The sequence below is a fragment of the Eptatretus burgeri genome, unplaced genomic scaffold (assembly GCF_056783735.1).
Source record: "Eptatretus burgeri isolate ZD-2024b unplaced genomic scaffold, Ebu_testis_v1 Ebu_testis_scaffold_32, whole genome shotgun sequence".
Classification (NCBI taxonomy): domain Eukaryota; kingdom Metazoa; phylum Chordata; class Myxini; order Myxiniformes; family Myxinidae; genus Eptatretus; species Eptatretus burgeri.
In genome coordinates, this window is record NW_028221982.1 from 192,495 (window position 1) to 255,802 (window position 63,308).

Sequence of the window (63,308 nt, forward strand, 5' to 3'; positions counted from 1 at the left end):
CTGTCATGGCACTGGTTGTGCGGTACCTCGGGTTTGATGGACAATCAGATTCAGTTGGGGATATCTTTGGTGTTGCTTTGAAGATTTCATCTCGTGCGCCCTCCCATAGCCTGCCAAACTGGCATGTCATTGACATAGAGATTGAGGGACCAACAGATCCAGAAACTGGACACATGTTCACCATACACACGTGCAAAACAAGGGGTGGGCTTGGGGGGGGGAGGACTTGCACAGGACTACACCAGCCAGACATGATTAAACACACAGGAATGAAGAGACAGGAGAGGATGAACTGACGTTGCAGCCATTCAATTCCTGTCGATGCATTGAAATCCGCCAAGACGAGAAGTGTATCTTGTCTGGGGCACTGATCAACCACAGATTCGAGCGTGGCATAGAATGTGTCCTTCAGAGTGAGATCACTCACCTCAGTCAGAGCATATACAGAGACCAGGGAAATGACACCCAAGGAGTGATGAATCCTTCGTCTCATAATACGCTCGTTGACCGGTGTTCGTGGATTGCCGTGCATCAGCGATGTTGTTCCCCATCGCAGTGTTCTGGCTCACCATCCTTGGAAGCAGCGTCCTGACCATCACAGCTGGTAAGTGAGAATTGTGAGAAATAACGTCCTGTACTCGGGGAAGGTAAACAACACGATCGGAGTCGCTTTCTTTGTAGTTTGGGAAATCATTTACAACGGTGGGTGGGTTAATGAGGGGTGGGTTGGTGAGGGTAGGCGAGTAAGGGGTGGGTTGGTGAGGGTAGGTGAGTAAGGGGTGTTTTGGTGAGGGTGGGTTGGTGAGGATGGGTTATTGAAGGTGGATTAGTGAGGAGTGCCTAAGTGAGAGTGGGTTGGTGAGGGTGGGTTGATGAGGGGTGGGTTAGTGAGGGTGGGTTGGTGAGGGTGGGTTGGTGAGGGGTGGGTTGGTGAAGATGGGTTAGTGAAGGTGGATTAGTGAGGAGTGCCTAAGTGAGGGTGGGTTGGTGAGGGTGGGTTGGTGAGGGGTGCACAGCTTTCACAAGTTGGACCGTTGAGAGCATCATGGTGCCGTACCATCGCACAGAGCGAGGTCCATATAGAAATGGTTTAGCGAGATCGGTGTGGAAGAACTTGATTGGCCTGCATGGAGCTCTGACGATCTCCGGATGTGTCCAGGCGGTGTTTGTCTCAAGACGGGAGTTTGTCTCCAGACAGCTTGGCTCCGGATGTGTCCGAGCGGTGTTTGTCTCAAAACAGCTTGGTTCCGGACGCGTCCAGGTGGTGTATGTCTCCAGCCACGTCCGGCCGTTGTTTGTCTCCGAACGTGTCCGGGCGGTGTTTACGTCCTGGCCGTGTTTGTCTCCAACTCCAAATACACCAAATATTGTTAGGGTCTCCAACTCCAAATACACCAAATATTGTTAGGGTCTCCAACTCCAAATACACCAAATATAAGGGACAAATAAAAATAAGATTATTTTGCTCTAAAGGAAGTGCAAAATATATACTGTTATCAGTTGATGAGGCACTTGTAATGACGAAACCAAGTATTGAAATTCTAATTAAAGAAACATTAAATCGGACTTCCGGTTCTGGGTTTGGAGCGTCGGCAGGTTCTTTCAGGACTCTCTGCTGACTTTCTCAAAGTTAAGTTTCTGGTTGATTTTTGTCCCGTTTAACTGTATTTTCTCACCTACATGTTACTGGGTGTTCCTAGTTCAGTTTTGCTTCAAAAAAAATCATGCTACTTTGTGAGTTTTTGTCGACCTTGTCTTACCAGGATCCTTGAGGCCTACCCATCCTTCCCCTCTAAGTTTACGATCGTTTTTGTTTGTATTCTCTCCCTATTACCTTCAATTCCTATTTTCCCCATTTTCCAAATGCCCCCATCCCTCCCAACTAAGCACTCCCTGCATATCCACGAATCCTGATCCTTCTTCTTCTTCCTCATTCTGCCGGCTGTGATAGCCAGAGGGTGAATGGACAAGGCTGAATCGTTAGAGTTCATTCAATGTCGTTAGAGTTCATTAGTAACCACGTGTCTCTCTCGACCCTCTTCCTGATACTTTTCATTGACCCAGCAGCTTCACTCTGCGTTTACAGTTCCAAATTCACCATACACCTCCACGATTTTACTTCAACCTTCCCTTTTCCAAATGTAACGCAATCCTTATTTAAATTAAGTAAATTAATTAATCCACTTTTGACTAAACACCTCCCATAGCCAGGTGCTTCTCCCGTAACCACGTTATCTGTTTCCACCCTCTGCGATTACTGATCAAAATTCTCCATTCACCTCACAATTTTTTCTACAACCTTTCCATTACCTAATCTGATGAAAACTCTCTCAAACAATAATAATAATAATAATCATGATAATGATGATAATAATAACAATAAAAACGATCTCTCGTAATGCTAATCTTCCTCTTTCACACGTGTGGTACTCATTACTGTATCATAATTAACTACTCTTCTCCTATTTTAATAGACTGCTCTCAATTCGAACTTTCATTCATACCTTGCCTAAAAAATCCAACTGTAACAACGTTTCTTCTCTCCATTCTCTTAATTCGCCTTTATTGCATCCATCAAGAAACGTTTTTAATCGCATTTCTGACCGAAAAATTAAAAAACAACCCAGTTTGCTATGGATGTTCACTTTCCATCAACCATTCTTTTTTTCCAACTTCAGTGCCAACTCACCTCTCTCACTCTCAAAGCAACCATCACACTCTTCTCCCTCCAAGCCTCTCTCTCACCTTTTTCAAAAACTCCCCCTCACCTTTCTCCCAAAACTCTCCCCACTAACCCTTCTCCCACCATTCACCCCTCTCACTCACCCTTCTCAAAGTTCCCTCACCCCACCTTCACATCCACAAAGCTTCCTCCATCCCCTGCCCTCTCACCTCCATCTCATCACTCCATCTCAAATCCTCATCTGTCTGCTGCCCCCTCTCCTGCCCCCATTCTCCCCCAGCATCACAGAGCCTTTCCTCCTCCTCATCCACCCCCCTCCCCGATCTATTCTGCAATCCCCCACACTCTTTCAACAACTCTCCTTACCCCCCCCCTTCTTCCCTTGTCCTCCCCTCCGCCTCCCTCCCATCCCTCTTCATGAACAGTGTGGACCTCAAATATCCGGGGCCTTCGCTCAAACCTTTCAGATCTTTCCATACAGGTTGCCACTCACAAACCAGACATAATCTGCTGAACAGAAACTTTCCTCCCCCAAGACGTGTCTGATTCCCGAGTATCTCTCCCTGGTTACTCCCTCCTCCGTTATGACAGACCTGAGCCTCGCCCTGGTGGAGGAGTTGCTCTCTTCATCAAAGACTCTATTCCTCACTCTTCATGCACTGCCCTCACTCCCCCACACCCCCAGAAATACCTATGGCTTCGACTTTCCCTCCACTCCCACCTCATGTTTATATGTATACTGCACCGTCCACCAAACAGTGATGACTCCATTTACACCTCACTGTCCGAAAACATGGACCAACTTCTATCTTCTCATCCGAACTCTCTCTTCCTCATATGTGGCAACTTCAATTGTCATCATGCCAGTTGGCTAGGTGTGGGTACCTCTCTCACCTGCCATGGCACCTCAGCAAAAGACTTCTGCGACTCAGTGGGACTGACTCAATCGATCAACTTCCCGACCCGGATCTCAACCAATGGTACTCCATCTCTTCTGGATCTGATTTTGACAAATGTCCCTGAAAATATCTGCCGTTCTTCCTCCACTCCAATCGGTTCTTCTGACCACATCCTTGTCAAAGTGGACAAATCTCTGGCTGTTATCAGAGATCCACCTCACCGCCATCAAATCTGACATTTCACTCAGGCCGACTGGCAGGGTCTCCAAGCAGCCATTAAACTTCTAGACTGGTCTCCCATCACTACTTTCTCCAACATCAACTCATCCTGGGAATTCTCTCAAAGAAACTTGCTCTCCCTCATGCACAGATTTATCCCCTCTCGTCTTCAGTTGTCCTACCCTTCGTCCCGTCCTTGGTTCACTGAAGCTTGTGGTGAGGCAGTTGTCTTGAAACAACTTCCCTTTGCCTCATGGAAAGCAAACCCAACTGAGGGTAATCTCAGTTCCTTCCATAGAGCTTGGAACAAGTGTGTATCTACCCTCAGGAGAGCCAGAAAACAACATCTTTCTCATCTCATGTCTGAACTCTCAAACCTCTCTCCCTCCTCAAAATCCTGGTAGCATCAAATCAAGTCTGTTTCTGGTGTATGTTCCCCCTCCATCCCCTCCCTTACTTCAAATGGCTGCACTGCTGATTCCACACATGAAAAAGCTAAATGCTAATACTCGGTGTTTGCAGCTAAATCTTGTGTCCAAAACCCATCACTTTCTGTCCCTGCCTTACCCAGTCGCACCCAACTATCTCTGGACTCTGTGTCCTTTTCTTCTGACAAAATGGAGAGCTTACTGTCAAACGTCGACTCAGATTCTGCAACCGATCCAGACGGCATCAGCCCACGTGTCCTAAAAACCTGCTCCTCTGCTCTTGCTCACCCTCTCTCTGTTCGATTCACCCTCTCATTTTCTCATGGTTATCTGCCATCTGCTTGGAAATCAGCAAACATTACTGGCCTGCATAAAAAGGTGCAAAAACAGATCCCTGTAACTACAGACCAATCAGCCTTCTCACGATCATCAGCAAGGTTATGGAATCCATCATCACTTCAGACATTAAATCCTTCCTCTTCTCCAATGGCTTGATTTCTGATCATCAATTTGGTTTCAGACCAGTTCACTCTACCCTGGATATGCTGCTTCTGCTCTCCCAACAATGGATGGAGGTTCTCAGTGCCGGACATTAAATCAGAGCCGTATCCCTGGACATATCACGTGCTTTTGACACGGTCTGGCACCCTGCTCTGCTCACCAAACTCTTCCTGTGATATCCAAGGCCATCTCCACTCATGGCTCGCAAACTTCCTCTGCTGACGAAGTCAACGTGTGGCCCTAAATGGAGTTCTTTCATTCCATCTTCCTGTCCAAGCTGGAGTTCCTCAAGGCAGCGTTCTGGGCTCTGTTCTTTTTTCTGGTTTTCATCAATGATCTCTCCTACTCTCTGGAAAATCCTCTTTATCTCTTTGCTGATGACTCCACCCTCTGCCGTACCATCGGTCATCCCTCAGACCGGCAAGCAGCAGCTTCTTCTCTCTCTCTCTCTGCAGATCTGGGTAAAATCACAAACTGGTCCAACACGTGGAACATGTCTTTCAATCCTGAGAAATTTCACACTCACTTTGTCTCTCTGAAAGGACTGTTTGGAACCCCCCCCTCTCACCCCCATCTACTTTCTCAACAATCGTCTGGAAGAAGTCCTTTCTTTCAAGCTTCTGGGCCTCAGTATCTGCCATGATATTTCCTGGAAAAGCCTCATTCCCAACCTGGCCTCCAAAGGCAGTCGCCGATTGGGAATCCTCTGTTGTGTAAAGTCCTTCCTCGGCCCACCTGAGCTCCTAACCACATACAAAGCTTTTGTCCACAGCCTGATGGGGTACTGCTCTCCCCTCTAGGCTGGTGCTCCTGCCTCTCACCTTTCTCGGCTTCACGCAGTGGAAACAAAGGCATTTCGGATCATTGGTATCTTCCACGATGAGGCTGAGTCTTTGGGCCTCTCACTCACTCACCACAGGCAGGTCGGTTGTCTTTCTGTCTTCTACCGTCTCCTCTCCGGTCTCACCCCCCCCCTGCTCTTTCTGCGATATGTCCCCACCATATTTCCACAGAGCGCTCAAGGTCTGCCAACAACCCCCTTCTGGTAAAACTACCAAAATCATGAATCACTGCTCACCTTCACTCTTTCTTTCCACTTTTTTCCCACCTTTGGAATAAACTCCCTCACTCTGTTCAATCCCATTCTTTCCTCCAGGCCTTCAAAACAGCTGTTCACCACCACCTCTTATCGTCTTCTATCCAAATCCTCGATATTTTCAACCCCCGTTAATCCACCCCAAACCCACCTCCTTCACACTCCCTGCTTTCTTTCCTGAAAGTCCCTGTGGTGTCCATGTTGTATACCCCATGTTCCCTGCCCAATCCCTCTCCTTTCCACAGATCTCCTAATGTATCTTTTCCCCACTGTTTTGTCCTTACCACTCCCGCCACTCTTGTCTCATGGCCCCCTTGCTGTGCATTATGTTTGCTCTCATACGAGCCTTGACAAGGTATACAAAAAAAAAATGAAATGGGTACTTTAAAGTTTTATATTGGAGCAAAATTGTCTTTAACAAAAGTACCAAATGAAGGTGTTAAAGATCAATATTTCAAGATTAAAACAAGACCTTATTTTATTGCATCATTCCAAGATATCTGACATATTGTTTGGGATTAAATTATATTAGGAGATGAAATTATTGGTGTGTCTCTTGAAGGTAGTGGATTAATTGTAATTAATTTCATCTTTTTGGATGTGCACATCCTAAAATCAGATCCTCTCAAAGCTTCCTCATGCATTGATTTGTCCAAAAGAGATAAAGCTTTAAAAGGCGGTTATTAATATTCAAAACAATGATAATAAATGCTTTCTATGGTGTGTTCTTGCTCACCTACATCCCCCACAATGGAAACCAGAAAGAGTATCTCATAAGAAATATGACGATACACTAAATGTAAAACATTTAAAGTTTCCAATGTCATTGAGAGGTATTGCTAAATTTGAGAAAATGAACAATCTATCTGTTAATGTATATGGATTAATGGATACAAACAAGGTTCACATGTTTAAAATTTCAAATAACTATAAAAATGATGAAACACACATTGACCTTCTGAGTTATAGTTCAGAAGAAAATTCACATTATGTTTACATCAAAAATTTATCAAGATTAATCACTTCACAAGTAGTCAATAAAAACATGTAAAACATATCCCTGTAGGTGATGTCTCAACTTCTTTCATACAAAATAACAATTAAATCAACATTCAAAATATTGTAGTAATCCTAAATCAACTGTAATTAATGTGCCAAAACTAGGTTCAAAGATATCAACAAATCTGTAAAACATCCGTTCGTGATACATGCTGATTTTGAAAGTATCCTTGAAAAGATAGATACTGTTTCTCCAAATCCAAATAAATCATGCACAAACAAATATCAAAAATGTATTCCTTGTGATTTCTGTTATTATATCAAATCATCTGTTGGTGATGAATACAACAAGTTAGAACTTTATAGAGGAGAAGATACTTCAGAGGAGTTTGTAAAACGACTGGAAAAAAGACTGTATTCAATTATCTAAGGTAATGGGAAAAACATGTAAACCAATGCCCTTAACAAAAGAAGAGAAAAGGAAATTTAGGCAACCACAGGCTGTCTGTCATATTTGTGAGGAGAAGATTAATGAATGTCCAAAGGTAAGACGCCATTGTCATCTCACTGGTAAATATAGACGTCCAGCTCATCAAAGTTGTAATCTCAATTTTAAACTTCCCTCTTTCAATCCAGTCTTTCTTCACAACAACACTCACTATGACACGCATCTGTTTATAAAAGAACGAAGTAAAACACTTGGAAATATTTCAGCAATTTCAAACACAAACCAGAACTACATCTCATTCACAAAAACAATGTATAACCATATATCAGATTTCTTGACGCATTCAAATTTATGTCAAGCCCATTATATAACTTAGTATCGAATTTTAAAAACTTTCCTAATCTTAAATCTTACTTTCCTGATATTAATCTTCTTTCATAAAAGGAAATATATCCTTATGATTAACTGGATTCATTTGGAAGATTTGAAGAAACACATTTTCCCTTCAAAGGAAGGTTTTTTTTTCAATGAATTAAACAAAACACACATAAGTGATAGATTAATTGGATCGAAAGATAATGAGTGAATTTGTAGGATTGCGAGCAAAGGCTTATGCCGATAAATATATTGATAATAATATTGAAAAGTGTGATAAAACGTTAAAGGGGTTAAAGAAAAATGTAATCAAAGAAACAATAAATTTTGAAGATTATTACAACTGTTTGGCCTTTAAGAAAGAAGAGTATTGAGAAATGAATACAAGAAGAAGTTATAAACATCAATTATATAGAGAGGAGGTAATTAAGAAAGCATTGGGGGCCTTTGATGGGAAGAGGTTTGTTTTAGAAAATGGAATTGACAGCTTCACCTATGGATATGTTAATTTAAAAAACGGGTTGGGGGGATTTTAACGGGCTACCGCCACCTTTTTTTTACTGGTATATAAATGATAGAACCAAGCAATAACCAAACCAAAGAGTGAAGAAAATCACAGTCTTGGTATTTAAATGGAAAACATAATGAATATGAGGAATATCAAATGAGCCTTATTGAAGAAATAACTAAAACAAAAGTAGATGAAACAAATAAACGGATAAATTTAAATACAAATAAACTTGAGAATGTAAATAAAATATACATCCTTAAATGGACAGAAAACTTTGATGGTTGTCAAGAAATGAATGGAAAAATAATTTACAATCTCAAAATGATATGTGGCTCAGGAGGTGCTCAGACAAGCGCATTAAGAGGTTTGTCATTTCATCTCTGCTCAACAACGATACTTAAACCAAGTTCCAACATATAGTTTGTAAATATACTAGATACAGAGGTCCAAATGAGTGTCATAAGAAAATCAAGTTATTCCCTAAAATAGAACAAAAACAAGAAAAAGAGCAATCAGAGATTGCAGACCCTCGCCAAGACTTCTTTTGAGTGGTGTATTTTTTAATAGGTTTTCGGGTAAATCCAATATGGTTGCCAAACCAAGTGAACTATGACATCATATGTGTGAACCTAATGTTCCTCATGGTCAGGCGGTCATATGTGTAAAGTTTCGCGTCAATCTGTTCAGCTGCTTCAGAGAAGAAGATTTTTGAATTTTGTTTTTTATTAAACAATATAGCTACCGAATCGTGTGTCTGATGACGTCATCAACTTTTTTTCCTGTGGATCATTTTATCTCGAGATGACCCTCAAATTTTTATAGCATTCTACATATGCAATTATGACATCATAATGAAGGCACCTTTGGCGTCATTAAAGAATCACACTCATTCCCCATGAGGAGTACTTGCTATGTGGCAAATTTCAATTTCTTCCTTGGTGCGGTTTCAGAGATACAGAGGTCCAAAGTTTTTCCAATATGACTGCCACACCACGTGATCTATGACGTCATAATTATCATTAAAACATTATACATGAGTAGTTGTAACAATGGCGAAAACTTTGTCTCAATCTGACAAGCGGTTGTGGAGAAAACCACGAAATTTCTGTGCAGACAAACAAACAAGACGACGACGTCATGCAGAGCATAATACCATACTTGCAAAATCCATAAAGCAAATTTGACCTCAAAAATAATTGGTGGTTGACTTCAATGACCAAATATGCAACTCCTCTTCAAATTTCAAGTCAATCGGATGAAAATTGCCAATTTTAGAAATTCGCCCTATGTTTACCTTTTGGCCTATGCTTACCTCAAAAAATATTTGTGGTTGCATTCAGTGACCGGATATGCAAGTCCTCTTCAAATTTCAAACAATGGGATGAAAATTGAGGATTTTAGAAACACCACCTTAGTTGATGAACTCTACACCTTTTGGTCTATGTTGACCTCCAAAATAATTGGTGGTTTAATTCAGTGACCTGAAATATAAATCCTCTTCAAATTTCAAGTCAATCAGATGAAAATTGAGGATTTTAGAAACACCACCTTAGTTGATGAACTTTGGCCTATGTTGACCTTTTGGTCTATGTTGACCTCCAAAATAATTGTTGCTTTAATTCAGTGACCTGAAATGTAAATCCTCTTCAAATTTCAAGTCAATCAGATGAAAATTGAGGATTTTATAAATCTCATCGAAGTTGTTCACCTTTTGGCCAATTTTGACCTTTTGACCTCAAAAACAATAAGCTTCTTCCTTATAACAAACTCTACTTTGTGGTGAAGTTTCGTGAAGATCGGTTTCAAATTGTGACCTGTGGGCGACAAACAGACAGATAAGCAAACAGACAGACAGAAAGGGGTGAAAACATAACCTCCTTCACCTTCGGTGGTGGAGGTAACAAGACCATTTTGCATGATTCTTGTTTCGATTTGGTGTTGATAAATTGATGTGCTGTTGATATGGTGTAGGCATGATGGGCTGAATGGCCTCCACCTGCGTCCCCTTTCCTTGTGTGCATCTCTCATCATTTTAAACTCCAAAGTATTAATCGACATTCCAAATATGTCAAAATCGAAACTGTAAATAGTTACTGAGATAGACACCGTTCCAGTTACGCCTCTGTGTAGAGGTGGCCACATTGGATTTATGCTAATTATGGGGGGGGAAGGGGTGTTGATGAGGTCAAAAGTCCATGCCCTATATCAGATGATGAAGAGGACATATGAAAGGTCATCTGTGCCAAGTTGGGTGATTTCTTTCAAAAGTGCACACTCTTTCCCAATATGGACCCGAAGAGGGCAGACTCCTCTGTTTGTCGAGTTAACAAGTGAGTTAAACATTAAAGTTGAAACGTTACAGGAATTCCATCGCGCCCACAGTGCCCGGCGAGCCCACAGCGAGTGATAACCGCAAACCACACGCGGTGGTGTCCTCCTGGTCCATTCTTGATGTGGATGCTTCATTAATGTTGTTTTTGAATTCGGACCAATTGGAGCCTCCTTGGGTTACAGGTGTGCAACGAGCGAGCCCGTTTGGTTATTTCATCAGGAGGGATCTAATGGTGATCTGTCGGTAAGAGGAGCGAAGGGGAGTCAAAGTGCCCCTACCCAGCACCCCATTTCCCTCCCCAGCTCCTCCACCAGCAACACTGCCCTGAACTCAGGTGTTGCAGACATTTCCCAACGTTGTTCATGTTGTCCCTTGGTATGCTCACGAAGAGTCTTGAGTGTTCAAGATCAGGGTTGATCGCTCGCAACAGAAGGAAACCGAAACGATAATCTTGTCTTCCTTCCCTTGTCTTCCTTCCCCAGACTATAAACCTTTCCATTGTGTTTCCTGTGACTTGTCCGTCGAGTCTTGCACGTGTCCCATCCTCATGGACTCGAGTAAACGACCACGTCGAGTGGGCATCGTTGGCTATGGCCATTTGGGTGAGTTCTGCAAATGGAGATGTAAACTTACAGTGATGATTATTTTCATTTAATAGCGAACCGTTTCTTCAGCTTCGACCTATTTATTGATCGTTTGGGCTGCACCTGCGCAGTCTCAAGACTCCTGTAAATGAAACTCTCCCACCAAGCTCGACGGGTGTGTGTTCTGCCTTCAGACCTTTTGGGGTCCACAGTTGGGTCCTTGTAGCACCCACCACGTCATATCGACCTTGAGCAGCTATAAACTCATCATTTGCTCGTTTATGGTGTTTAGTGTGCCAAACGTGGTCTGGGTGCGGTGATTCGACCTAAAAATGGTGCCTTTCTCTTGCTGGTTGATTTTGATAGTCGCTTGAGGGTTAAACGTAACACACGTGAAAAGGTAGTCGGGTTGATCGTTTGTGCAGGTTGTGGACCCCTGGTCCAAACTTGCTTTTCACAAAGAATCCACCCATCATGGCAATTGTTCTCAAGCTGTTTTCAGCTTTGATTGACCACTACTGTTGCCATTTAATCGATCTGGATAAGAAACCGTCTATTACGTATACAAAGGTGACGGACTCCACATCGTGTGGTCCTTTCAACTATGTCTTCCTAAACCACTAATAATGTCCACCAGCTCATACCGGCAGATGGGACACCCTGTTTAACATACATCCAGAGGTACACACACATTGATGAATCAACCTACCTGTGAAACACCGTGGTGACAATTTACACCTGGGTCGAGATTCAAAGCCAAATTAGACAGCTTCAAAGTGAGTGTGCGTACTTCTAAGTCATCCTATCAGTCCTGATGTCCAAGCTGTAATCGTATGATTCCTGTCTTATGAGAGTATTTGGCAGTTCCTGATTATCAGGATGTTGTTGGAGGTGAATGCAAAATCATTCTGCTCGATAAAATACTCAACAGGGTGAATATGATTCATTGTGGCGTATTATACTTGAAGTGATGACATCCAATTACCCTCTCCTAGGTCGATTTTTGGTTGAGTTCCTGTTATCAGAGGGTCCATCACATGGTCTAGAGCTAGCCTTTGTGTGGAACCGTAGTGTGGTCCATCTGCAGGGGAGTGTCCATCCCACCCTGGTACTTCAGAACCTCAGGACATTCCATGAGTGGTGAGTAGCAACTGCAGTAAACTTCCATCTTCGTAATGGATCACAAAACAAGGCTTATAAAAGGGTCTTTGTTCCAAAACCAATAAAAGGTCTCTACCCCAAGGTTTCTTTTTCCCATATTTCGCTCAATAAACCCCACCAAAGGATGGGGTTGCGATGGTGGAAGGAGTAAGTGATACAGAACAGGTGTTCGTTAACATGGTAGGTGATGTCATGCTCAAACAAGAATGACCGCACCGTGGTCACAACCTGTGACAAAATAGGGTAACGGGTCGATTGAGAAACACATTTACTGCGCAATGAAAACATTAACTTGACACCTCTTATCCATGTCAACCTCCGCCACCATTATATCAGAACGAGACTCGTCACACAGTCACGGATTGTTTAACTTGAGTTACCATATTTTAACTTTCAGAAAGAGGCCACTGGAGAGGGACACTCCGTAAAAGAGGGCACTCCGGAGAGGGACTCTCCGTAAAAGAGGACACTCCGGAGAGGGACACTCCGTAAAAGAGGACACTCCAGAGAGGAACACTCCGTAAAAGAGGACACTCCGGAAAGGAACACTCCAAAAAAGAGGCCACTCCGGAGAGGGACACTCCGAAAAAGAGGACACTCCGGAGAGGGACACGCCAAAAAAGATGACACTCCGGAGAGGGACACTCCGTAAAAGAGGCCACTCTGGAGAGGGACACTCCGTAAAAGAGGACGCTCCAGAGAGGGACACTCCAAAAAAGAGGACACTCCAGAGAGGGACACTTCGAAAAAGAGGACGCTCCAGAGAGGGACACTCCAAAAAAGAGAACACTCCAGAGAGGGACACTCTGAAAAAGAGAACATTCCAGAGAGGGACACTCTGTAAAAGAGGACACTCCAAAGAGGGACACTCCGAAAAAGAGGACACTCCGGAGAGGGACACTTCGAAAAAGAGGACATTCCCAAGAGGGACACTCCGTAAAAGAGGGCACTCCAGAGAGGGACAGTCTGAAAAAGAGGATACTCTGAAGAAGGACACTGTAAAAGAGGATAGTCTGGAGAGGGACACTCCGTAAAATGGGACACTCCAGAGAGAGCACTCTGAAAAAGAGAACATTCCAGAGAGGGACACTCCGAAAAAGAGGATATTCCGGAGAGGGACACTCCGAAAACGAGAAAACGGGAGAGAGACACTCCGTAAAAGAGGACACTCCAGAGAGGAACACTCCGGAGAGGGACACTCCAAAAAAGACGATATTCCGGAGAGGGACACTCCGAAAACGAGGAAACCGGAGAGGGACACTCCGTAAAAGAGGACACTCCAGAGAGGAACACTCCGTAAAAGAGGACACTCCGGAGAGGGACACTCCGTAAAAGAGGACACTCCAGAGAGGAACACTCCGTAAAAGAGGACACTCCAGAGAGGGACACTCCGTAAAAGAGGACACTCCAGAGAGGGACACTCCGTAAAAGAGGACACTCCGGAGAGGGACACTCCGTAAAAGAGGACACTCCGTAAAAGAGGACACTCCGGAGAGGGACACTCTTTTCAAGAGTTTCCTTCACGTATTGAACAATCCTATCGGTGGTCTCATTAGTTGTGTTCCAACCTCGATTCATTTTGACTGCAAACCGCCGTTCTTGTCGAAATACTGAACATATTGTGCTTGTCCGAGTCCACATGAGATTGTGAATCGATACCATCTTTATTTTTTACACAAAGACCTCCAATCGTTCATACCAGCTCGACATAACTCGCACTCGGCTTCCCAATCTTCTCCACCTCTTCAAAAACACGGAGACATTGTTTTTTTGTTTTTAGATTTGCAGTGAATTTATACTTTCGTTTTGTTGTTGGAAAGAGCTGTTGAAGAAAATCAAACGAGTGTGTACGGTACGGACTCAGACAGGACAAGGAATCATGGAGTGAGCACCTCCACTGGATTCCATCACTGACAGGTTGGGACAGCGAGAGGATGCGCGACTGGTGATGTTCGAACACGTCCAATACGCCATGACGGAGTAGTTCGGACATGTACCAAACTGTCCTGGTCTAAACAGCACGGAACCAGATTTTATCACCGAAAGTAAATGTAAAAGATCGATTAAACCGTTTAAGTAATGTAAAAAGTATCCCAAATCTTAACATTTATCCCTTTGAAAGCGCAAACGCCAAAAAAAAAAAAAATCAAAGAAATAAAAACTCAAAATGTCGGACATTTTCTGGAAATTATAGAAACGAGTTCGAGTTGCGAACAAACCCCGTGGGATTTCATTCGTACAACTCTGAGGTGAGCGACGGCGCGGACGAGGGATCGTTTTGATATTTGATAAGATTTTCATCGCGTCAGAACAAGAAACCAGAACACCTCACGAGGGTGAGGCGACTTTTGTGGTGTAGCCTGCGGGCATGCAGGGCGGGGCATGATGATGGGAGGAGGGGTCGTCGTGGTCATCGGGTCTGCAAGGGATATAAGGTGTGCGCGCTGCTTGAGGCGTTGTAGTAATGCTGGAGTCGCCTGGCTTGTGCGTGTGCTGAATACGTAATAAAGGAGAGCCGCGGGCAAAGCACGCCCGCGCTCGCGCTTGTGCAACACAGCCCGGCTCGACTGTTCCCCCGCTCGTGTCTGCCTGCTAAGCATCTTCTATCCAGTACACCACAGTTGGCTGACGAGGATCTTCGGATCGGCGTGTGCAGGGCGGCAAATAACCCGTGCGGTTCCAGGCTACGGAGCCAAGGGTCTCGCCAGCACGAGCATGGCAGAAGGTCGGGGCACGGCGCACGGGCGCGTACCCGTTTTCGGGGGAGATGAATTCGAGTTGTTTTCTGAACAGTTGGGTTGCTACTTTCGCGCGAATGATGTAGATGATGAAGAGAAACGCAAGGCGATCTTGCTCGCCTCGCTATCAACGGAGCACTACCGGCTGCTGAGTGATTTGGTGGCTCCATTTCAGGACATCGTGGCGAAAATGAAGACCCACTTGGCGCCAGAGAAGTCGTTACATCTCGCGCGGTTCCAGTTCGATCACCTCGCTAAGGGTGGCGAGGAGCGCGTTGCAGACTTCGTAGCACGGGTGAAGCATTCGGCTGTGCCTTGCAAGTTCACGACAGAGGAGCGTCCGGCACGGCTCAGAGATCGTTTTATTTCTGGTCTGCGAGACGCAAAGATGGTAGCAGCCATCCTGCGGTTGACCGACATCACATTCGACTCGGCGGTCGGGACTGCTTCGTCTGTCGAGCAGACACTCACGGATGTCCGCGCCATCGCTGGCCAGGACGTAATGAGTAGCTCCAGCTGGGGCATGTCGGCTGATCCCGAGGTCCACGCGGTGACCGCGCAGGTGCCGCAGGTCGCGCAGCCCGGAGTCCGCGCGATGACTCAAGTGCCGCAGGTCGCACGCGCGCCTGGCGGTGCGGGACGAGGGCGCGCACCGCAGCACGGTCGCACCGGGAGCGAAGTGGCTTTCCAGGGGTGCTGGGGGTGTGGGGGTCCGCACCTGCGACAAATGTGCCTGTATAAGAACACCGTGTGTTTGCATTGTCACAAGGTGGGACATTTGAAGCGTGTGTGTCGGATGGCGGGGGCCTCCGTTGGGGTCTTGGATGACGAGGTGTGGGAGGACCCCAGTGACCTGGAGATCGGCCTGCAACGGGGGCATGGCGATGCCGGCGGGCCGGAGCAGGAGATGCAACCACGGTTGAGTCTGTTTTCCGTTGGTTCGGAGATAACGACGCCGTTCACGGTGGAGGTCGAGGTGAATGGCGAGCCGACCGTGTTTTGCGTGGACACCGGGGCTGCGGTGTCGGTCATGGGTGAACAGGCGGCTCGTGGTCTTCGCGGTGTTCGCCTGGTCAAGACGGCCTTGTCGCTGTACACGTACACCGGTGAAGCGATTGCACCGCTTGCGAGGGCCGACGTCTCAGTGCGCTACCGAGGTCGACACGCCCGGCTCTCGGTGTTCGTGGTGCGAGGGGAGGGGCCCGCCCTTTTGGGTCGGGACTGGCTGGCGCACCTCGGGCTGGATCTCCGGTTCGTACCTCCAGGTGTGCCAGTGCTCTCTTCGATGCCTTCGTCGAGTACCGAGGGCGAGGTTCTGGCTGCGGGAGCCGCGTCGATGCAACGGGAGCGGCCGTTTGTTGCTGCCTGCGGCGGTGATGTACGGTTCAGGAGCGGCGAGAGCCGTATTAGCTCTCACGATGAGTTCCCGCGCTTCGGCAGCGTTCGTGAGGCAATGCGTGCCGGTGTTGTTCGGGCAGCTTCAGCAGGTTGCGGTGAGCCCGTGGCGTTAAAGGAAGTCGCGAGTCACAACATCGAGTCGACAACCAAGAGACGGACTCGTGATGTGGGTTATGGGTTGCTGTTCATTGCATATGTGTTTTTCCTTGCTCTAGTGATGCAGTTTAACGTTGTTGAAATAAATGCCAGCAGTTCCCGTGTGAGAGTGGGTTTGGCGGAGATCAATCAATGGGATTTATATTATGATCAATGTGATGTGGTGGCTTTGGGAGCAGTGGTGGCGAATAAAAAGGTTGGGTTGGCCTTCCATTGTCCCGGGCCGCGGGTAGTTGCTTTGTCATGTGCTGGGATTTTATCAAAAGAACGCGCTGTACGGAAAAATGAGTTTGCAATGGTTCAAATGATGTTCGTAGTGATTTATAACGAGCCTATGATTGAAGTGTGGTTTAAATGGAATTGCTACCGTCTAGCTGCCGTGTGGGTCTCGGAGATCGACTCGGAGCCAAGACTGGTGCGCTGGTCGGCGTTACCCCCACCTCTGGTTGCGGGCGCAGCTCTCTGTGTTCGCTCAAGGCCGTTGGGATGGGCGTTGGCGTCTCAACTGATTGTGGTGCGTGGGTTGTTTTGGAGCATTGAGTGCGTCCAGCCAGCGGCGCTGTTCAGCGCCCCCAGCCAAGGTCGATCGAGGCTGGCGCTGGCGACACGGCTTCCAGACGGCGGGCTTCCGGCCTCAGAATGTTTATCTACGTCGGGTCTGCCTGGGGGAAGTGGGCCGGAGGCGTTTGATGGTGCCGGGGGAGGTTTGCTCGGGAGATCGCCACGGCCTCGCCGAGGGTCATGTCAGCATGAGCCGCCTGGGGGCGTTTCCGTTGTGTAGGGCTGCTGTGCTTTTCGCCTTGCTGCTTCATATCGGTAACGCGGCCAGAGTTTGGGAGGTGCTGTGTGCACCTCCGTCTTCGGAATCTGGCCGTGGCAGCTCCATTAGCTCGCTTTCACGCATTATATGATGTGATGCGCTGTTATACTTCGCTGTTTTCATTTTTTGTGCCTTGTCGACTATTATACCATAGTCCTTCGTGTTGTTTATGCTTATTATGATGGTGATCATTTAATAATCATAGTTTTAGGAGGGAGGAGTGTGGTGTAGCCTGCGGGCATGCAGGGCGAGGCATGATGATGGGAGGAGGGGTCGGCGTGGTCATCGGGTCTGCAAGGGATATAAGGTGTGCGCGCCGCCTGAGGCGTTGTAGTAATGCTGGAGTCGCCCGGCTCGTGAGTGTGCTGAATACGTAATAAAGGAGAGCCGCGGGCAAAGCACGCCCACGCTCGCGCTTGTGCAACACAGCCCGGCTCGACTGTTCCCCCGCTCGTGTCTGCCTGCTAAGCATCTTCTATCCAGTACACCACAACTTTCATGTCATCATTTGTGACTTAATTTTGCGTTGGGCATCGCCCGGCGCGTTTAATTTAAAAAAAAAGAAAGTTTTACGCATTTTACATACAACACACTCAATTTGTACACATCTTTTCATTTTCACACATTTTATATTATACGTAGTATATTCATTATGTTGTTTTATCCTCGGCGGGCGTGTGTGCGTGTGTGTGTGTGTGCACGGGGTTACCGAGCAGGGGCCATTCATTCCGGGCGAGGTTGGTTTTGGCCCAGTCGGGCCCGTCGTGTGATGAGTGGTATTAAAGTTGATTTCAACCTCATCAACATTGGTGTTTTGGCCGTGGTGCTCCGCTGGGTCAGGCCAGGTGGGAGCACGTGCCAGAACAGCGCGTCGCTGCGTCCACTTTCCGCCGGTACTCCAGGGGCCTCCGTCTGGCCATCCCCCAGGCAGAGGCCAGGCCCATCCCCATCTCCTTGAGATGATGGTCAACCTGCTGCAACCACGTGGCACGTGGTCAGCCCACTGGCCTTCTCCACTCATGAGACTCCCTCGCTGAGAGAATCTGGTGAGCAGGATCAGCATCAGGAAAACGAGCCACATGTCCATACAGCCGCAACTGACGCTCACGGACTATGCAGGTAACAAATCTCATCCGAGTCTCTCTCAGCAACCGCTCGTTGGACACAAAATCCGACCAGCGATAGCCAAGGATTCTCCGAAGAGACCTGGTACCAAAGGAATTGAGTCTCCGTCTCAGATCCTTGGTCAGAGTCCAAGTCTCACATCCATAGAGCAAGACTGGAAGTACCAAGGACCTGAAGACTCGGACTGTCCGCCCACACAGGTACCGGCAGCGCCACACCCCATGATCCAGTGAATCCATGACTCCCCAGGCCCGACCCAGACGTCTATTGACCTCTGACTCAGCCAGCAGAGACATGAATATCACTGCCAAGGTAAGTGAATCTCTCCACGACCTCAACATCCGGATGTCTCCGCTGGGGATTCCCAGTAACCTTTGTGGCCATGGCCATCATGGTTAGATTGGTAGATTGACGCGATTTATGGATTTGATAGAAAATTATCTCTCGGGTTAGTTTTTATGAGGAAATTCAAGACGAATAGCATCGCGATCAGAATCATACAATGGATGAAGATACATATTTGTGTTGATGTATGTGTGTGCTCTCAATAATTCACTGGGCTGCATTTGAAATATTTTTTTCAGAGGTCTAGTTTTTCTCAACGGTTCTCATATGTTTTTTGAATGCTGAATTCAGAAATGTATCTAATTTCACTCAATCAGGTCAAGTTTTTATGCTATCTCAATTTTAAGGAAAAAAAAAATAATCAAAAAAAATTTTTTTTTTAATTCAAAATCAGACTCACATTGACACAAAATGTACAAACTATACATATAATGACACACCGGTACACTTAATGTGGAAGAAAGTGCCTTCTCGATTACTTTCATTTAAATTTCAGAAAAATATAGATAAATCGTTGTTTCTGGCAACACCAAACTTCAGTCGCTGTTTTCCTTCGTCTTTTTAATGTTGAATTTCACATTAACGGTACTTGTGCGTCATTTTATATATAGTGTGTACATTTTCTGTCAATGGAAGTCTGATTTTTGAATTAAAAAAAAAAAGCTAATTGAAAAAAAACAAAAATTTTGATTATTTTTTTTTTCCTTAAAATTGAGATATCATAAAAACTTGACCTGATTGAGCAAAATGAGATACATTTCTAAATTCAGCATACAAGAACCTTTGAGAAAACCTATACCTCTGAAATGACGCAGACCAGTGTAATTAATGAAACCAGCCAATAGGAAGTGCTCTGATTGTCATGTGACCAGGATACCTGCGTATATATACACTGTTGCGGGCCGGGTATCGGCGACGAGCACGATCGCAAGATGGAGCAGTAGAGTCGGCTCGGACGAACACCCGCAATTTAGATCGTACCTTTCGGAAAACTCCAACAAGTACGGGTCCCTTACCAGACCATGAATCGATAATTACACCACATGGTACAGGGTTATTTGCCAATCTTAAAAATACCTAGAGCTCCACAGGGCGAGTTTACCGAGTATTCACACCCTCGACAGCGCTCGTATGGAACGAGCCGCTTGCGTGCTCAAACCGTGTGCAACCCGAGCGGATGATCACCGAGATCCGTTGGTCCAAATGTCCCCTTACTGCGGAGACAACGGCCTTGCGAATTCTCCAACACCGTCACGCCCAGCCAATGGAAGGAAACACAGCAACGAACTGATACATTTAACACATGGGTTTATTTATAATGGGGGGGGGGAGGAGGGAAGCATGCAAGAAGCAGAGTTATCACGACTAATAGAGAAGCATGTATGTACAGCCAAGAGCACTTTATACAATTCCTACTTACGGACGGGCCCACACTCAGACGCACACCCAAAATAAACGGTGGCCGCAGCCTTTATTGAGGCTTCCAGCTCGGAGGGAAAGGTAAGCTGAAGACCAGAGCCTGCTTCGGACCTGTCCACCTCGTGTGGTCTTCGAGCTGATCCGAACCGGGCACCAGCGAGAGGCGAGCCAAATTCAGACACCAGCGAGCCACTAACGGCCTCCCGAGCTCCGCTCAGCGCTCGTGCCGTCAACCAAAACTTGAGAGATGCGTCTTCCCCTCCGAGCTCCAGCGGATCCTCACGCGCTCCGCCAGTTTCTCTCGCTCGCACAGATTTGGACGCTTCTGCAGATTCCCTCGCTCCTCCGATCTCGATCTCTCGCTCTTTTTGATCTCTCAACTCGACGTCCCTTTTATCTCTCTCGGGCGTGGCTCGCTCTGGGGCGCGGTTCAAGCGAACCGATTCATGACCATATTTGGGAATGGAATTCATCCCCGAACACGCCCGCATACCAGTGAGCGCGCGGAGAATACTGGGAGCAGAGGGTTTTCTCTGTTGTTGGAGCTGGAGTAGCCGTCATTGTATTTGGAGCGGTAGTTGCCGTCGTTGTTGTATTTGGAGCTGTAGTAGCCGTTGTAGTTGTATTTGGAGCTGTCGTTGTTGTATTTGGAGCTGTAGTAGCCGTAGTTGTTTTTGATGTAGAAATCCTAACTATTAAAGTACCTCACAGTGCATCTACATTTATTCACCCTTTAAAGGTCCCATGACACTCAAAACTTTCTGGTCATTTATATATTAAGTTGACCTTCCTAGTGAAGACATCACCCATGTTTCTTTTTTAAAATCAAAAATGGGATAATTAGACCAATATTTCGAACATTTCTGGTGCTTTTCACAACTTGCTATGCCCCGCCCCTTAAAAAAGTTGACTTCAGCGAACCGCAGCGTTGATATCATCTGCAGAAACTCGCACAGAGTGGATTGACTCGAGATGTCGCGCGCCGTATAAAGTACGTACAAATGCCTTGTGCACATGTGTTTGCTATCTCACTGATCTTCTTAATTCCTGTGATTGTTTCGCGGAAAAGAAATTCTGCTTCTGAGCCGTGTATGCACAACAATCACAAGGTAATTATTTATCCCTTTACTACCTTGTCGTGGTCGTGTACAAATCCAATACATGTATGCACAATAAAGGGCTATACCATGTCCACAAAATATTAAATGTGACTGTTGAACGTTTTCATTAAAAAATAAACTTACAGGGACATACAAGTAAAATATTAATATTGCATCATTTCAAGGTGCAAGGAGATAATTTTAAAATCAAACAATGTGAAAAAACCTGCACCCACATTTTGCAGCTTATTGAATTGTTCGTTGAAACCAGCCTGCTCGGATAGGTACGATTCCACATACATGCAAGCCAGGTATGGCTGCACTCGACATACATGGGTTTATTCTAAAGTGAAGGTACTGCTTCCATTGGCTTGCTATTCATTAACAATTAGCCAAAAACGCTGTAATAAATAAGCAGGGAAAAATATGTTGGTACAACTATGAAAGACAAATTTATCTGTCCTATTACACGGCCTCATATCCTCGGGACTCTTACGCATTGACTTGTACATTGTGTGCATGCTAATACAAGTTACTTGTCAACTCTCGAGTCTCGACTCGTCCGATAAATCCGTCGTCCACCCGACTCGTCCGATAAACCTGACATGCTGTCGCTTACTTTTATTATTCTCTTTTCTTCATTGTTTTCCACTGGTGCTACATGACGACAGTAGGAACAAAATAAATATAAATGCAACAGAACGTTAGATTTATCGGACTACTCGAGACAATTGTGTCGCAAGGTGTGTTCTGCACACAAGTTTTCATCGTATCCGGACAGTTGCTTCATTTTATGCGCGGAGAGATACGGCCGATTACATGGGCTGGCCTTGCTTGTGATTAATTTGCCGCGGTGCAACATGTCCGCTGCGCTGGTCACGTCACGTCACTAAAATATTTCTCATATCGAGCAGTATGCAAGTCGAATTTACATTATTGAATTACGAATAGGATTTTGTCTAACCAGTTGTTATTGCCAAGTCTTCCTTCGATGTCCTCCCGATCATCATGAACGCCGGGAATTTAATCGCCAGTTTCCTCTGCTTGTCCTGCTTTGGGCTCAAACTGCTAAGGCCGAATTTCATTTACAGCTGCCTGAACTTCACCTCCCGCGACTACGTTATCCGACAATTCTCCATCTGATTCAGACCAAAATGCTTCATTTCTCTCACACTCACTGTCGCGACCAGACAAATCAAAGTCCATGTCATCCATTATTCAAAACCAAATGTTTGATGTTTTTTAAAGCAGAAATGAACGAAGCGAATTGAGTCAATGAATCGAATGTGGAAACACACAGAAAGCCAATAGAATCATGTGGACCACCAACCCGAGTAATTTACGTGCAGCCTTTGTCATCCTGCAGTTGACGTCATGTGGGTTACGCCCCTTTCAGTAGAATTTTTAGGGGCGTTCCCCAAGAGGTTTTTTTATTTTATTTTACATTTTACAGAACGAGTATTGTGCAAAAACATTGTCAGATCTGAAATCACGATGAAAAACTCCTATAGGACATGTGTGTATGTATGTATGTATATATATATATATATATATATATATATATATATATATATATGCAATTTCAGTACGTTTTAGTGTCATGGGACCTTTAAACAAAGGATAGGGACCCTAACTAAAACACATACTTACCGATATAACTGTTCTATAGGTCTTCTTCCTACGTTGAAACCTGCATGACTGCGTGTGTTTGTTCCTCTGTGAGGTAATGTCATGGTTTAAAGGCGAGCACTGGGTACAACGCCAGAATCGCTCTGCAATGTAGCTCTATCAACAGGTTATGGGTCCAGAGTTACCCAGAGATAGTTTGCCACCGAGAGAAATATCGCAACGTACCGCGTGTCTCCGGTGAGAGTAGCATACTAGCACCATGAGTAGGAGGATTGAAAGTTCGAGTGGCCGTTGGTCTCACCTTGTCTTTGAGTGAGACGAGAAGACCTATGAACTATGGGAGATGAAATTCTTGGGCCGTCTTCGGTTCTAAAAGTTAAAGGACACTATTTTAATTGAGCCTTCCGACGAAGATGCGGTGGAAGCAGATGAGTAAAATGCCGAGTCGTATGCGGAACTGATACAGTTTCTTGATGATAAAAGTTTGTCGCTGGTAATGCGAGAAGCAACGGACAATGGGCGGGAAGCTCTCTAAAGATTCTGAGGGATTACTATGCAGGAAAGGATAACCATGTATAATTAGCCTGGATGCAGAACTGACTTCACGACAAAAGTCGAGCAGTGAGAGTGTGACTGATTACATCATTCGCGCAGAGAGACAGCAATTCCAGCATTGAGAAATGCTGGTGAGATTTTGAGTGATGGACTGTTAGTAGCAATGGTTTTGAAGGGACTGCCAGAATCATTCAAACCGTTTGCCATTCATGTCACTCAAAGTGATGAGACGGTGCCTTTTTTCCGAGTTTAAAACTAAGCTGCAGAGTTAAGAGGACACTGAGAAGATGCGCGCAACAACTAACGACGACGACGTCATGAAGGCCCGAGTGCAGCCGAGGGCGAAACCCGCTATGGCAAGTGCAAGTGATCGGGGAGCCGAGAGTGCGGAGATGGTGTGCTTCAGATGTGGCCTGAAAGGACACAAAGCCAGAGCATGTCAACGGAAACAGTGGTGTCGTCAGTGTAAAAGCACCACACATCGGGACGCAACCTGTAGACTGAGACAGTGACGGGACGACGCACCAGGAGTTTCCGAGGAGGTGAGCAACACATCTGCATTCTGGACGAGCGAGATCCAGCCAGGGCGCAGTATCAATGCAAAAGGTCTGATGGTGGACACAGGAGCGACTTCGCATATCATCACGGATATAGAAAAGTTCAAGAAGTTCGACGACAGGTTCCAGGCCGAGATACACTGCGTGGAGTTGGCTGATGACACAAGGAGCAACGAGGTCGCGGAGCGCAGAGGAGTCACGGAGGTGTGCTTGATTGACAGCAGAGGACGACGCCTCAACATGACACTGAGACAGGCGTTGTATATCCCCTCATACCCGCAGGACATCTTCTCCGTGAAAGCAGCTACTGCCAGCAGAGCGACCGTGATCTTCAAGGAAGGGAAGGATGTCCTACACACAGAGACGGTACCCAATTCCACATTCATCAACATAATAGGCTATACTACTTGCACACAGTGAATGATGAATGTGATGACCAATGTATGGGTTGTTATGATATGCAGACATGGCATGAGATGATGTTCTAGGGCACTGTAATTATGATGATGTTCAAAAATTACAGAATGTTGTTGATGGTATGAAAATCAAGGGCAAAGTTGACAAATCCATCCAACATTGTGAAGTCTGCACTCGGGGAAAGTTTATCAAAACAAGGAACAAGAAGCCTGATGCGAGAGCCAAAGCAGCTCTAGAGTTGGTACACACAGATCTAGCGGGACCAATCGACCCAGAGTCCAGAGACGGGTATAGGTTTGCATTATCTTTCACTGATGATTATTCCAGTGTACTTTCTTGTGTGTTTGTGTACTTTCTAAAACATAAGGGTGACAGTGCAAGCAACAAAGAAGTTTCTTGCTGACACAGCCCCATACAGGAAGATGAAATGTCTCGGGTCTGATAATAGTACAGCATTCACAGGAAAAGATTACCAAGCACTACTCAGCAGGAATGGTATTAGACATGAGACCTCAGCACCTTATTCACCACACCAGAATAGCACTGCTGAGCGAAATTGGCAAACCCTGTTCAACATGGCTAGGTGTATGCTAATAGACAGCGAGTTGCCAAAGGTGTTATGGACCTATGCAGTGCAAACAGCAGCTGCAGTGAGGAACAGATGTTTTAGCAATTGCACAAAAGAGGCACCTTACCAAATGTTTACAGCAAGATGGAGCCTAACATGTCCAGGATGCAGAAGTTTGGGCCAGTGTGTTATTCCTATAAGCAGGACAAAACAAAGCTGGACTCAAGGTGTGAGGTGTGTTTGTCGGGTACGACAAGAATATCCCAGCCGTCAGGTCTGGTCAGGTATGGGAGCATGCGCCAGAGCAGCATGTCGCTGCGTCCACTTTCCGCCGCTACTCCAGGGGCCTCCATCCGGCCATCCCCCAGGCAGATGCCTGGCCCATCCCCATCTCCTTGAGATGCCGATCAACCTACTGCAACCACGAGGCATGTGGTTGGCCCATTGGCCTCCTCCACTCAGGAGACTCCCTCACTGAGAGAATCTGGTGAGCAGGAAAATGAGCCACATGTCCATACAGCCGCAGCTGACGCTCACGGACTATGCAGGTAACAAATCTAATTTGAGTCTCTCTCAGCAACCGCTCGTTGGACACAAAGTCTGATCAGCGATAGCCAAGGATTCTCCGAAGAGACCTGGTACCAAAGGAATTAAGTCTCCATCTCAGATCCTTGGTCAGAGTCCAAGTCTCACATCCATAGAGCAAGACTGGAAGCAGCAAGGACTTGAAGACTCGGACTTTCGTCCTCCCGCACAGGTACCGGCAGCGCCACACCCCATTATCCAGTAAATCCATGTCTCCCCAGGCCTGACCCAGATGTCTATTGACCTCTGACTTGTAGCCAGCAGAGACATGAATATCATTGCCAAGGTAAGTGAATCTCTCCACGACCTCAGCATCCTTACCACAAACAGGCACAGACAGGACATCAGCATCAAAGATGTCAATGAAAGATTGGATCTTAGTTTTGACACAGGAAACCCGAAATCCCAGCGGCTCCGACTCCTCATTCAGCACCTTGATGGCCCCCAAAAGGATATCTAAAGTCTCCGCAAAGATGACTGCATCATCTGCGAAATCAAGGTCAGAGATCTTGACATTCCCAAACGATGCACCGCAGCTTGATCTCAATGACATCCTCCCTAGAATCCAGTCCAAATAAGTGCTGAAAAGTGTGGGGGCCAGTACACACCCCTGACGGACTCCAGTAACAACTGGAAACAAGTCAGAGATGGTACCACCACATCTCACCGCACTCTCAGTACCAGAGTAGAGTTCAGACATCAGATCGATCAGTTTTGGTAGCACCCCACGAAGACCAAGAATCCTCCAGAGGGCATCCCGATTCACTGAATCGAATGCTTCACAGAGATCAACAAAGGTGGCAAGCAGCCCCTGCCGAAATTCTCGTCTGCATTCGGTGAGGACCAGAAGAGCAAGGATACGGTCAATCGTTGACCTCTTTGGTGTAAAACCTGACTGCTCTGGATGCTGTTGCTCAACAGATGGTGGTGAACCCTATCAATAATTATCCGAGCAAAGACCTTGCCCGGCACTGAGAGCAGCGTCACCCCTCGGTAGTTGCAGTCTTGGCGATCACCCTTCCCTTACCAGAGAGGGACAACAAGGCCCTCTTCCAGTCAGTTGGGATGATGCCTGTGTTCCAGGCAGAGCACAAAACTGCATGCAAGACATGAATGCAGCATTTCCACCAGCCTTGAGAAGTTCAGCATGGATGCCACAGATACCTGAAGCTTTACCCCCATTTCAACCGGTTCACCGCAGCCTGTGTTTCCACAAGCGAAGGTGGACCACAGTTGATTGGAGGGTCAGGAACAGGGATTCTAACACCCCTGACGTCCAACTCGACAGCTGGTGTATCAGCCTGGTACAACTGCTCAAAGTAACCGGCCCAGCGGGCCTTCACTTCCGACTTCTCTGTCAAGAGCCTACCACCCTCTGCTCTAACTGCAGTACACCGAGGGATGGGCTTGGATGAAGGCAATGCGGACGAGAATCACTTGACCACAGGTGATGCTCTACCCCCTCACAGATTCCTCGCACATAGGCCTCCTTGTCCACCCTTGACGCACGTACAGTTTTACCCCTCAGCTCCCTGAACAGCTCAGCTCTGCCATTCAGCCTGGCCCTGCGACTCTGGTCAATGGTATCCAGTTTCCCTTGAGAGACAAAATTCTTCTTTGTCCTACGGTGAGTTCCAAGACATCTTCCAGCAACATCAAGGATGGTGGTCTTAAAGGCACTCCACAACTTCAGGACCTCCCAAAGCACCCAGACCCCCCAAATCTCCACTCAGCTTGTTCGCAAACTCCTCAGCTACGCTCTCATCCTTGAGCTTGCCAACATCCAGCCTCGGCTGGGATGGTACCATTCTCCTGGATTTAAGGTGCAACTTCAGAGTTCCTTCAACAAGCCGGTGGTCAGTATTGAGGAACTGCGCACTGTCATTTAGAGGTTCATTTTCCGTGTTGGTTCCATCAGTCGTGGAATTATTCTCCTCATTCTTGGATTCCATTATTCGGATGCATTCCAGAAAATACTCATTTTTAGTTACGTTAGCATAACCAGGGTGGCCGAGTTCTTTCAGTACTATTATTGCGCCAACCAGTTTTTTAGGGTCAATGAAAGCCTCTATTTCATATTTCTAGTACTCTACCTTTCGTTTCAGTTTTGCAGGTATCAATCCTGCGTCATCAGGTAATCGAGGTAATCAAGTCAAATTTCATAATGTAACTGTTATATCGTCATCAGTGATAGGGACATGTACTATTTTATCACAAACTGCTGACCATCGACTTCTTGGTAGTTTGAAAAACTTAAAAAATAGAATCCACTTAGCTATGAGAACGCGTCCTAGTTCTGATAGTTGGAGCTCTTCTGGTATTGGATCAAGATATGTCATTCTTCACACACAATGGGGGCATTTTTTCATTCGACAGATGTTTCTTACATGTGTGACGTATGTATTTGTCATTATCATCATGCGTGTTGTGAGGTAGTTTTGAGGACAACTGCTCGTTTATACCATTTTTATTTATCTTCAGTTTCAATGCATCGTTTATTAAACATTCTCCAATTTTGAACAATTGTCTATGACAAACAGACCAAGGAAATTCTCGATCATATCTAATATCTTGCATAACTTTTTGGTAGTGTTTTTCTGCATTAGTTGACATTTTCATCAGATCTCTGCACTTGGCTTGCTTCAGCTTATTTTCTTCCTTGTGAATCTCATCATACTGTATTTTTTTCTTCCTTGTGAGTCACATCATACTGTCTGTTTCTCTTTTTTCCTCCTTGTGAGTCGCATAATATTGTCTTTTTTTCTTCTTGTTAGTAGCATCATACTCTTTCTGAGAACACAGTCGTTTTGCCATTGTTGTCTCATCCTCCTGTAATTTTTATTCGGCTTGTTTTTGTCGATTGTATGAAAGACGGCTATCTGGTTTCAGAATTTTGTCTGTTGTACCATTATCTTCATGGACGTGTGAACAAATAGAATTCGCTCTCAGATCTGTAGTAATTTGTTTGAACATTTTTCCATACCCGACACATTCAACCAGATTACTAGAACATCTTCGACTTCCTGACTATTTTCACGGATATATGTGACAATTTTATGACACAAAAACGAATGATGTTCTTGTGATCCTGTTAAAACGTAAGACAAACCACGGAAAAAAACAATTACCATCAGGCCGTATTAATTCAACGCGAAAATCATGGTTGATTTAATTATCTACTCCACCGTATTCAACTCATTGAATGTACGCCGAGAGACCCAATTGATTACATGCTTGCATTTGCCAAGAAAGGTCAGGGGGTGTGAATACAAATTCTTGACCAGGGGTGACATGTAATTGCAACGTCCATTGGTTTCATTTCGTTCATTTTCACAGTTTCAGTTGCTTCGCATGGATCAGTCATCATGCATTCAGTTGTATTATAACTGACTGAATCGGAAGTTTGGACAGGGTTGACTACTTTATCCATCTCAGGTTTCTCATTCACGTTAAATGGCTTCAATCCAGACAAACGTTTACTGTACTTCAATCCAGACAAATGTCCCATTTTTATTCCAAATTTTCTATAATAATTCGAGGGGTGAATGCAAGCATGATCAAGTATTATCAAGTACAGTCAATCTTTGAGAGTTGCTCTAATTTCCCACCTCCTGGGGTGACCAGGATGATTTCTACTTCTGGGGATTGTACCAGAAGGGTTCCGTGCTCCTGGGGGTGGCCCAGGAGGTTTGCAAATTATTACAACCTGGGGGTGGCCCAGGAGGTTTCCACAAATTTTTACAATCTGGGGGTGGCCCAGGAGGGTTCCGAGAATATTTGAGTGTTCAACCTGTTTTGTCAGGTAGAACCTCTTAATTTGCATTGATTATTCGATTTGAATAAACAAATTGACTTGATCAGTTCAGTTTATCAAGCAGTGCTCAGCGTAAGCAGTGCTTCACGGTATGAATTGGGTTCGGAAAATCGTGCGCTTTTATATTTCGCCATGACGTCATTGAGGAGGAAGACTGATTCGAGGGGATCGGGGTAAAATTTACAAGATACACTCTCCGTATTTTGGAATTTATTCATATCGCACCGTTATAATTGTTAGTTATGGTTATAATATTGTTATGGTTCTCGGAACCATATGCATACAACATACAGGTGTCCCAAGTCAGTTATTCCATTAATATACGTGCAGATAGATCCCTTCCTTGTATGTAGTGGGAGGACACAGGGAGGTGCGTTGCGATGGGCTTTTAGTTAGGATTATAAATCAATTTTTCCCCTTCTATTTATTTCCCCATTTATTTGATCCACGGTACCTTCATCTCGCTTGCTACCCTCGTCTCGTCTCCTGAGCCCAAATCCCGACGGGCACTTTGGGCTGGACAAGCACTTCCACCGTCTACCCGCTGTCTCCGGAGTCTCGTTTTCTGAGGCAGAATCCTGAGGATGGTTACAGTAGCTGCGCCACCATTCACCTTCCTAAACCCAGAAAACGGCGGTGTGGGTGGGCCTTACCAGTGTCTGGCCGAAACCCCGCCCAGAAAGGCGGACCACATGAAGGCCCGGTCCAATCGGAACGGACAATGACGTCGGCTTCGCCATCGCTCCACCCCAAACTCCGTGATCTATAAAGCTCAGAGTTTTATGGGATGAAAAGGAGTTTGGTGGAGTGGGAAAGGATTGGAAGTTTGCAGTTATTGACGGGGTCGTTGTGAAGGTGTTTCGCTGCTTGGCTCTGACCACGTCCCACCTCGACGGCCCGACTGTTGGTCCACGCACACCCCACCTTGACACGGTCTCTTGCTTGGTCCTGTCGACTGCTCCATTTTTCGTCTCAGACTCCGTTCTCTCCACTCAAGCGTTCTCTCCACTCAAGCTCCTTGACGGACATGATCTCCACACGTGTGGCTGTGGACCGAATCCCATGACCTTTATCCGGTGCCGCACCACGGAGCACCCTTTCCCCCGAAACGCTCAGGTACCAGAAACTGTGACCTCAACTCCCTCCCTTCCTGGCTGCAAAAGGTCCCTTTTCTTTTCATTGGGTTTATTTTGTCTGAGTGTGTGGCACCTGTCCGTTAGATAAGCCTGTTTAAGATCTTTATTGTTAACCTCCGCCATCGAAGATCGGAGGTTACTGTTTTCACCCCTTTCTGTTTGTTTGTTATCTTGCCAAAACGAAGTGTTTGCAAGATATGTTAGTCAGCTTGAATGTTTTCTTTTTTATTTTTTATTATTTTTTTTTTGTTTGTCTGTAATCATGTATAAAAAAATTCTGCAGAGCACAGTTATCATTGGAAATTTTTGTAACTTCGCATATCAGAGGCCTATAGAGGTCCCTTTCAGCGCATAAAAATTTGAAGGTGAAGGTCAAAGGTCAAGGTCACTTTGTCGCAAATCAGGGGAGTCGACGAAACCCTTATTTTTTTAGTAATTTTGATCGGATCGTCTTCAAACTTCATGGGAATATAGTTCATGGTCTGGCGCTCAGCTGATTAATTTTTGGTGGCGATTGGCCTTGACCTTCATGTTTTTTTTTGTCTGTAATCACGTATAAATCACTCTGCAGAGCACAGTTATCATTGGAAATTTTTATAACTTCGCATATCAGAGGCCGAGAGATCCCTTTCAGCGCATAAAATTTTGAAGGTCAAGGTCAAAGGTCAAGGTCACTTTGTCGCAAATCAGGGGAGTCGACGAAACCCTTATTTTTTGAGTAATTTTGATCAGATCATCTTCAAACTTCATGGGAATATAGTTCATGGTCTGGCGCTCAGCTGATTAATTTTTGGTGGCGATTGGCCTTGACCTTCATGGTTAGCGCCTGAGGTCAAACATATTTGACCCCAAGGTCAAATTTTCAAGTTTTAGGAACCATATCGTGTAGTACCTCAAATTGAACACCTCGATGAGTGCTTTATAGATATGTCAAGCTTGAGACATTATGACGTCATTTGGTGACGTTATGAGGCAAACACATATTTTTCATGGTTTCTCTGCAGAACGATTCTCATCGGAATCTCTCGTAGGCAGATATTCCTCAAGGAGTCGCTCCTGGTGGATAGCAGCTCTGCTCTATTCACCTCAGTGTGACCTTAAAGAAGTCACACGTGGTCACCTTTTGGCAAGATACGGATCACCCTGCGGGTGACATTGGTTTATTACTTACGAAATCTAAAGATTTCGTAAGTATATTGATGCCTTCCGTTTCTGTTTGTTTGTTTGTTTGTAGGCACGATAACTCGAGAACGGAAGAAGTTCCTAATGTCAAATTACATCACGTGATTCAGGAGGGTGATGGCTAGTGCTGATTAGATTTTGGTCAAAATCGGTCAAAGGTCAAGGTCATGGTGAGGTCAAATATTCAATTTTTTGATGGTTTGGTACAGATAACTCGAACGGAAGAAGCTTCCAATGTCAAATTACACCACATGATTTGGGAGGCTGATGGCTTCTGCTGATTAGATTTTGGTCAAAATTGGTCAAAGGTCAAGGTCACAGTGAGGTCAAACATCCAAAAAATGATAACTCGAGAACGGAAGAAGCTTCCAATGTCAAATTACACCACGTGATTCAGGAGGGTGGTGGCTAGCGCTGATTAGATTTTGGTCAAAATCGGTCAAAGGTCAAGGTCACAGTGAGGTCAAACATCCAAAACATTTGATTTTTGATGGTTTGGTGCAGAATCATCGTAGAAATTTCTGGTTTGTGTCGTTACCTTCTCAAGAGACAGCTTTTATTAGACAAGGTCAGAGGTCAAGTTGACGATTTCGTAAGTACCAGTCTATGACTGCTTGTGTTATTTGTTTGTTTATTTGTGAGCAGTATTACGGAAAAACTCCTTGACGGATTTCGACGAAACTTGGTGGGGGGGTTGTGTATGGTCCAAGGATCATGCCATTAGATTTTGGACTTGGTACCCCCCCCCCAAAAAAAATTGTTGGAGGAAAAAAAAAATTTTTTTTTTTGCATTTCTACATGTTTTAAGTGATTTCCAACCCCCCCCCAAAAAAAAAAAATGTTGGAGAAAAGAACTAACTGTCAGCACTGTTGACATCATATTTAATGAATAAGATAGAAGGTTCACTTGAGTGACCCAGCAGTATTGGCGGTGGAGGTTTTGCACTCTCCCGAGTGCTCCCCCTCTAGTTGTGATTGCTATTGCTTTTATTTGTCTCGCGTTAAGTCTGCTCTGTGTCTGCTTTTATAAGTTGCTTGCATAATTGTCGTACCACATCTCTCATCTTCCACGTAATACACCGAATATACCTTTTTCCTGTGCCACATGCTTTTCCTTGCTTTATTGTTAACAAATAATTGCAGAAATGTTCCCAGATCGTCTTTGTCTTTTCCTCCATTGGTCCAGCATGGTTCGGATCTGAGTTTAGCTGGGTCTTTATTCCCGATAATCCATTCCTTCTCGCCGGTACGTCCTGGGCAGTGCCGCTCGACTGCATCCGATCCGGAAAGGTAGTCGGTCGTTGGGAGTGATCCGGTTCGGGCAAGGCGTACAGAGGGCGTGGTTCCCCGGTAGTCGAAACCGCGTGGTTAATTAGGTAACTTGTTTCTCGACAGGAGGACTCTACGCCACGCGGTTGAGGTATTGGCGTCCACGGTCGGTTAAGCGATCCGCCGCGTCACTGAATTCTCTGTGAGCGACGGCCTACAATTCCGGGGAGTCTGGTGGGAATCGACTTGGTTTCCCCCACCTAGTGGTTGTTCTCCGCCAGACCGCAGCAATATATTAGATGGTGACATGCGGCTGATATGACCATGTAACTGATTATTGAAGTATTTTTATTATAATCGTACCTCATCTGCCAACTTTTACCTCTATGATTCAGTCCGTGATCCGCCCCTAAATGAGGCGTTGAATCGTGAATGCAGGTCAGGCGTTTCGACTTGATATTCGATTCAAGGGGTGATTGAGGCGTTTGAGGGTAATGTTCAACTTTGTTCGTATCAATTTGCAGGTTTCTATGGCGCAGCATTCTTCTTTGTGCAAAGAATCACTCTTTAGCATAAAATTTATTTTGCTTTACATGTAACTTTGGAACTTATATTAATTATCGTTTTCACAAATGCTTACATAATAACCTGGATCCGTCCTTACTATCAACGGACTCTTGCTTTCACGATTGCATGCACACAAGAATCAATCACTGTCGTCATACATCTGTTAGAATATTTTTCTGAATCAACCATTCTTTTTTAGGTCCAGAAATCTTGATCCCCGATTGGTGGGTTGGGTCGTATCAGAAAATCTTATTATGGGTACCCCTGCATAGCGTTGACAATAGATTGAGGAAAGAAAATAAGCCATTCATTGATCAACAGAATTTGTATTCATTAAGCGATATCTGCCAGAATATTTGATGATTTATTTGGGTTATATAAAATTTTCTGATATCATAATCACGATGATTGGTTGACGGATTGTTGGACGGTTAACAACTCACCCACCCTTGAGTTGTTGATATCAGAGAATTTTCTCACATATGCCTCCTGTATTTATTTATCGCTTGGTTATCACGTGAATGCGAGTCAACGAGTAAGGAGACTTTTAATCTTTCAGGGGCTTTTGAATCAATTTAATAGAGTCTGGAATCACACTTTGGGCTTAGTTAATGTATTGGGAATGGTCTAGAGAATATACCTGTCAAGTTTGGTCCGATTTAGTTTACTAAAAACCGAGAAATAATTTTTAGAAAATGGATCATTTCTCGACCCAAAGCACCATAATTGCACATAATATACCTGTCCAGTTTGGTCCGGTTCCATTTACGAATAACTGAGAAATAGAATTTTTTTTAATGGGCCGAGGGGGCCGTTTGTCAGTCCATAGGTCCATAATCAGATTTTGGGCTCAGTTAATGCCTGCAGAGTGACCTCAAGAATATACCTGTCAAATTTGGTCCAGTTTTTTTCACGAATAAGGGTCATTCCATGTCAAATCATCAAAGAATCTGCCGTCATCTCTCAGATTTTTGGGAACCAATTGGGACCCATGAAAAACGGCAAGAACTCAAATATTTTTGCTAACAGCCTCTTAATTAGTGAGATACAGACTAACGAACTTTGGACTAATTAGCACGACGTCGCGAATTCAAATGGCCATGTCTCTAAAAGTATAACACCTAGAGAGCTGGTTTTGTTGTCATTTTAAAGTTATTTTCATGCGCTATGAATTTGTCTGGGCAACATTTTCCGACCTCCAACCACAAAAAAGTTATCACAAAATATAAACTTCAATCGTGAATCCCCCAAAAAAAATGTATCCTCCAAATTTCCTCAAATTCATCCCAGAGGTACCTTATGATGTCAATAAGCTTCCACATAAGTTTTGTGATGGGCACTCCAATAGTTTCTGAGATATGAACAATAATGTACATGTACGTATGGCATATAGGTTCGAAAATCAGCATTTGTAATGTATTATACAATCATTCTAACCTAGCCATGACAGGGAACGACCATCAATTGCTTTGAAGTATCATATACTTTCATTTTCAACTGGGCCTGAGGGGAAGAAACAAGTGCTGCTGTTGCTGCATTGAAGAGGAAATTGAAAGCCTAAGTCAGGTTAGTGAACACTGTGTACTTGGACTCACTTATTGATTGTATAATACATTACAAATGCTGATTTTCGAACCTATACGCCATACGTACATGTACATTATTGTTCATATCTCAGAAACTATTGGAGTGCCCATCACAAAATTTATGTGGAAGCTTCTTGACATCATAGGGTACCTCTGGGATGAATTTGAGGAAATTTGAAGGATACATTTTTTTGGGGGGATTCACGATTGAAGTTTATATTTTGTGATAACTTTTTTGTGGTTGGAGGTAGGAAAATGTTGCCCAGACAAATTCATAGCGCATGAAAATACCTTTAAAATGACAACAAAACCAGCTCTCTAGGTGTTATACTTTTAGAGATATGGCCATTTGAATTCGCGACGTCGTGCTAATTAGTCCAAAGTTCGTTAGTCTGTATCTCACTAATTAAGAGGCTGTTAGCAAAAATATTTGAGTTCTTGCCGTTTTTCATGGGTCCCAATTGGTTCCCAAAGTTTTACAAAAATCTGAGAGATGACGGCAGATTCTTTGATGATTTGACATGGAATGACCCATAACCGAGAAATAGCAATTTTAAGAAAATGTGCCGAAAGGGCCATTTCTCAGCCCAAAGGGCCGGAATCGCACTTTGGGCTCAGTTAATGCCAGGGGAATGGTCTCTAGAATATACCTGTCAAGTTTGGTTCGGTTCCATTCACGAATAACCGAGAAATAACAATTTAAAGAAAATGGGCCAAAAGGGCCGGAATCGCACTTTGGACTCAGTTAATGCCTGGGGAATGGTCTCTCAAATATACCTGTCAAGTTTGGTTCGGTTCCGTCCACTAATAACCAATAAATAATTTTAAGAAAATGTGCCGTTCCTCGGCCCTAATGGTCGGAATTGCACTTTGGGCTCAGTTAATGCCTGCGCATATGTGTCTCGTATATGCCTGTCAGTTTTCATCGAATTCTGTTCACGAATAATGGAGAAATAGACGTACGTTCAAATGAACTGCACACAAGGAAAGGGAGAACGCGAGTGGTGCTTCAACCCCATGGGGTAAAAACCCGGATGGATGGAGATTTAAGGCATAAAAGTAATAAATACACGAGAGCGCTAACAAGCCGATCAATTGAGCTCATTGGATTGAAGCTGCTGTTTGGCGTGGCCACCATTTTATTGGCTGTCAACACGACACACAACCATATATAGGCCTATGGTTATGCGGGATACTGAATGTCGGAATAATGGAGTTTGGAGAATATTTTCTGCCTCATGATTATTGTCTTCAACAATTGTGGTATATAGATAATATAGTTGGTGAGATGTACACACACAGCCCAAATAAAATATGCCAATTCCATTTAAAACCCATGGAGGTCACTTTTTGTAATTCATATTTATGTTTATATTATATATAAATAAATAATCGGTGAACACTTTTTTTTTGGCATTGGGCACGATTTCACGATCATGGAAGGGGTGTCTGTCCACCCATATTTATATCAAGAACTATTTGAAAGCCACACTATTCTATTTCTTTGTTAACCAATCACCAACTTAACTGATCATGTTTGAACTTTTGGTTTCATTACCTCATATATTACTTCAATTTGTGCCATTTTTTTTTGGCCTTTCACCGAATTATACTCGGTTATGCTCATATAATGCATTGCAATATATAAAGCTAAGAAAATCAGAACAATTTTAGTGGAAATGGTGAATGCTTTTATTTAATTAAGGTTGTGCCTAGAAATTCAACCACCTATAAATGGAAGATGCATACAAACACAATTACTAATACAGAATAACATGAAATATTGAATACAGCATCAAAATGATTGTCATCAATACAGGTATATAAAATTATAAATTAAGATTAGGTGCAAATTTGTTGATCATTGCAGAAATTAGTTTTCTACGAACACATGAAGGGACAATCAAGAATGCATAATATTGAGATATATTGAAAATGTCAAAGTAACCAACGTGCTTCCAAGCATCCTGTAGTTTGGACACATGAAAACTACCAGACTGATTCACATTTAATTTATTAGTGCAAAAGGACTATAAACTAACATTATCTTTCCAAAGAAGACATTTTATGTAAAACCTTGAATAACCAGCACTGTTTGGAACTACTAAATCACCGATGCTTGAACACAGAGTCCTGCAGATAGATTGCAAGAACTGGCTTCCCGACTTGTTAATAACGTTATCAGTATAAATCTTACCCTGATACTTTAATCTAATGATAAAGAACATGTGTCGTGTTTTATTAACCAGCTGGCCCTCGTGACTGATCTCACCTTGAGCCAAAGGTTTTGCATGTGCTACCTGAACAAAGATGAGACTTGTATTCTCATGAATCCACCTTTGTGTTGTGACTTTTAATTTAAGGAGCACATTACCACTGGACATGGGCTTGTTCACAACCACTTCACGGAATATTTGTTCACAAATCTTTACAAGTTTGAATACCTCAATTGAAGCTAAATACAGACCACCTTAATCCTTGACAGCCACAAACCTAGCAAATTCATGTGGACTTTCACTATAGCTATGCTCAGAGGATACACCAGAAGGCCCCACCACCAACACATTCTGCACAGGATAGATTACTGACTAACCTCCTAACAATATAGCCTGCAATGTCATAGATCAAAATCATGTTGGCGACTTGACAGCTAAAAACATGGTGGCGCATGTCCAGGGTGCTGTCAAGTCACATGACTTACTTGGCGCTCTCGCTGATGTATTACCTCCATGATCTAAAGATTGAAAAGGAGGACGTGTCCACGAAAAAAAAGGACGACATATGGTAACCCTTGTTTAACTCCAACATGGGACCATTCAAAAACTACATAATGCTTTTTTTTCTTTTTTGTTTCGTAATTTACATAACATAATGCTTAATTACCACGTATTCTGATGGGCTTGATTAAACCTGACTAATATTTGACATTGATTAGATTTTTCGTGGTCCCTCATCGTGAATAACACTTGACCCAAACAAAGCCAATGGAGATCTGATGCAACAAACCAGGAGAGTGTATAATCAGCAGAGGCCGACAGGCCTGATATCTTAGGCCCAAGATGGCAGCCATATCATTTTGTCTGGGTGCCATGGTGGGTGGAGTCAAGTGACAAAAGTGGGGTCCGGCAGCTCTTCGACCACTGGGTGCACATTCCAAAAATCGACCCCCAAAAACAATCACTACACAGAGCTCTTGTTGACCTGCGACACGTTGCAGGTTAAAAAAAAAGATTTGTTTAAATAGTTTGTTTACATATCTGGCACCTTCCTCCTCCCCCATTGAGATCGGGCCAAAGATGGATTTCTTTGGTCTGGTGTTGGTGTAGCTCAGCCATGATGGGCCGAATGGCCTCCTCCAGCATAAAGGTTTCTCGTTATTAGGAAAGCTCGGTAATTATTTACTTTTTGATGTCATGTCAGATTATCATTTTCGCACCGGAGTTTGTAAAGGTGATGGACCAGCATTTTTCAACTTTTAGTGCAATTTTCCTTTCAGGAACACAGCTGCTTTCATGAAATCCATTGAGCAAAGCAGCTCGGTTTCAAAGAATGAATAATCACTTAAAGCTTTTTACCTTAACATTAAAAAGGCGCTGCTTATTTGAGTGAACCGGTAAATAACCCATCCTTCATATCCCACTTTTATGACATCTGTGAGGTACAGCTTCAACCAGCACTCTGGTGACATCATAGCCACAGTGTCTGAGTTTAGTGGTTGTGAGTCTTTTAAATGAACCCCTTTATATTTAGGAAGCAATTTGAATCATGAAGACAAAGTGTGACCCCAGTTTGTCTCAATCTGAGAAAGGGAGGAAGTTGACATGGATGTGCCATTTGACTCATTGGGCCAACACATCTGATTCCCCCAATTCCGATTCCCCTTCCCGCTGAACGAGTCTGCGCATGAGCTCCTTGTCTGGTATACTAGCTGAGGCAGACGTCCAAAATCAAACAACAAAAAAAATTCTCATTGGCTGGTTGGGTTGAGGTTGGGGTGGGGAGACAAACGTGTGATGGGGAGGAACAGGGATTGGATTGAAGAACTCACTGGCTGTGAATGTATATTTTTCCGTAAATTTGAATCTTTCTTTCTTTGGTCATTTCAGGAACGTGGATCTTATTGTTGAAGTTTGTCATCCAACGATTTCAAAGGAGTTTGGGACGGAGTTTTTGAAACACGCGGATTATCTGGTAATGAACGTTGGGAAATGTTTTCTATTTTAAACAGAGAAACCTTTGAAATGTGCTCCAATGGGGTTGATTTGCACCATTCACGTGAACCCCAAAATTTGCATTTTTAATTGGATTATGTCAAGAGGTCAAAGTGAAAATATATAACTTCCCTCATTTATTCAACCTTTATAAACACAAAACCAAATTCTTTCTATTCAACGTAACAGGTGGGATAGGGAGAGGAGAGCAGAACAACTGGGGCAAGTCCCAGTGTTTGGTAAAAGGGGGAAACAGAACAAGAACGAACGGATGCACCTCAGAAAGTGGAGAGGAGTTTGTATGAAAAGGGTCTTGGTGGGTAAGGACCCTCACAGAGGGAGAGATCTGTGTCATATAAAAGTTAAATGTTGAACGGTTTTTAAAATATCATGAACACAAAAGTACATGGCAGATGTTCAGTCAATCGGTCTGATGGATCTCATTTTAAAGTCTCCAGTCTCCGACCTTGTCGGAGGGGTGGGGGACAATAAAAATTGAGAATGAATACCTCGTGAGAAACCTGCTGTCTGATGATGAGCGTTACCCTCATCTTGTCCACAGGTATCATACACCCATGCTTTCACCTCCGTACATTGAATCCTGAGGTGAGCCTTAAAACAACTTGCTTTCTCTTCACCGAAGGCAAATCCCAGCAGAGGCAATCTCAAGTCATTACACATAGCCCACGACAAGTTTGTGAGTCAGAAGCCATCTGGCCAACTTCAACGCTCAACTCTTGAACCTATCTCATTCCTCAAAGACCTGGTGGTACCTTGTCAAGTTTGTATTGAGTATGCTCCCTCTTCATTCCTTCTGTCACTTCAAATGACACAACAACCAACTCTGCTCAGAAGAAGGCTGAATGTCTGAATCCTGTGTTTGCTTCCAAATCATGCATACTCAACCTCTTCCTCCCTGAACTACTCTTACCCACTCATACTTAACTACTCCTGGAAGCTGGCTGGCTTTCTCACCTGTCCAAGTAAATAAGTTTTTGGCAACCGTTGGCACTGATTCTGTGATGGGCCAAAACCACCTCAGTGCCCATGTCCTAAAAAAATATTCTCTACTGCCTTTGCACATCCTTCTTCTACTGTTAAATCGATCATGTGCCCTGTCAATGTCCATCTACTTCAAAGTTAGCCAACACCACTGCATTACACAAAAGGGTCCACAAAAAACAGATCCTATTAAGTACAAGCCCCTTAGCTTACTTCCAATTAGAAGCAAAGTCATGGAATCCCTCGTCGCAGATGACATCAAATCATTCCTTTTCTCTAATGGCCTGAGGTCAGACCATCAGTTTGGTTGCTGATCCAGTCACGCTACCCTGGATATGCTGCTTCTGCTTTCCCAACAATGGATGGAGGTCCTCAATCTCAGATAAGACACCAGGGTCATCTCTGTGGACATGTCTTAAGCATTCGAGTCTCGCACTTTACGTCGCCTTGTTCTCTAAACTCTCAGCGTATGACATACAAGCCGTGTCCTTTCATGGTTTTCTGACTTTCTTCACTCTAATAGTCAGTGTTGCTCTCAACAGGTTCCTCTCATCGCCTCCCCTTGTCGAGACCCGAATGCCTAGTTTCGGGCCCAGTCCTGTTCCTCATTTTTATCAAAATATCTTTGTCATTCTCTGGATAACCCGACATCATTTTGTTGATGACTTCAGCCTCTGCCAGGGATCCCTCAAACTTCAAATCGGCAGGCAGCAATTTATTCCATCTCTGCAGACTTTGATCGAATCAGAAGCAAGTTCAACACTGAAATGTTTTTCAACCCGAGCAAATCTCTTTTTCTTTCTCTCTTTCTTTTTCGTTTCCTTCCTCTTCTTTCTTCTCTCTCTTCTTCTTCTTTCTTCTCTCTGTCTCTTTCTTCTTCCTCTTTTCTTCTTCTTTCTTCTCTCTGTCTCTTTCTTATTCTTCTTTCTTATCTCTCTTCTCTCTCTCCTTCTTTTCCTCTTCTTCTTCCTCTTCTCCCTCTTCTTCTTCCCTCTTCCTCTTCTCCTTCTCTTCTTCTTCGTCTCATTCTTCATCTTCTTCCTCTTCTTTGTCTCCTTCCTCTTCTTCTTCCTCTTCTTTTCTTCTGCCTCTTCCTCCTCTTCTTCTTTTCCTCCTTCTTGCTGTTCTTCTTCCTCTTCTTCTGCTTTCCCCCTCCTTAATAAACCTCTTGTCAAAGTTCAGTCTCTCATTGTTGGGCCTCACCATCAGCGACAATCTCTCTTGGATAAACCACATATCAGAGTTCACCTCGAAAGCCAGCCGCTGCTCTGTCCTGCTGTCGGTGTGTTTCCCCACTTTCCACTGTGTTCTGTTCTACACTGTTCCAGCTCTTCCACAAGCCATCACTTTGTATACAAAAAGGATGGTAATTAAATAAAGCAGTTCTTCGATTACTTCGCTGAGTTTAGAAAATATATACTGCATACATTTCCCAGAGAGATGCTCATGGAATAACAATGTATATCTGCCGGTGGGAGAAATATCAAGGGGGAAAACTTACAGGAAAAGAGGAAAGGGAAGAGGGGAGGAACGCTGAAACGAGCAAGAAAAATGGTTGGGTTAGGAAAGGTTAATGGAGGTAATAAAGTTCATGGGACAGAATTGGGGATGAAAAAATATGGGAGTACATTGCTTCCTTGTAGACTTGGAAGAGTGAGAGAACAGTCTGGAAGGGGGATTCAATGGATTCGAGAAGTGAGGTATAAAAGAGAGATGATGTGCAGTCAGCCTGGATTTTGGAAGTTTAACCAGGTGGAGGTTATTGGAAGAACGCATGCATCCTGGAGCTGGTGTGGAGTGTGAGGACAGAGAGCAGAAGGAGAAATATGGCAGAAGAGGCAATATGAAACAAACAGAGACCACTGACCTGCCTGCAATGTGAAAACAACAAACCATGAGCTTCAGCCTCATCACAGGAGATTGCAATAATTTGGAGAGTTTTGGATTCCACAGAATTCAGGAGAGACAGAAGTGATGTTGGGGTGCCAGCCAGTTCATCGCAGAGAACAGTACTCTGTTGAGCAAATAACAAAAGGGCCTTGTAGACCGAGTAGCTCTGATCCTTCAGATAAGATGGGTGATTCTTTGACTCGTTTTTCCTTCAGCTTCAGAATCCTGAGCTCCTTAGACTTTCAGCTCCCCCACCCTGGGCTCCCTGGAGAAAAATATGTGAAAAGTTGAAATTTGTTTTATTTTTGTTTTCTGCCTGCAAAAATGTTTTTCTAGCCCTGTAATTACAAAATCATGATGTTTTGAATCAAACAACATCTTACTTTCTTATTTTTGTGAGTTTATCGCCAATACTCGACTTTGTGGTGTCAGCGAAACCAGCAGTTATTGCCCAGCTTTCTGATACACAAGAATTCTTCACAGTACTTGCACCAGTCTATTGTCTTGCAACGTTTTGGCAAGTCCTTGTCCTTTACCCTAAAGTTCCTTTGCTTTGCCTTAAGGAACTTCTCTCTTCACACAACACGACGATTATTGGTCGTCGCATGTGGAGCCTTTTCTGCATCATGGTGAGCATCCCGTTTCAGTCGTCGCTCGTCATGAAATTCTTCTGAGCGTCGATTATCAAATGCTGCTCCAGTAGATTGAACATGTCCGACAAGTTGCTAACACAGTTTCTGTTTAAACAAATGGAAAGTGACTCCTCTCTTGTTTTGTGGAGCATGGGGCTTTATGAAACCCATCAGTTCGTACACATAGTACGCAGCCCACATGAATAATTTTATTATCGAGCATCTGGGCCATTTATAATAGTGGTGGCAGCATTTCTGCAATCGAGTAATTTGGTCATTTTTGTCTGTCCACCCCATAGAAGCATTGTAGGCTTTCACTGCTTTTGGACAAGCAACAAGAATCTTTCTTTTTTCAGTGCCATCATAATCGTTGAACAAGTTCAGGAGGGGAAGAGACATAGATTGACATCACAAAATATATGGGCTGTTTGTCCCACCAAACTATAACAGCAACAGTCCCATTGAATATAATTTCCCATTCCCCGTTTTGCATTTCATTGTTTCTCCTTCTAAGAGTCTGAGGAAATTCTCTTCTGTTGGTCACAGTAATTCCACACATCCTTATCACTTGTTTTATGATCACTCAACGAGCTGAACTAAGGTGTAGTACCTGTCAGTGAACAGGGAATAATCTGAGGACAAATACTAAAATGCAGCAGAACAGGAAATGCTGTACTCGTGTCATTACATGAAGTTCTGTGCTCTGCCTGGAATACAGGCATCATCCCAACTGACTGGAAGAGGGGCCTTGTTGTCCCTCTCTGGAAAGGGAAGTGTGATCGCCAGGACTGCAACAATGACTGAGGGGTGATGCTGCTCTCAGTGCTGGGTAAGGTCTTTGCTCGGATAATTCTTAACGGGGTTTGCCACCATCTGCTTGAGCACCAGTGCCCAGAGCTTTCAGGCTTTGCACCAAAGAGGTCAACGATTGACCGTATCCTTGCCGTTGAGGTCCTACCCGAATGCAGACAAGAGTTTCAGCCTATGTTGATCTCTGCAAAGCATTCAATTCAGTGAATTGGGATGCCATCTGGAGGATTCTTGGTCTTCGTGGGGTACCACCAAAACTGATCAATTTGATGTCTGAACTCTACTCTGGTACTGAGAGTGCTGTGAGATGTGGTGATACCATCCACAACTTATTTCCAGTTGTTACTGGAGTTCGTCAAGAGTGTACTGGCCCCACACTTTTCAGCGCTTGCATGGACTGCACTCTGGGGAGGATGTCAGAGAGATCAAGTTTTGGTGCATCATTTGGCAATGTCAAGATCTCTGACCTTTATTTCGCAGACGATGCAGTCATCTTTGCAGAAACTCTGGATATCCTTTTGGCGGCCTTCGAGGTACTGTTTGAGAAGTCGGAGCCGCTGGATTGTGGGTTTCCTGGGTCAAAAAACTAAGATCCAGGCTTTCAATGACATATTGGATGCTGCAATCTTGTCTGTACTTGTTTGTGATGAAGATGTTGAGGTTACGCAGAGATTCACTTACCTTGGCAGTGGTATTCATATCTCTACTAGCTGTGAGCCAGAGGTCAATCGATGCCTGGGGAGTAATGGATTTACTGGATCATGCGGTGTGGTGCTGTTGATACCTATGCAGGACGAAAGTCAGTGTCTTCAGGTCCTTGGTACTTCCAGTCTTGCTCTATAGATGTGAGACTTGGAGTCTGACAAGGGATCTGAGATTGGAGATTTCATTCCTTTGGTACCAGGTCTCTTTAGAGAATCCTTGGCAACGCTGGTCAGACTTTGTGTCCAACGAGCGGTTGCTGAGAGACTCAAATGAGATTTGTTATCTGCATAGACCGTGAGTGTCAGCTGTGGCTGTATGGACATGTGGCTCGTTTTCCTGACGCTGATCCTGCTCACCAGATTCTCTCAGCGAGGGAGCCTTTTGAGTGGAGGAGGCCAATGGGCCAACCACGTGTCTTCTGGTTGCAGCAGGTTGATTGGCATCTCAAGCAGATTGAGATGGGCCAGGCATCTGCCTGGAGGATGACCAGACCTTGGAGAACGGGTACCCTTGGAGTACCGGCGGAAAGCGGACGCAGCGACGCGCTGCTCGGGCGCATGCTCCCATACCTAACCTGACCTGAACTTGAAATTTGAAGAGGATTTACATATCAGGTCACTGAATTCAAGCACCAACTATTTTTGAGGTCAACATCGGCCAAAAGGTCAACACAGGCAAATTTTTGAAATCCTCAATTTTCATCTGATTGACTTTAAATTAGAGGAGGATTCACATATCAGGTCACTAAATTCAACCACTAACTGTGTTTGAGGTGAACATCGCCTAAAAGGTCAACTTCGACTAAAATTTCTAAAATTGTCAATTTTCATCCAATTGGCTTGAAATTTGAAGAGAATGGGGATAACAAAAAATGTATGCGCTCTAACGAGTCAGGTCAGGTCAGGTATGGGAGCATGTGCCAGAACAGCACGTCGCTGCGTCCACTTTCCGCCGGTACTCCAGGGGCCTCCGTCTGGCCACCCCCCAGGCAGATGCCAGGCCCATCCCCATCTCCTTGAGATGATGGTCAACCTGTTGCAACCATGAGGCACGTGGTCGACCCACTGGCCTCCTCCACTCATGAGACTCCCTCGCTGAGAGAATCTGGTGAGCAGGATCAGAGTCAGGATAACGAGCCACATGTCCATACAGCCGCAACTGACGCTCACGGACTATGCAGGTAACAAATCTCATCCGAGTCTCTCTCAGCAACCGCTCGTTGGACACAAAATCCGACCAGCGATAGCCAAGGATTCTCCGAAGAGACCTGGTCCCAAAGGAATTAAGTCTCCGTCTCAGATCCTTGGTCAGAGTCCAAGTCTCGCACCCATAGAGCAAGACTGGAAGTACCAAGGACCTGAAGACTCGGACTTTCGTCCTCCCGCACAGGTACCGGCAGCGCCACACCCCATGATCCAGTGAATCCATGACTCCCCAGGCCCGACCCAGACGTCTATTGACCTCTGACTCGCAGCCAGCAGAGACATGAATATCACTGCCAAGGTAAGTGAATCTCTCCACGACCTCAACATCCTCACCACAAACAGACACAGACAGGACAGCAGCATCCAAGATGTCACCGAAAGCCTGGATCTTAGTTTTGACCCAAGAAACCCGTAATCCCAACGGCTCCGACTCCTCATTCAGCACCTCGAGGGCCCCCAAGAGGATGTCTAAAGTCTCCGCAAAGATGACTGCATCATCTGCAAAGTCAAGGTCCGAGATCTTGACATTCCCAAATGACGCACCGCAACTTGATCTCTCCGACATCCTCCCTAGAATCCAGTCCATACAAGTGCTGAAAAGTGTGGGGGCAAGTACACATCCCTGACGAACTCCAGTAACAACTGGAAATAAGTCAGAGATGGTACCACCACACTTCACAGCACTCTCAGTACCAGAGTAGAGTTCAGACATCAGATCGATCAGTTTTGGTGGCACCCCACGAAGACCAAGAATCCTCCAGAGGACATCCCGATTCACTGAATCGAACGCTTTACAGAGATCAACATAGGCTGCAAGCAGCCCCTGCCGAAACTCTCGTCTGCGTTCGGTGAGGACACGAAGTGCAAGGATACGGTCAATCGTTGACCTCTTTGGTGTAAAGCCTGACTGCTCTGGACGCTGGTGCTCAAGCAGATGGTGGCGAACCCTATCGAGAATTATCCGAGCAAAGACCTTGCCCGGCACTGAGAGCAGCGTCACCCCTCGGTAGTTGTTGCAGTCTTGGCGATCACCCTTCCCTTTCCAGAGAGGGACAACAAGGCCCCTCTTCCAGTCAGTTGGGATGATGCCTGTGTTCCATGCAGAGCACAAAACTGCATGCAACGACAAGAGTGCAGCATTTCCACCAGCCTTGAGAAGTTCGGCATGGATGCCACAGATCCCTGGAGCTTTGCCCCGTTTCAACTGGTTCACCGCAGCCCGTGTTTTCACAAGCGTAGGTGGACCACAGTTGATTCGAGGGTCAGCAACAGGGATTGTAACACCCTTGACGTCCAACTCGACAGTTGGGGGATCAGCCTGGTACAACCGCTCAAAGTAACCGGCCCAGCGGGCCTTCACTTCAGACTCCTCTGTCAAGAGCCTACCACTCTCTGCTCGAACTGTAGTGCTCCGAGGGATGGGCTTGGATGAACGTAATGCGCGAATTCCCCTTTAAGCGGGACGAGAATCACCTGTCCACAAGTGATGCTCTACCCCCTCACAGATTCCTCGCACATAGGCCTCCTTGTCTACCCTCAGTGCACGTACAGTTTTACGCCTCAGCTCCCTGAACAGCTCAGCTCTGCCATTCAGCCTGGCCCTGCGACTCTGGTCAATGGTATCCAGTGTCCCTTGAGAGACAAAATTCTTCTTTGCCCTGCGGTGAGCTCCAAGGCATCCACCGGCAACATCAAGGACGGTGGTCTTGAAGGTGCTCCACAACTCTTCAGGACCCCCCAAAGCACCCAGACCCCCCAAGTGTCCACTCAGCCTGTTCGCAAACTCCTCAGCTACTCTCTCATCCCTGAGCTTGGCAACATCCAGCCTCGGCTGGGATGGTACCATTCTCCAGGATTTAAGGTGCAGCTTTGGAGTTGCTACAACAATCCTGTGGTCAGTATTGAGGAACTGAGCACTCCGGTAGACCCTGCAGTTCTGGATCATCCTCCAACGACCATCAATGAGGACATGGTCAATCTCCTTTGCCACACCGCCAGCGTTGGAATACCAAGTCCAGCGATGAGCTTGTGGGCGCTGAAACCATGAACCAGCCACCCTAAGTCCATGACTTCTTGCAAAGTCTTCTTTGTGTCCATGACTTCTTCTAACGAGTAGCATTCTACTTTGTTCTGTTTTGCCAAGTGTCACTCCGAGTGATTTTTAATTTGCTTGTTTGTCTGTCCGCTCACCTTTAATTGCCTTCATATCACAATTTAAAATTTTTTTTCACAAACCTTCATGAAACGGTGGAGTCAGTGTTCTGACCGAATCCTATTTATTGAGGTCAAAAGGTGAATCCTATTGACTGAGGCACTTTCTGAAATCTTCAATTTTCATCCGATTGAAATTTGAACATTTTGTGTATTAGATTGGAATTTTGCGTGTTAAGTCAATTAATTCAACCACCAGTTGTTTTTAAGGTCAAAAGATCAACATGGGCCTAGTTTCGAAAATTGATTGATATGGTTATATATATATATCTCAAAAAGTTGTGGATAAGTAATGACAAAACGAGTTTGAAGAGTTGGTTACGTAACCAAAACAAGCAGATTCGACTTCGGTTCAGATCCGGGCCATTAGTGGGATAAAAAAACATAAACTGTTCAGCTTGGCAGAGGAAAGCGCTCTTCCGAGTGCTGTTCTACATTGTTCTGATTACCAAGTGTCTGTCGATGAGTGAATTTTCATTATCTTGCCAAAACGAAGTTTTTGCAAGATATGTTAGTCAGTCTGTATGTTTTTTTTGTTTTTGTTTGTTTGTTTGTCTGTAATCACGAAAAAAAAATTCTGCAGAGCACAGTTATCATTGGAAATTTTTGTAACTTCGCATATCAGAGGCCTATCGAGGTCCCTTTCAGCGCATAAAATTTTGAAGGTCAAAGGTCAAGGTCACTTTGTCGCAAATCAGGGGAGTCGACGAAACCCTTATTTTTTGATCGGATCGTCTTCAAACTTCATGGGAATATAGTTCATGGTCTGGCGCTCAGCTGATTAATTTTTGGTGGAGATTGGCCTTGACCTTCATGTGTTTTGTTTGTTTGTTTTTGTCTGTAATCACGTATAAATCACTCTGCAGAGCACAGTTATCATTGGAAATTTTTGTAACTCCGCATATCAGAGGCCTGTAGAGGTCCCTTTCAGCACATAAATTTTGAAGGTCAAGGTCAAAGGTCAAGGTCACTTTGTCGTAAATCAGGGGAGTCGACGAAACCCTTATTTTTTGAGTAATTTTGATCGGATCGTCTTAAAACTTCAGGGGAATATAGTTCATGGTCTGGTGCTCAGCTGATTAATTTTTGGTGGCGGTTGGCCTTGACCTTCATGGTTAGCGCCTGAGGTCAAACATATTTGACCCCAGGGTCAAATTTTCATGTTTTAGGAACCATATCGTGTAGTACCTCAAATTGAACACCTCAATGAGTGCTTTCTAGATATGTCAAGCTTGAGACATTATGACGTCATTTGGTGACGTTATGAGGCAAACGCATATTTTTCATGGTTACTCTAGAACGATTCTCATCGGAATCTCTCGTAGGCAGATATTCCTCAAGGAGTTGCTCCTGGTGGATAGCAGCTCTGTTCACCTCAGTGTGACCTTAAAGAAGTCACACGTGGTCACCTTTTGACAAGATACAGGTCACCCAAAGGGTGACATTGGTTTATTTGTTTGTTTGCTTGTCTGCACACAACTTCAGCATTTTTCTCCACAACCACTTGTAGGATTGAGATAAAGTTTTCACTATAGGAGCGTCGACTCATGTATAATGTTTTATTGATAATCATGACGTCATAGGTCATGAGGTGTGGTAGCCATGTTGGAAAAACTTTGGACCTCCATCTCTGAAATCACACCAAGGAAAAAATTGAAACTTGTCACATGGAAAGTACTGCTTGTGGGGAATAAGTGCGATTTTAATGACATCACAGGTGCCTTTGTTATTATGTCATAATTGCATATGTACAATGTTACATCTGATCAGTATGAACATTTTTGAGGGTAAACTCAGGATAAAATGGTTCGCCGAAAAAAAAAAAAAAATTTGATGACGTCATCGGCTACGTGATTTGGCAGCCACATATATTTTTATATATTTATATTTATATTTTTTTAAACCTTCAAAAATCTCAAGTGGCTGAGCACATTCAGGTGAAACTTTAAAAGTGTGACTACATATCCATGAGCAACAAAAGGTTCACACATAGGATGTCAGAGGTCACATGGTTGGGCAGCCATATTGGATTTACCCAAAAACCTATTAAAAAAAACTTTTCCAGAATGGCTGGACAGATCGACGGGAAACGCACACAAATGTTCCCCAAGCCATGGGTGAACGATAGATAACATGGTTTGGCATCCACATTGGATTGAAGAAAAATATTAAATAATGTTTACTCTGGAACCGCCAAATCAATTGACATGAAACTTCACATTTATGATCCAGTCGTGATGGAGAATACATGTTTTAAATTTCAACTTGATCGGACGCATGGTCTGGGAGCCATAATTATTTATTTCTTTTTTGACCTGGATTCTTCCTGATGTTTTTGATTTATTGTTATTATTTATTTATTTTGAATAAGGCTCACTTGGCTGAGCTGAGATGGGTTGGAGGATAGAGGAGTAGCAGGTGAAATGAGACTCCTCGCCAGCTTCCTCCTAATGACTTCATCTTTGCTTTTTGTTTGTTTGGGTTCCTTCTGATGACTCCAATGCAGGACTGTACACATTTGGTCTTCCAGTTGATTTGTTTTAATCACATTATATTTTCAATTTAATAATAATAAAAAAACTTAATGCGTCAGGGTTAGGTGTCCAATCATAGCGAGACGTCTTGGTACCCGGTCATCACTGTTAACAGTTGTAAGGTGGCAGTTCTTATTATGTCTCTTCTTCATTACGTAACACACCTGTACACAAACGCCACACCAAAAAAGTCCTGGCGAGAGTCTACAATCTCCGATTGCTCTTTTTCTTATTTTACATGTACAACTCTGCTTTATGATGCCACCTTTTCTAGGTGGGTTCTCCCACTGCTTTGGCTGAGAAAGTGTTGGAGGAAAACCTACGGAGTATGGCCAAATCCTCTGGGCATACTTTGTACATACCAAGTGGTGCACTGTGGGGAGGAGCAGACCTTGAGCACATGGCTCAGCAAGAAACACTCAAGGTAAAAGCTGCAAGTACACTGATGAAAAGTGCTGCTAAAACTGCTTTTGGTTCACTTGTTTGGTATTCCTGTTGCAGGAGAAAAGTTAAGGAAATAATCTTAAATGCTCAAAACATCAGCAGTAATTAACTTCCCATGACAGTAAACACTTGTATCAACTTTTATTTGATTGTTTTTATTGTTTATCTCATCTGTCGATGCAGGCAGGGGTGAGGTTGGAACGGGCGCAGGCAGGGGTGAGGTTGGAACGGGCGCAGGCAGGGGTGAGGTTGGAACGGGCGCAGGCAGGGGTGAGGTTGGAACGGGCGCAGGCAGGGGTGAGGTTGGAGCGGGCGCAGGCAGGGGTGAGGTTGGAGCGGGCGCAGGCAGGGGTGAGGTTGGAGCGGGCGCAGGCAGGGGTGAGGTTGGAGCGGGCGCAGGCAGGGGTGAGGTTGGAGCGGGCGCAGGCAGGGGTGAGGTTGGAGCGGGCGCAGGCAGGGGTGAGGTTGGAGCGGGCGCAGGCAGGGGTGAGGTTGGAGCGGGGCGCAGGCAGGGTGAGGTTGGAGCGGGCGCAGGCAGGGTGAGGTTGGAGCGGGCGCAGGCAGGGTGAAGTTGGAGAGTGCAGGCAGGGGTGAGGTTGGAGAGTGCAGGCGGGTAGGAATGAGGTCAGGGAGATGTTTTTTCTTGGCAAATAAACTAATAAGTCTACAGACTTCATTCTGCAAGAAAAATCCTTGACGTCGAATTGTGTGTTTGAAAGGGCAGGAGTAAGGGGTATTGAAGAAAGGGGAAATGACTCAGTTCATGCAAGGTACTCATTTGGCTGTGGTGCACATACCTTGTAGGAGGAAGTGATATCGGGAAAGTTTACTGGAGAATTTTAAAAATAGGTGCAGATTATTGTTAAGCCAACTGAAAGCAAAGGGTTGTGAAGTAATATTTTGTGATATTCTTCCGAGAAGAGGAAAGGGAAATTAATTCACGAGTAGAGTGATAAATGTCAGCCAATGGTTCGAAGAATGATGTCGGTATCAAGGTTTTGTTACTCTGCGCACGTGAAGCAAAAGTGGGTTTAAGCAATTGGTTCAAAATCCGTCCGTCTGTCTTATCAGTTTATGATTGTTAGTTTATGACCGGACTGAGGATTCACTTATTTAAGTTGAATGTTTTATTTTGAACACAAATCGGAGCATTGAATAGGAAGACCAGTTTCTCGTTTTGCAGTACTTTGGCTTGGAAATTGTCTCGATTGCACATGCGCAGAGAGGAGCGAGATGAAATTTTTACTCTGCCTGCCTGGCAACCAAACAAAACTGAAAATCTTTCCAAACAGGAAACTGAAACGATCTGTTTTTAAGGACATTATAAAGGGCACAAACAGGCACGAAGAACTAATATACGTTTTAGATAAGGTAATGTAATATACACTGGGGAAAACGACGGTAAAACCTGGAATTAATTTCTTTATCCACCTTTAAATCTTCATTCAAATTTCATAATATACCTGAAGACCGTAGAACACAAATCACCATCAAAATACTTCCAAAATCATGCTTAATATCAATATATATCATGAGAGGGTAGGGGTGAAGAAGATGCTGATTTGACGCTGCGTTCAATGAATCCTCCATCTTCAAAACCACGACTCAACGTCGTCTTTTTACAGTGTATGAGGTTGAGGTACACAAGACTGCTTCATTAGCGCTAAACTTTCGGATTTATTTAAAACAATCTTTAAAATCATTATTTTATTAAAATTGAAGTGTTCCGGTTTTTGAAGACCATGGGAGGACACACACCAACACATAAGGGGGCCTTGGTGTCGTTATTTCTGTCGTATTTTGTCTCGCTAAATTACCTCTCGCCTCGTATCAGTGGAAAGGGATATGCGTTGTGTTTGTGAAGCAGATTCAAACTGCTTTCTGATTCTTCTCCATCTAAATTGTCTCTCTCATTCTCTCTCTCGTTACTTCTCCCTTTGTCTTCACACGTCTGCAGCACATTCATGCACGCTTAACAACACTCAACCTTACACTCAACCTTACAACCAATTTTACAAAACCAACAACAGCACAAGGCAGCGTGGACCCACACAGCGACTACAAATCCAATCAATCAACACCACTTTACCCAGTCGCACCCAACTGTCCCTGGACTCTGTATCCTTTTCTCCTGACAAGGTGGAGAGCTTGCTTTCAAACCTCGAGTCAGATTCTGCAACCGGTCCAGACGGCATCAGCCCACGTGTCCTCAAAGCCTGCTCTTCTGCTCTTGCTCACCCTCTCTCTGTTCTATTCACCCTCTCATTTGCCCAAGGTCATCTGCCATCTGCTTGGAAATCTGCTAACATCACTGCCCTGCATAAAAAAGGTGCAAAAACAGATCCCTGTAACTATAGACCAATCAGCCTTCTCCCAATCATCAGCAAGGTTATGGAATCCATCATCGCTTCAGACATGAAATCCTTCCTCTTCTCCAATGGCTTGATTTCCAATCATCAATTTGGTTTCAGACCAGGTCACTCTACCCTAGATATGCTGCTACTGCTCTCCCATCAATGGATGGAGGTCCTCAATGCCAGACAGGAAATCCGAGCCGTATCCCTGGACATATCACGTGCTTTTGACACAGTCTGGCACCCTGCCCTACTCACCAAACTCTCTTCCCATGGTATTCAAGGCCATCTCCACTCATGGCTCGCAGACTTCCTCTCCTGTCGCAGTCAACGTGTGGCCCTAAATGGAGTTCTTTCATCCCCTCTTCCTGTGCAGGCTGGAGTTCCTCAAGGTAGCGTTCTGGGCCCTGTTCTTTTTCTGGTTTTCATCAATGATCTCTCGGACTCTCTGGAAAATCCTCTATTTCTCTTTGCCGATGACTCAACCCTCTGCCGTACCATCTGTCATCCCTCAGACCGGCAAGCAGCAGCTTCTTCGCTCACTGCAGATCTGGATAAAATCACAAACTGGTCCAACACGTGGAACATGTCTTTCAATCCAGACAAATCTCACACTCTCACTATGTCTCTTCGAAAGGACCGTTTACAAAACCCCCCATCCACTTTCTCAACAATCCTCTGGAAGAAGTCTTTTCTTTCAAGCTTCTGGGTCTCACTATCTGCCATGACCTTTCCTGGGAAAGTCACATTTCCAACCTTGCCTCAAAAGCCAGTCGCCGACTGGGAATCCTCCGTCGTGCAAAGTCCTTCCTCGGCCCTCTTGAGCTCCTGACCACTTACAAAGCTTTTGTCCGTAGCCTGATGGAGTACTGCTCTCCCCTCTGGGCTGGTGCTCCTGCCTCCCACCTTTCTCGACTTCACGCTGTCGAAACCAGGGCTTTTAAGATCATTGGCATCTCCCGCAATGAAGCTGAGTCTTTGGGCCTCTCACTCAATCACCGCAGGTTGGTCGGTGGTCTTTCTGTCTTCTACCGACTCCTCTCCAGCCTTGCCCCCCTGCTCTCTCTGCGATTTGTCCCAACCACATTTCCACAGGGCGCTCAAGGTCCGCCAACAACCCCCTTCTGGTAAAACTACCAAAATCACGAATCACTGCTCATCTTCACTCTTTCATTCCTCTTTTTCCCGCCTTTGGAATAAACTTCCTCACTCTATTCTTTCCCATTCTTCCCTTCAGGCTTTCAAAACAGCTGTTCACCACCACCTCTTATCTTCCCCCATCCAAATCCTCGATCTTTTCTACCCCCGATAATCCACCCAAGCCCACTTCCTTCAATTCTCCTGCTTTCCTTCCTGAAAGTCCCTTTAATGTCCATCTTCCCCTCGCCATGTTCCCCGTCCCATCCCCATCCCTCTCCCTTCCACAGTTCACCTGTGTCTGTTCCCCAATGTTTTGTCCCTTCCACTCCCGCCCCTCTTGTCTCATGCCTCCTTGCTGTGAGTTGTGTGTTAGCTCTCATACGAGCCTCGACCAAGGTATACAAAAAAAAAAAAAAAAAAAAACCAGCATAACATAGTGGAAACCCACACGCCGGCAGATTGGTGGGCCTCCAGCGACGACTACTGATGCCTCACTTTGATCATTAGCAGCATCGCAGAAGCTGGACTCTCCCAATGAGCATCACTCCACACAAGACAGCTAAAGCTTCGTTCAAAAGTACAGCTCGGTGCTTCTTCGTCCCGAAACCATGCCTCTCCCAGGGTCCATGTAAACCGGGAGATTCAAGTGCTGAAGGCTTGCACGTGTGGGGAATTCGTGACGCAAGGGTGAACCTACAAGGACGAATGAGCAGAAAAGGATTTTCTCAATGTAGTGCAGGATTGCTTTTTAAACTAGTTTGTAGATAAGCCCACGAGTTTAGGGGGAATGGAGTGTTGAACCTCTTTTTCAGTGCCAATTCCAATATGGGAGAGGAGGTGGAAGGAGCAGAACATAACAAGAAGTAGCCATGACATTGTGTGTGCAAGGATTGTTAACAATGAGTTCAGGATAGCAGAGTAAGATTATTACATTTTAGGAAGGCAAACTGAGTGCATGAGGAGAGAGTGAGGTGCTCTTGATTGGCATGAACTAACAGGACAAACAGCAAAGGAGAAATGGGTAACCTCCAAGGAATAAATGTGCAATGAGGTGCAAATCCAGAGGAAGAAAGAGATCAGTGTGGTTAGGGAAAGGAGTTCCACAGGGATAAGCAGAAGGCATTTGTTCGGTGCAAAATAAGACGACTGAAGTCGGAGTTGCGTCAGTGCAGGAGTCTCACGTCTCTGATATACCATCGTCTTTGTAGTGTCGGTGCCACCTAAGCAGCTTCCTGAGCAAGCGTTAAACTGGTTGGCTTGCCATTGCCTTCCCAGCAGTAGTTGGATAACATAAGATAATCGCCACTAATATAAGAATATTAAACATGTATTCCTGGTGTTGGCTGAATGGTGAGGGTGGTGGGCTTGGGATCTGACTATCCTGAGTTCAAATCCCACTTGGCTGTTGAATTAATACTAGGTGAGGTTGACTGCCTGTCATCCTTCTGAGGTCGGCAAAACGAGTGCCAGCTTGCTGGTGACCCGTCCAGGATTGTGCCCAATGGCCAAGGAGACTGCTTAGGCAGTACCAACACTCTGCACAGAGTATGGTCCCGATGGATGGATGGATGGATATTAAACTAAATAACAAGAAATTATTTAAGATAAGGGAAAAGAAGAGGACAAGTGTGGTTGCATTGCAATTGGACAGTGATGAAAGTGAGATGGCAGTCATTAATGGCATTTTCATTAATTGACAGTGATGGCATTTTGCTTCACCATTTACACAAGAAGAATCAGGGGAACCACCAATATCTGAGAGAATCCATCTCTGTGAGGAATGGTTTCAAGGAGTTTCAGATCTTTTTAAACGTTAAACGCCCAGTTCAACGTCCATCCGAGGGACGGCACACACATTGATGAATCGCCCTGTCTGTTGGTTGTCAGGTCAGGTCAGATTAGATCTGTGACTTGCTACAGGTACCATGTAAACCTGTACCAACCCATTCCATGGGTGGGTTGTCGGCGATTAAGCCATTTCCCCCACCAAGTTTCTTGGTGAGGAGGGTGTATAATATGGAGACCCAGCAGGATGAAGAAAAAAACCTGTCAAAGGGTGGAGGAGCTCCTTGTGAGCCAACGGCCATCCATATCTCGTGCCCAATTGTGTCTGCGGACGTCCTCCAACAGTTGGGTTACTTTTTATTTGGAGGTTGGTGGCAGGATTTGCACTCCGGCCACCGTAAAACCCTTCATTCTGCAAAACATTCAAAAAGCATAAAAATAAATCTGAAAACCCACTCTGTGGGAGTTCCCTGAGGCGGTCCCTCCGGTTGGTTTCCATGGAATGTCCCATCACGGAGAGGATGATCTCCTGTCTCTGTTATCTGAGCTCAAGCGTTTGGACATCGGAATTGCAGCACTCTCTGAGGTTCGGAGACAGGATAGTGGCAAAATCCTGGCGGGTGGTTACACCTCCTGTTGGCCTGGTCACTCTGATGGTTACCATGCCCAAGGAGTTGCTGTAGCTGTGTCCAATAAGCTGACTCCAATGATAATTGAGGTAACACTGGTCAATGAGCGTATAATGAGACTAAGGATTCGTCACTCCTTGGGTGTCATTTCCCTGGTCTCTGTTTCTGCTGACTGAGGCGAGTGATCTCACCGTGAAGGAAGCATTCTATGCTATGCTCGAATCTGTGTTTGATCAGTGTCCCAGGCGAGATACTCTTCTCGTCTGGGGGATTTCAATGCATTGATTGGAACTGATGCGGATGGTTATGAGACGTGTGTTGGTCCCCATGGGTCTGGAACTGTGAACCAGAATAGCACCAAGTTCCTTGACTTAAGGTGGCTGGTTCATGGTTTCAGCACCCACAGGCTCATCGCTGGACTTGGTATTCCAACGCTGGTGGTGTGGAAAAGGAGATTGACCATGTGCTCGTTGATGGTCGCTGGAGGATGATCCAGAACTGCGGGCCTACCGGAGTGCTCAAATTCCTCAATACTGACCACAGTCTTATTGTAGCATCTCTGAAGTTGCAGCTTAAATCCAGGAGAATGGTACCATCCCAGCCGAGGCTGGATGTTGGCAAGCTCAAGGATGAGAGGGTAGCTGAGGAGTTTGCGAACAAATTGAGTGGAGATTTGGGGGGTCTGGGTGCTTTGGGGGATCCTAAAGTTGTGGAGTGCCTTCAATACCACAGTCCTTGATGTTGCCGGAAGATGTCTTGGAACTCACTGGAGGGCGAAAAAGAATTTTGTCTCAAGGGATGCTGGATACCATTGCCCAGAGTCGCAGGGCCAGGCTGAATGGCAGAGCTGAGCTATTCAGGGAGCTGAGGCATAAAATTGTACGTGCACTAAAGGTGGACAAGGAGGCCTATGTGCAAGGAATCTGAGGGGGTAGAGCATCACCTGTTGTCAAGTGATTCTCGTCCTGCTTACAGGTGAATTTGCACATTGCATTCGTCCATGCCCGTCCCTCGGTGTACTGCAGTGAGAGCAGAGGGCGGTGGGCTCTTAACAGAGGAGTCCAAAGTGAAGGCCCACTGGGACGGTTACCTTGAGCGGCTGTCGAGTTGGATGTCAGGGGTGTGACTATCCCGATTGCTGACCCTCCCAATCAACTGTGGTCCACCTTCGTTTGTCGAAACACAAGCTGCTGAAAATGGGGTAAAGCTCCTGTAGACCAGACGTATTTCTGAGAAATGTGCATCCGAGAAGCATATTTTAGTAAAAGTTGGGAACATGACTTAACGTAATTAAGTTATCCTGAATTCGACTCGCCCTGTTCCCAAGCTGAATTTTAAGTTTTTGACCATCTAATTAGCATAAACAAAATGGCTGCCAAATTGACAATTTTGGGCACTTCCTTGGGACAGGCACTACTATAGCATTTAAATAAATGCACATTGTTCACATGTACGCATCTTAGAAATGTCCTTTAAGCAATAGATCAAAGCTACAGGCTAATAAAATTCGTAACATGCCAAAAATCTATAATTATGCTTATTAGCTACTGCCATTACCAAAAAATATTTTCTGCTGTAACTTTGTTACGATGCATGCAAACCTGACAAATGAGATGTCTCGACCAACGTTTTCGGGTCAAGAAAAATGAGTAAGACACATTTGAAGCATTTTAATTAATGTTTACATGGTTACCGATGTTTATTAATAAAATGTAGAAGTTAAAGTTGCTCGTCTGTAATCATAAAAACTAAACAAAGTTCTATCATGCTGCTACGTGAACAAATTTCAGTGAGCATAAACAGTTTTCAGGAATGCCTAACATCTTTTAGGCAGATCACATTGTATTCATGCAAGGAGTCTGATCATCAATCTGTTGCTGGCATGCACACATTGATGTGCATCATAATCCTGAATTCCCGCATGTGCAGCATCGAGTCTTGCATAGTTTCCGACATGCACAGGCTACCATCTCGAGGCAACTGTCTGGAATGGGACTCAATGCCAACAGTATGGGTTACAGTCCTGATTCCCCAAGTCCTCCATCCCATTTCAGAGGGCGCAGGGAGCTCAGGTGTGGGGCAGTGGGAATTTCTCCATATCATCGCTTGATAGTGTACTCTCATCAAATGGAAACGGAGCGCATCAATTGTTGGGGCCATGGCTTCTGGTTTCCCTGTCTTGGAGAACAATAAATGCCATGCTGCATCAACAGAGTCTGTTGTGTACACATTGTATATTCTGCAGACAAAGGTTTCTGAAGATTTGATGGTTTCCTCTGTAAGTTCACCAATGCCCAAGTTCTTCAGCAATTCATGGTGCTCTTCGAAGACCTTCCATGATGATCGTTTGGTGTGATTCGCGATGTCGGAGGTGGTGTCACACCCAGTCAATGCGTGATATGCTAGCAAAAGAAGGGATGCTCGCTGAGCCTCTTGGTAGTTTGTTGAAAACTGCATCAATGGGTATGTACCACCGTTTCTTAGATGTGCCCAACTTGCTCATCCAGAGATGCTCGCATTGCATACGTCGAAAGTGGGATACCAGAAGCAGGAGAACATCAGTGTCCCTGGAAGACAAAACAACTGTATTAAACTGGCTATGGGACGGCATGCAGCACCAATCTTGTGTACGCTTCTTCATGTGTGGATTTCAGAGGTGTCCAAAATCAGTTGTACCTTTTTTGATGACTTGACCTCGAGTTCCTCTCTAAAATCTCTCCCGAAAGCAACTACAGTTTCTTTATCCTTAGGTGCCTGCGAACACAGTTCCTCCAGACAAGAAATCTGCAAGATCTGCTTTATTTTCAGCTATTTTCAGAAAATTTGACCAGTTCTTTGGAAGAGGTACATCACGACCTTCCACAAGCTGTCTGATTGGCCGTGCTGCTGCTTTACTGCGCCGCGTTTTGGTTGTATCCTTGATTGTTTCTTCCCGTATCTGTCGAACACAATATCAATTCTTTGATAGTTGAAACCTGCTTTCAGCACAGTTTTCCACCCGCAGACATGTCAGCCAGATCTCCAAAGGTTACAGCATCATCAGGCTTTCCAAGAGCTACTACCAATGCTTGTCCATCAGTGATAAGGCAAGTTGGCGTGTCATGAATTTGAATTGTCTCAGGACAGTCTATGTTTTCCTGTTATCACGTTAGCAAGTAACGACTTGTTTCCAGTGAAGTAGTATACCATTCATTTTGGCAAAGGGGATACAGGGACCGGAAGAAGCTCATGTTTGAGTACAGATGGCCAATGAACTGGCCGACCTGCCTCATAGGCAGTGAATTAGGCGTCGAAGGACATTCCTGTCTGTCTTCAGAACAATTTTCTTGTCTTTGTCCTTTGTGTGTTTAACCACTTCATATAAAAGTGGTAAATGTTGGGCGTTATTCCTGTGCAGATGGTCATGGATTGAAACATGTGGCTTATCACATTGCTCCAGCCATGATCAACCTGTCCCTGAACAAATTTCTTGACTTCTTCTTGTCCAAGCTCTTTGGCATGCAATAGTGATTCTTGAATTGACTATTGCTAGGACTTTTTCGTAACAAGGTTTTTGCCATAACGTACCTGGATGTGATACAGATGAGAACACACTGAATCCCTGGAAAGAAAGCGGGAAACTAAAGAATTCTCGTCATCATGGTGTCTCTCATTTTCTCCATTGATTTGGTTGCTTCGTTGTGAGAGGTCTGTATTCCCACGGTGGAGACTGTACATTCCATGGGTTTGTTCTGCTATGTGAGATCTCAGGTTAAAGGAGAGTGTCCACCTTCACAGAGCTGATGTCGTCTTGGTGATACCAATGATACCACCTCCTTTCTTGCCTGTGCCATTTATCCATTCCATGGCCTGGTCAGGGTCTACTTGGCTGAAATTGTGAGCTTAGATCTCTTGACTACAAAATTGCCTCTTTGGAACTCTGTTAAAACAGGTTCTGGAAGCTGATGCATCTCCACTAGATACACTGGACCCCATCGTGCATAGTTCAAGTGGTCATACCGCTTGAAGTAGGGCAACATCAGACTGAAAGAGTAAAGATGGAGATCCCAGATGCCATCACGCTGAGCTCCGAGTGTATTGCAGAAGTGTAGCGACCATGTCCATATATTGCCACCAGAAGCTGAAGTTCACATCATCAGATCTACTCTCAACAAAATCATCCAGGAGCTTCCTGAACTTTTGCTGATCCAGAAATGTTATCCAGTTCTGGAATCTTCTGCGGAGTGAGTCATCCGAAGCCATCCTGGAAATGCAAGCATGGCAGTCCTCGTCCGCCTCTGCAACAAAGGAAAGAAACGTCAGAAGACGCCACAGAGCTTGCAAGGAGTCAGTTTGTATTGCCCTCATGGCTTTGTTGTATGCCTTTCCTGCCAGAACAAGTTCTACAGTGCCTTGCCCGAGCAGTCCACTCTCTACCCACACTTCAGCTTGTCCGGGAACCATTCATATGATCTCCTATGGCCTTGAGGAAGTTCATCGGTACATTAAGAGGCCACCTGAAACGGTATTAACTTATCCTGGTATTCTGGAACAGACCACTTTAACTCCATAAGTCTGCAGTACAGTGCTTGATGGAGCTGTGAGTACTGTATGTTCCTGTCCAAAATGTGAAGATATTGCCATGCATCTCTTCACGGCGGTATTCAAAGTATCCAGCTCATGAGCGGGAGCAAGGATTACAGGGCAAATATCCTACTGCTGTCTGTTCTGGTTCCTCTGATGGCAATGAGTGATTGAATAGTGTCCAAGAAGGATTTATCTCTGAATTTTGACTGCGCAAGAAAGAAAGCTAGGTCTGTAGCTTTTGCTTGTGTGGCATACTCATTGTCCTCCTCAGATTTGCTGAAGCAGGCTTCGTCGACGGGTGCTGTGAATACTGGCTTGCATTTTCCACGAGTTATACTGACAGGATGCAGCTCCTCCGGGCCATTTGACACAATCAAAGTATGTCTTGTGGATAGCTCGAGATTTTAAAGAGAGAAGCATCGTTGTTTGGCCTCGTTACCATGCTGCCATTTGAGTTGCATGGAAGGTATTCTTTCCATCAAGTGTTTCATCAAGGATGTTAATGTTATCACAGGTGTCGTGGATGAATTTATTTGCCTCAATGTTTGGTGGAATGATGACACCAGTTGCTTTGTCCAATGATTTGAGTGCTCTCAGCCAAGGAAGTGTCGACTTGCAACACCTGTTCGTAACTCAGGCAATGCCCTGCCTTGTTGAACAATCGTACTAGGTATTTTGACTGCATAGCTTGATGAAGAGTACTTGCAAGACCAACATGTTTTGGAGTCCATTTTTGCCACCACTGACGCAGTAGACAAGATCTTGTGTCACACTCAGAACTCTGCTCCAGACATGATCTTCATTGTTCCCAGGGCTGTCATCTTCAAGGGATGCCTGGCCACCGACAATCAGTCTCGGGAGCATATATAAACTCTTAGGAATGCTTGCTGTGGCATATTCTTCACTGACAGAGAACCCTTTGTGTCCTGGAGTTTCCGTCATGTCTCCACGGACTTTCATGGCTCCATGAACAAGTGAAAGGAAAATGTCATCCTGGGGCTCATATTTAGGAAAGGCTAACTTTTCCTCACTCTCCTCTGTGTCTGCTTTCATCTGTGAAACTGCTGTTGGCTGGTACTTGAGAGTGGGAATCAATACGGTTTTTCGTTCTGATATACAACTGTGAGGAGGTTGAAAGAATTTGAAAATGTCCCCGAGCTGTGACTGCAATTTTTCCTAGAATGTTCCTCTTCTGCTTTGATAGGATGGCTGAATCATGGTTGAAGATTCCTGAGTAGGCTCCATATACCTTTTTCCAGCCATCATCCAGAAGAATCACATGTCCTTTGTCAGCTGATTGATGGAGCTCTTCTAAAAACCATATCATAGCAAGGTCGGTATTTGCTGACTCCTGCTTTGTTTTGGAGGTAGACCTGTTAAATGCACTAAGACAAGGCAGATGATATTTGGCTTCAATCACTCCTGCCAGTTGAAGAGGCCAACTTTGTAGTCAAGATGTGAGGCTTGAATTATTTGATCACTCATTTGCTTAGTCATGACGGAGATCAAGTCGTGCCTTCTTATTTGCAGTTTTGACAGAAAATGCAAAGGCTCCAGTTGACTGGCTGCACACGTTTTCGCAATGGACACCTGTTACCACCTGGAACACCCTGAACTGCAACCTGTTCCCTCTGTTGAATACTCTGTCTGAGTCCTCTGAAGACGTTCTATTTCCCACTCTTGTCCGTGAAGTGGAGCCAGAGCACATTCTGTGCCACACAAGAGATACGGCTGTGGTAGAATCTAATGCATTCTCAAGGCGATCATTTAAGTCTATATTTTTGGAGTCACAAACTGCTTTCTGCTACAGGCTGCATTCCTGAGTGTTGTGAGTACATGTTCAGTTTGCTTCACTCAGGTTTTTTTCTGGCTTTATGCGTTTGGCAAAAAAAATGCACAGGCTGTCGTCTACAGGTGACGGCCTCTTCAAACTAATCATGGGATCCATTGTAGCCTGCAAACAAGAATAGATCATTAGTATAGGCCTA

At 44.8% G+C, this 63,308-nt stretch overlaps 1 protein-coding gene and 1 pseudogene across 1 annotated transcript; one reads left to right on the plus strand and one right to left on the minus strand.

Moving 5' to 3' along the window:
• Positions 1–10,508: 10,508 nt before the first annotated feature.
• LOC147007741 (aspartate dehydrogenase domain-containing protein-like) lies at positions 10,509–55,587 on the plus strand. The gene is made up of 6 exons (XM_085866492.1): positions 10,509–10,673; positions 10,974–11,093; positions 12,071–12,215; positions 39,309–39,393; positions 50,677–50,826; positions 55,549–55,587. The coding sequence occupies exons 1-6, from the start codon at positions 10,628–10,630 to the stop codon at positions 55,585–55,587; spliced, it is 585 nt and encodes a 194-aa protein (XP_085722618.1). The 5' UTR covers positions 10,509–10,627.
• A 2,512-nt stretch (positions 55,588–58,099) lies between these two features.
• Positions 58,100–59,402, minus strand: LOC147007742 (uncharacterized; annotated as a pseudogene).
• Positions 59,403–63,308: the final 3,906 nt, after the last annotated feature.

Coding starts and splice junctions, on each gene's coding strand:
- LOC147007741 (XM_085866492.1), top strand. CDS start 10,628: ATGTTGTTTTTGAATTCGGACCAATTGGAGCCTCCTTGGGTTACAG. Junction 10,674..10,973: donor GGAGCCTCCTTGGGTTACAG/GTGTGCAACGAG, acceptor TTCCTTCCCCAG/ACTATAAACCTTTCCATTGT. Junction 11,094..12,070: donor CGTTGGCTATGGCCATTTGG/GTGAGTTCTGCA, acceptor ACCCTCTCCTAG/GTCGATTTTTGGTTGAGTTC.